The 72089-nt window shown below is 32.1% G+C and overlaps 2 protein-coding genes, 1 long non-coding RNA gene and 3 pseudogenes across 3 annotated transcripts in view; 5 read left to right on the top strand and 1 right to left on the bottom strand.

The window, feature by feature from the left end:
- Positions 1–1400, top strand: part of LOC129314337 (S-adenosyl-L-methionine:benzoic acid/salicylic acid carboxyl methyltransferase 2-like) — a 2186-nt gene extending 786 nt beyond the window's left edge. Inside the window, exons 3-4 of the mRNA XM_054957758.1 lie at positions 502–759; positions 1050–1400. Of these exons, the coding sequence (XP_054813733.1) occupies positions 502–759; positions 1050–1400 (609 nt within the window). The remainder of the gene's footprint in view (positions 1–501; positions 760–1049) is intronic.
- Positions 1401–18454: 17054 nt separating this feature from the next.
- Positions 18455–18561, top strand: LOC129314740 (U2 spliceosomal RNA; annotated as a pseudogene).
- Positions 18562–20722: 2161 nt separating this feature from the next.
- LOC129313004 (S-adenosyl-L-methionine:benzoic acid/salicylic acid carboxyl methyltransferase 2-like) lies at positions 20723–25043 on the top strand. The gene is made up of 4 exons (XM_054955815.1): positions 20723–20881; positions 21246–21650; positions 23233–23487; positions 24490–25043. Exons 1-4 carry the CDS (start codon positions 20807–20809, stop codon positions 24838–24840), a joined length of 1086 nt encoding a protein of 361 aa, XP_054811790.1. The 5' UTR covers positions 20723–20806; the 3' UTR covers positions 24841–25043.
- Positions 25044–27623: 2580 nt separating this feature from the next.
- Positions 27624–31687, top strand: LOC129314195 (S-adenosyl-L-methionine:benzoic acid/salicylic acid carboxyl methyltransferase 2-like; annotated as a pseudogene).
- Positions 31688–49513: 17826 nt separating this feature from the next.
- LOC129313761 (protein LONG AFTER FAR-RED 3-like) lies at positions 49514–60695 on the top strand (annotated as a pseudogene).
- On the bottom strand, positions 51801–53655 carry LOC129313762 (uncharacterized). Its single transcript, XR_008594042.1, has 2 exons — positions 52464–53655; positions 51801–52371 (listed from the first exon to the last, which is right to left on the bottom strand). It is a non-coding gene; the product is annotated as an uncharacterized LOC129313762 (long non-coding RNA).
- Positions 60696–72089: the final 11394 nt, after the last annotated feature.

The raw sequence follows: 72089 nt of genomic DNA, 5'->3' as shown, positions 1-72089 counted from the left end.
AGTCCCACATAGGGAAGCTTCATAAAAGGAGTGAGGTTTATTTATGTGATATGCTCTCTTTTTTAATAGGTTAGCCTTATGGGATGTGTTCTTCCTTTAGATTTGTGTCCTACATTGAGAGAGCATCATTACAAGTGAAGTGTATAAGTGTGAGGAGATCTTTTACCTAATATGCTAATATTTTGAGATGAACTTTCTCTTTAAACCTGTGCTCATGACATTACATAAATACCTTTAACATGTTGGAATAGTCTCCCCCATATCAACATGATATATCTATTATATTTGTATGTGACATATGATTACTAGTTTTAAAGAAAAAAAAACCTTAACTTGTATGCCTCTTAAAAGTTTCATTTCTTCCCTTTACTGTTAATTAATTTTTAGTAAAACTAGGTCTATTGCCTTTACATAGAACCTAAATATCTGTAATTATATACTAGCATGAAAGGTATAAAGTCTTGCTCTTTTAACTACTCTTTTCATATTTCATTCCTATAGGTTCCTGAGGGTGTGGAGAACAACAATAAGGGCAATATTTGCATAACAAGCACGAGTCCTTTGAGTGTTCAAAAAGCGTACTACCACCAATTTCAAAGAGATTTTTCATTATTTCTCAAGTGTCGTGCCCAAGAACTTATTGAAGAGGGCCGTATGGTTCTTGTACTTGGAGGAAGAAGTGGTTGCGACCCATCAAGTAATGAATCTTGCTACATCTTGGAGCTTTTAGCTCAGGCACTCAATGACATGGTCTTAGAGGTACATGCTTATCTTATCCTAATTTTGTATCTTATTGTTTTAAATAAGAAGGCTACATAACAAACCGTGCTAAGGTATTCTAAGTCATATTAGGGGGGGGGGGAATCTCCCAGCGGACCATTATTGAAGATAATATAACAACAAAATTATGACGATGAGTGTGGCAAGCAAAGCAAGCAATTTATCCATCTTTTTTAATACTCAATTTTCTTTGAAATGCATGCCAAAAGAAATAAAATAAAGAAGTAAACATTTTAGGATAAAAGAATTTGTTTTGGTGAGTGGTGTAGGGAATCATAAAGGAAGATCAGATAGATTCATTTAACATTCCTATCTACACTCCATGCCCAACTGAATTGGAGTTAGAGATTGAAAAAGAAGGATCATTCACTTTGAATCGCTTGGAGGTATTTGAAGTAAGTTGGAAGGCTGCATGTGGTGAAGAACTCAATGACAATAACAGTGGATTCAAAGTTGCACAGCTTGTAAGAGCTGCAATGGAACCTCTACTTGTGAGCCACTTCGGAGAAGCTATTATTGATGATCTTTTCCATCGTTACCAATACATATTAGCTGACCGTATGGCTAAAGAAAAAACTGTGTTCCTCAACCTTGTCGTATCTTTAACCAAAACAACTTGAAGAAGGCCAACATATGTGTATTTGTGTTTCTATGATACATTGTTGATGCATCGAATGCATTATCGCATCATTTTGTGTTTGTTTTTTTTTTTTTCCCTGAGATCGTGTATGTTTGAGTTTAATTAACATATATGCATTTGTGTTTCTATGATACATTGTTGATACATCGAATGCATTATCGCATCATTTTGTGTTTGTTTTTTTTTTTTCCCCTGAGATCGTGTATGTTTGAGTTTAATTAATCTGGTGTTTTAAGTAATGTAATAATTTGTGGTGTCTAGAATGTCAAAATACTTTGTTGTGTGTAACAATGTAAGATTTTAAAAAAAGAAGTACAACAAATTAAATTATAAATAAATATGCTTTTCGATCCTCAATATGTTATTTCGATGGTTAAAGAGTAATTTTTCTTTTGAACTATCTTACAAGGAGTACCTATTATATTAAAATATACATTGAAGCACGATCACTCTTTAGGTGTCAAAATCATTACAATATTGCATTTTAACTAATTAAAGGGCACTGGTGTTAACCTTTAATTTCATATCGATACCCCAAGCTCAATAATGTACATCCATTTTCCCTTTTAACTTAGACACATATGTCATCACATCATATTTAAGATGCCACTAAAATTGACAACTAAGTAGCTTGTACCAATGATCAACTAATAGTATATGTGTTGTGTCTATATTGCAAAATGTTATACAGGTATTTGTAAATAAAAATGATGTTAAAAAAAGATGGTGGTGTACTTGTAACTTTAAACAACATATTTACGCTGACGTCGTATTTTTTTTTTGAAAAATAAAAAAAATCCCTTGCAGTTTACCACATGAATGCATGATAAAGCAAATCCATGTTGGTTGTGTAAACCCGATGTGGATTTGCAATTTAAAGTCACCATACAACTGTCAGACGCACCCATTCAAGTTTCTAACTTTTTAGATTCTCACTCTCCAAGCTTTAAACTTTGCCACATCATTTCGTCACTGTTCACTAAAGCCAGACTCGCTGCCTCCGTCCGGAAACTGCGGCATCGTCATGCTCAGTCCGTTGCCGTCCACTTGTCGTCGCTGAGCTCCATCCGTTGTCTGTTGGTGCTCGAGGGTTCCGTTTCGGGTGAATTTTTGCGGTTAGTTTGAGTCTCATTTTAATTTCTGCCAGCTTCCTCCATCTTTCATTGTGGTGTATGTTCTTTCTTCCACATTTTCTTCTTTGCTTATGTTTGCACTCAAATTATGAATTTAAAGGCCTAAACTCAACTCAACTTAATCAGTTTTAAATAATAAAAAAAAATATTTTTAAAACCTTAGTCACTAGTTAAAACTATCCATACTCTATTCATGATGAGTGACTATGATGAAAAAAATACTTTATAAATTTAAGAAAAGTGGCTATCATGGAGTTTGAATACCAAGTCAAAGATCATTATAAATAGAGAAGCCCTCTCTCAATAAGGATCATCAACATCAATAAACTATCAGTCTCAAACTCCGCGTCTACTATTTTATTTTATTTTTTCTTTTATCATGTAATTTTAGTCTTTATTTTTTTGTAATACGGCTGACATAGTCTACCACCTCTTTAATTAATGTATCTCTACTTTCTTACATTTATTTTAATTTCTTTCATTTTACATTTTCACATTTGTGTGAACTGAATTAATTTGCTAAGCCTAAAGCAATATTTTGCTATTTCTTTTATACACTTTATAAACCAAAAATCTTCATTTCAAGAAGATTTAGAAGAATAGAAAACATCTCAACATTAACGCTTCATATGTAACATATCATGCATGATAAATTTAATCCATAAATCTCCAAACTATATCTGGACAATATTCACAGTTTTCCAAGTCTCAAATTAGAAAATAAATAACTTTTATACAAGCAACATTTGAAAATAAAGTCTTCATGAAAACCAAATTTCTGTTATGCCAGAGATAGGATGACTAGGAAACTATCACTAGGCTTCTAATAAAACGCACAAGACATGAGAGATTAGTCAACAATCCTATCACGTGTTCTATAATTATGTTACACAAGCCCTTAAACATGAAAACTCCAAATTGTAATGCAAACATAAACAGAAAATATTATAAAAATCTCGTAACTTGTATCAATGATATGCAATGTAATTTCAGCAACTAACCACGAGTGTTTTGAAGTTATTTGAACAACTAGACATTGTAAAACAGTATGAGGTATAAATGAAATAAGGTTTTCTACAATGAAATCTTCATCAATTTAATATCAATAATATTATTAGGCCAACAGTTGGATGAAAAATACCATAAATTATGGAAGCCATATAAGAACCAGCTATGAGCACCACATCAAGATGTTTAACTGTAATGGTGTAATTTATCCAAGAATTAATATTTTAGTGAAATGGAATTTTTTTCACAAGGCAAAGAAAGTTGGCCAACCACAAACACAATTAAAACAGCAAATCCATTAAATCCAAAGAATATGACAGTTCAATCCATTTTGCAGGGAATCTCAATCCTATTCTGTGATGACGCAATTTCTTGAAGTACAACATGAAAGTTTCACCCCAAAATAATATATACATACATATATATCTCTGAAAATAGAGAAAGTATCACTAAATTAGATCCAACAACAAAAGGGATAATTTTTTCTTTTTTTGCGGCTTTGTGTACGAATTCAAAGCAGTTCGGTGAGACCAATCAAAATCAATGACAATGAGGAAATAACTGATGTTGTTACCAAGGTTAGATGGAATCGTGTTGCAATGAAAGGAAAATCAAAATCTCAACCATTTAATCACCCATACATTAGACAAGGAAAAGAGGGAAAATGGAATGATACGCACCGACGGATAGGTAAGAAGGAATCGAAACTCCCTCAATCACCCCAAAACAGCACGTCTTTGAACAGGAAAGAGGAAGAAGAAGAAAACTCTGCAATCCGAACAGGGGAGAAGGAAGAAGAATCTAACGCACCGACGCAGGCGGACAGGGGAGGAAGATTCCGGCACCGAACCAAGAAGAAGGTCTTGCGAGAGAGAGAGACCTCCAGTTACGGCAATCTAGCTCCCAAAGCACCGCCAGTGACGCAAACAGAAACAGAGAAGATAAATCAGAGAATGAGAAGGACGATGCAAGGCAGGGAAAGGAGAATAAAATCGTGACCTTAGGGAACCACCACAGTGGCGGACGAACAGCACCCCATGGTTGTCGGCGGTGGAAGAACGAAGGGGAGGAAGAAGGTTGAACAGAGACCGAGCTCTCCCTCCGGTTCTGCAAAAATCAAAAGACTGAAGAGGAGGAAGGAAGAAAATGCTGATTTAAAGTGTGTTTAGGTTTCAGATTTTAATTTATTATTATTACTTTTTTTTAGGACATTTTGGTAATTTCGTTAAGCTGAAGATGAAAATAAAATCTTTCCTTGGCAAAATTCGAACACGCAACTTGAGAATCTTTGGTTAAGATTGTATCCATCAAACCACCTATCGGTGTTGGCACATTTGTTTCATAGGTTAATAAAGATAAATTTTAACTCTTATTATTTCACCAAAACTTCTAACTTATTATAACTTAAACTTAAATCTAAGCCCCCCTTCCTTCTTGTAATATCTACTCTAAAATTACTAAAATACAATCAAGATACTTAGTCATGAATTTTTAATTTTATTCAAAACTTTGGGTCATTACAAGTTCTTAAACTTTCTTCATTTATTCTTTAAAGAAAGTTATTTCTTGAGATTTTTTTTTTACAATTAAATTAAAATCTTGAAATTTTTTTTTAAGTGAATTGTAACAACTTGTTGATTATAGCAAGTATTGTCGTTGAAATAAGACTAATCAAGTCTTGAGAGTTATATTGAAATTGCAAACACCCACTAAAACTTGTGATTATAGTTAAAAATCTTAAGAGTGATTTTAAGAACTTGATGTAGGACAAGTAGTTAATTGAATTAGGAAAAATTTTTTGTGTTAAAGCTTTTCTTCTTTAAGTCTTTTGTTATTTACTTCTATCTTTATTAGTTGCATTCATTTGGGTACATAAAACCAAAAAAAAATCTATTGTTATCTAATTCGCCACCTTTTTAGGTGCTAGCCATATTCAAGTTTGGGGGAGTACTTGCACTCTCTTTTTAATATTATTTATAGATTTTTCTTTTTTCTTTTGCCATTTTAATTTGCAAACTAAGTAGATTGAGGCTCATTAGTTGGTTGGTATGACTATCAATTTGTAGCTAGGCAACAATGATAACTATTGGTGGTGGTCAGCCCCTATATTAACATGTGACTTTTAACCTTAATATGCTCCTAACATTCATTTATCCTCCTTAACTTTTTATAGAATTTTTTTTCAAATTATTCCCGGTGGATCTGGACGTATCAGTTTTGATAACTTTTATTGTTATAATAATTAAAAATACATTATCGATTAGTATAAAAATTTGGTATATTCAGTACGGAATCCAAAATGAGTTGTATTATTCAACACTTTTATCAATGCCTTCTATGTTTTGTATATACTGAGATGTACATTGATGATTAAAAATATTTTTCTTGAAAATAACATTCTTATTTATAATTGGTATAAATTCCGCCCCACTAACTAATTCGTCTAGTTTCATTCACATATATGGGTTCCTAAAGGTGTGGAGAATAAAAAGGGCAATATTTGCATGGCTAATACGAGTCCTTTAAATTAACCTGAGAAATGCTTATTACCCTCTGTTTCAAAGAGATTTCTCGTTGCTTCTCAAGTGTCATGCTAAAGAACTTATTGAAGGAGGTTGTATGGTCCTTACACTTGAGGGAAGAAGTAGTAGTGACACATCAAGCAATGAATCTTGCAATAGGATCTTGGAGCTTTTCACGAAGGCACTCAATGACATGGTCCTGCTGGTACATCTATATTTTTATTTCACAATTTTAAATATAGAATTTTCTTTGAAATACAACCCAAAAAATAATAATAAAGTGAGAATGATAGTTAAGTCTGAGAAGAAAAAAATTAATGACAATTAATTCCTCAACAAATTTCTCTTAAAAGCAAGTTGCAAATATTGATTTAAACAATTGCGAATTCATGAGTTTTGATTGTAAATAAAACATTTAAATTTTAAATGTGAATCCAAGTTTACAACTAGAATCCATGTTTCCAACTGTCTAAATTAATATTTATGCTTTATTTTTTTAAATTTTTTTGTCTAACCAATTAAAGTTAGCTTGAGTAGAAGATACTTTTGTTTTTTAAGTAACTGGTTAGGGGTTCAAACTCCAACCTTTGTGCATATAATAATTTAGTTAAGAGAGGTCTATATATTGCTCTTAATATATCAGGAAAGATATTCTCTCTTCTGTGGGACTTACCCAAAAAAATTATTTGAAATCTAATTATCATTAATTCTTTTTTCCAAGACTTTGTTGTCGTTCTCTCAAAAATGAATGTCTATTAAAGAAGAATTTGTTTTGGTTTCTAGTGTAGAGAATTATAAAGGAAGATCAAATGGATCCATTCAACGTTCCTTTCTACACTCCCTTCATATCTGAAATGAAATTGGAAATTGAAAAGGAAGGTTCTTTCACTTTGAATCGCTTGGAGGTATTTGAGGTAAGTTGGAAAGCTGCATGTGGGTGAGGAACTCAATGATAATAACAGTGGATTCAACGTTGCACAGTTTGTGAGACCTGCAATTGAAACTGTCCTTGTGAGCCACTTTGTTAAAACTATGATCAAAGATGTCTTTCAACGTTACCAGGACTCAATGTTGTTGTATTTTGTTATTTCCAGAAACTTATAATTAAAATTTGTATAAGATATGTATAATATTTTATGGATAAATTTTTTATTTATTTGAAAAATAAAAATTTTTTTGTTTAAAAATTACTGTTTTTCATTGTTAATTAATATGAATATTTTGGTTTATGTCAATTGAAATATATGATTTTAATTATGACTGATCTGATTTTGAGTTACTTCTTAGTTTAACCACTGATCTTTAGACTGCCGTTTTGATCCGTTCAATAATGTCTAGTCTAGTGATAAAAATTATATGTGATTTGATTTAGGATTTATTAAGATTTGATCTAGTATATAAGGCTTAATAATATTTGTTTAGCATTTTGAATTTATTTTATCTTTAAATTTGAGAGCCACAGTCTATTGGTTATTTGCAATGGGAAGTGACGAGTGCTAAGTGCCACTTACTCTTAGGAGTGTCAATCACCAACCCTCCTATATAAATATCTCTATAGTAGTTTGGGTCTAACCACTCAAAAAATTGATTCTACGATTGTAATTAACAGTCAACCGCTGTTCTCCCATCTTCCCTTCTCACTCGTTGGCTTCTCATCTCAGTGTGGAACTGTACGTGTAGCTGTTTCACCAAAGTCAGTAAGAAAGAAAGTGATATATAGGAAGTGAGAACAAGAATTGTAAATCGTGTTTGAAATTGTTTATTGAAAAATAAGAAGGATGAAAATGGATTATATATATATGTATGTATGTATAAACCCTGCAGTAGAATGGTAGCTTTAATTTTTAAGTGTCAGGGTAAAAAGTACACATCTTTAGTTTTCACTTTTCAGATGCTGAAGCTCATCAACCAATCAACCAATCAACCAATCAAATTTGACCCAACGAAGCCCACGCCTTACATATGAAAGGAAGGCAGAAGAGCGCAACATCAATGGAAAGAGGAAATAAAAGTCAAACTTAATTCCATAGCATACAACCAATGACAACAATAATCATAACTATCATTATTTAAAAAGTACAAACCTAAGTTTCAATTCTTATCATAGTAAGTTTTAATTTTCTCCAGATGCTTTATCTCTTTATTTAACTGTTTCACTTCATTTTGACCGAGCAGGGGGACTTTGGTTTTGTTGAAGAACGAAGTGTGTTTCAGGGAAAAGGAGAGGGGTTTTTAAAATCAAATACTAAACAGATTCTTTAATTGAACCATTTAGTAATATATATAAAACGATTCTACTAATGTAAACATTTAGTAAACTAACAAAATACTAAATAGTTTCCTCCTTAGAACCGTTTAGGAATATGTTGACGTTAGGACTCTTGAAATTAAAACAGCTACCAAACAATTATTGTAAATAACTATTTAATATTTATTTAATTACAAAATGGCTTTTTTTATAACCGTTTAATAACTTTTTTTCTTAAAATCCTGCCTTTTTTTATAAAATGATTTCACATGTAACTGTTGAATAAATGGTTTCATATATATATATATATATATATATTTTGTAGCAGTGATGTTTAGACATTATGGGCAATAATGTCATTTCATTGCAAAACTTAATTTCATTTCTGTCCCAAAGCTTGCAGTGCAATTTCAAATTTATTTGGTCTAGATTTGAAGATATATACTGACTATTGGCCTATAATGAAATTCTCCCTTTTTAATTTGGAAAGAAGCACAAATTCCTTACAAATCTAATTATTATACACAACCAGACCATCAAAATTAAAATTTTCCAAAACTCTTCCTATAGGTATATACCAATCGTATGGTCTGAGTACAAAAAGGGGAGCATGAATACAAGACGACAAAATGAGCACTTGTAGTCTGTGTACGCGGAAGATAGGTATTGTTTTGGAACTTTGGATGACGTGGAATAGCAAGAATTATTGACTTCTTAGATTCGCTCCCCCTTGTCTGCAATTATTCCCTCTCTTCAGTGTTATTTTAACCGCAGGAGACTGTACAAGAAACCCTATAACTCTAAAGTCAAAATTACTAAAATGATATAGAATGAAATGAATTGAAAAAAAATAAAAGTAAAAATAAAATAATAAAAAATATTGAACCACATTTATAAAGAAAGAGAGTAATTTAGTTTATAAGGTTAAAAATTATAATTCATAAAATTTTTAAAGGATGTAATAATTTTTTACATTTATAATATATATTAATAAATTTTATCATATTTATCATGAAAAAAAAAGATAATTTAATTCATTTTTGTATTGATGTCTTTCAATTCATTTCATTCTATTTATTTTTGATAACCAAAGGTGACCTAAATGTATACATTTATATAGAATTTCCAGAGAAATATAGCGAAGACTTAAGGTTGCCTTTCGCCATTGCAAAGTGGCTATATTCTTATCTGACTAGTATGCAGGCACAATGACTATAGTCAGGGAACCTTTCTAAAGTGTCACGGCGATGTTTCCTCAATTAACCGTTGCTAATTTAATCTATAGGGCTCTATTTATAACCCACTATTAGGGCTATTTATTTATTATTTAATTTAGATTGATCAAATCTCTAAACCTAGATACAATAAGTAAATTCGGACCATACTCATGATATTTTATTATCTTTAATGATATCTCATAACTAAATGATATTTTAAATTGGAATATTAAATTTAAATAATATCTATATGAATTTAATATAGCATAATATGAAAAAGCAAGTTCGTACATACAGTATTCGCAAAAGATCAGGATTCAGGAATGCAACGGGCCATATATGGCATGTTTTAAAATAGGGAAAATTACAATCGAGGACCATTGGAGATAATTAATTGTGCTATAGGATGAAAAGACCTAAATGTAATTAAAAATTGTTGTGAAAATATAAAACTACTCTTCATGTATATTTGTTGTGATGGGGGAATTGATTATTGTAAATTATGAATGAGACTTGCTTTTCCTTGAATGAGACTTGTTTACCAAATTACAACAATGTTTCTCTATTAGGTTAATATTTTGTAATTGTTAATGAAGGAATTGATTGTTGTTAGAATAAAAATGGGACTTGGTTTTTTCATTGTTCACCAAATTATAACACTTGTTCCTCTTCACCACCAAGTTAATTTTTTTGAATTATTAATAAACGAATAGATTGTTGTTAACATGGAGATAAGACTTGCTTTTTAATCACAAAACTTGTTCCTCTCTATCACCAAGTTAATTTTTTAGAGTCATTAATCAGGAAATTAATTGTTGTTAAAATAAAAATGGAACTTGTTTTTTTCCCAAATGGGAAATTGTTAAAAGAGTATATATATACACTTATGAGGGATAGTTTTGTTTTTTCACAACAAATTTTAATTCATTTAGGTCCTTTGGTCTTGCAAAGTAATATTAAAATTATTTGATCTGATAGTGCAATTAATTTTCTCTAGTAGTCCTTAATTGTGATTTTTCCTTTAAAATAGTGGCTGTGATGGCATCATTTGGCACCAAAATTGGGAATGGTTTAAAGGTTAATTATAGCTGTAAGCGCTCAATTGTTCCTCCTGTCATAGCTGAAATTCTTGGAATCATCCAGGGTCTTAACCTATGTTGGGCTCATGGTTTTAAGGAGATTGATATTTTTTATGATTTCATTGAAGCCGTCAACCTTATTGCTAAAGAATGTGAGTTGTCTTATCCTTTCAATTATGTCATTGAAGAAGCTCGTTTACTTTGTATCACAGAGATATTGGTCTCTAAATTTGTATCATTTCTGCCGTGACAGAATTGTCTATGTTGACTTTTTAGCTACGTACTCTCATAGCTTAAAGGAAATTATTGCATCTTTGATCATCCCCTCCTCTTCCACAAGGGGAGGTGAATGATAAAAGAGATAGTTTTTTTTTTTTTGTTTTGTCACACACACACACACACATATTCACACCTACATAATTGATGTGCAGCAAAAGGCCACTACTTTAACTAAACCTATAAGAGAGGAAGCAATAACTTGCTTATACAAAGAAAGACTCTCCCATACCCTATCAATTACTGACTTAGGCTGTTCTTTAGGAGCAAACACTTGATTTGTGATTGGTGAACTGATTGAAATTGTGGAGAAGCTATGTAGGGACCGAAACCATGAATCTTCAGAATACACCATCTTCTTGAATGACCTCCCAGACAATGATTTTAACAACATCTTCAAGTCTCTTGAATGCTTCGAGCAAAAGCTTAATAGCCGAGTGATTGGTAGAATTGATCAATACTACGTCACTGGGGTTCCAGGTTCTTTCTATGGCAGAGTTCTTTCTCCTCACTAACTTCAAAATTACCAAGCATATATGTTTAAAAATATTATTTTCTCTTTATTTATTATAAAAATAAATTTATTAAATTAATAAATATTTTAAAACTTCTCATATAATTTATTTGTATATTACTTTAATTAATATTTAGAATTATATTTTTTTTCGAAAACAAATCAACATTTATATTTGGTAAAAATATGGCCGCCACTAATAAATTCTTATGATCCGACAAGCAAATAATTAATTACCTTTTAAGTAATATACTACGATAATATATATATATATATATATATATAATATTTTTGTTATGAAATTTTAATTTATTATTAAATAATCTTCCAGAGGGACGGACGTATATGTGAATTCAGGTTGGCAATATAATTTCTTGCTGAAATCTTTCTATACTTGCAACTATCATCAGGAAAGACATGTCTAGCTAACTAATAGAGGCAATGCTGGAAGGGTATTTTTTTTTTCACTTAATCGTTGAAGTGTTTGGTTGCCTTCCTATCTTGATATCAGAACTTTTTTCAAGGTTGTACAGACTTGATGCTATAATTTTTTTTCTTTCCATTGCTTGTAACACCTAAAGCGTGACTTGGATGAAACAACATAGATGCTGTGGCCATGTAGATAGCATGACTTGTCGCAGCTTCATATTATGCCATATAGACAGAAGTTATTGTTTTAACCCATGACCAAAATTTTCATACAGCAGTAAATTGCATATTGTTAAGCAGGTGACACGAGGTGTCTCTTGGGGGCTCTCATTGTTTTCTATTGCAAACTCACTTACCTGTCTAAAAATACAAAGCGAATATATTGCACTGCTTAAGTTACATATGAAAACAATAACAGTAGTAAGCTATGTTTTCATTGTTTAAGATAAAAAATAACAGCAGCAAGCTATGTTTTCATTGTTTAAGATACCTCATCTGAAGCATTTTTTGCTGAGCTCGCATTTGTGGCTACTGTAGCATTTCCCGATTCCCATACTTCAAGTTTTGAATTTAAAATAAAAGTTACTCCATATGGAAGACAATGGATGAACACTGCAATTTGTTTTTCACTATCAAAGTACCAACACAAGCTTGAATGGGTGTGAAGTTGCTATGCGGCCAGTGTTATTATTGCACTGACTGATGGCTCGCAGGTGAAGGCTATTGACGTTTTGCAGTGCAAAAATCAAATGAACAAAAGAGCAGTGACTAATAGCTTAAGGTTAAGGCTATTGACTTCTTGTAGGGTTTTCTGATAGCTGGGAGTTAGATAATGAAAAGCAGACAACACATTAGTTCAACTTAGAAAAACTACTGTAATATACCTCATCCAATTTATTTATTCAAGAAAATTAAGTAAACAGTTAGTATGAGTTTGGGGAAGTAATTTACTACTAAAAAGAGACTCGAGACAAAAAAGGCTAAAGTTAGATACAATACTTGTCTGACAATAGATGCTGGGAAGACAGGAGGTTGAGACAAAAAAGTAACACAAAATATATTAGCAAGACTCAAGAGAGGAGTCATCAAAGTATTATATAGGCAGTCATTTAGAAAAAACTGGTAATAGTTCCATCAAAGTACTATGTGAACTTTTTATATTAGGTGACTAAACAAAGGCTAGAATCTAGCAATCTCAGACCAATCTTGTAACTTAGCAGTGGTCCGTAGTGTCACAATGGAGTTGATGTGGGTTTGTGTCAGTGTGTGAGACCTCGACAACCTAAAATTTTTGGGTCTATCACTGGCTAAATATTGAACTTTGAGCAAAAACATATAGAAACAAAATTATATTATTTTTAAATGTGTGCATTAATTGTTAAGTTGCAATCAAGATACCAAAAAATAAAGGTAAAAAAAAAAAACAATGAAGATATCTTAATTTTTCCCAGCTGCTCGTTGGCTTTGTTCTTTTGAAAGCAATTGAATGCTCCAATATCGTGAATCCAAGCCAAAATATCCTCCCTTCCATTTTGCTTCGCCTTCCTTATTTTTGATTGCTTGCTGCCAGATTCAACCAAATATTATGGTATTTATTTAATTTGAAAAATAAGAAAAACATACAGCAGATAAAGAATGTGAGCCCCACTATATTTAAAAAGTAACGAGTATTAGTTTCAAATTAATGATAGGGGCAAGGATGCACCGACTTTACTTTTTTAGGGCTCAAAATGTACCAACTACTACTATAGGATTTCAATCACTCCTGGACTTATAATTCAAGGTCTAAATTACATAATAACCTTAAATTTATTGATATTCATTTTTCATATTTTCAACACTTATATTTTTTATTTGAGAAAATATGAATGATGAGTATTGAAAATATCTAAGACAACTACTAAAAAAATGAAAACTGAGTACTGAAATTGTAGATGCCAGGTATTGAAAATGTAGAATATAAATACGAGAACAAATTAACTCAAAAAAAAAAATCTAATTTCAGCCAAGGACTACGACAACCTAAAATTTCAAGGTCCTTAAATGTAATTAATGTTCTTAGGGGTCTTTAAATATCATTTTCCCTATTTTTTAATTTGACTATTTATATATATATATATATATATATATTTAAACAAACAAATTTTCTACTAAATGCATTACAAAAAAAGATCATGATTGAAGAATTTGTTTTGGTGAGTGGTGTAGGGAATCATAAAGGAGGATCAGATAGATTCATTCAACTTTCCCATCTACTATCCATGCCCTTCTGAATTGGAGTTAGAGATCGAAAAAAAAAGGGTCAGTCACTTTTGAATCGCTTGGAGGCATTTGAAGTAAGTTGGAAGGCTGCATGTGGTGAAGAACTCAATGATAATAATAGTGGATTCAAAATTGCACAGCTCATAAGAGCTGTAGCGGAACCTCTACTTGCGAGCCACTTCGGAGAAGCTATTATGGATGATCTTTTTCTTCATTACCAGTGTATAATAGCCGATCATTTGGTGAAGGAGAAAACTATGTTTGTCTTTCTCAACTTATCTTTGACCAAAACAATTTGAAAGAAGCCAACATATATGGTTACGTTCTATAATATATTGGCAATGTGTATCGAATAAACCATCTATCGGTCTTCATTTCTCATTCTAGGATTGTGTCTGTTTGATTTTAATTGGTCTGGTCATGGCACCGATCGGTTCAAAAGTCAATAGTTGAACTATGATTAAAATATATAGTTGTAATTAATATTAAAGTAATGTACTTTAATTTTATATATGTTATATTATGTGACGTAGTGTTATTTGCTGATGTAAAGCATGAGGAAAAATTAAAATTGTCTAATATGTGAATTGTCTTGTATATTTTTTCATGAGGAAATTTTATTGTGAGAAATTAAATGAAATAAGGTTTGAAACTAATGATTTTGAAGACTTTTAATTTGTAATAATTAAGATTAGATGGAACTTGATTTGCAAAATGATTAAGTAAGTGCATATATAATTCAAACCATGGGAAATTTTAGTACTGTACAGGTTGATATAATTTACCGCTGGAAGGTGACGTTGGTGACAAGGAAGTCAAGAAAATGAGAAATTATAGGTGATCGGAGTTTTACAATTAAATGCCACAACGTATTGCATTTATAATCAACAGGGTGGATTAGTGCCACAAGTAACGACCACACTAGGCATAAGTCCTATGTGAATAGTGAATCTAATGAGAATAAGAGATTGAAAGGTTGATTGCTAAGCAAGTAAATGAATGAAAAATGATTTGAAGAGATAAAGGTTAACCAAGTTTCTTCAACCAATTCAGTAGCCTTTAACCCATATTCCAAGCCCACTTAGCTGGCAACACTAAATCGTAAAAAACATATTATAGCAATAGAAGAATATATCATTGGGCTTTAAATTTAAAAAAAAAAGGTTAATGTAACTTATAGTTTTTTCCTTGTCTCTATTATTGATTTTCTCTATCAAGTTTAATTTTTACTAATTTTGTACTTCAAGTTTATTTTAGTTATTAATTTAGTTCTTATTCATTAAAAAAGAGGCAACACTGCTAAAATTTTCTAATATAGATAACAAAATATTGATAGTAATCAGGTGATTAATGAAGATAAGTGCTATTATTTAGTCAAAAACAAAAACAGAATCTCAAGCTTTAAAAAAATAAATAAATGAACGAAACAGAGTGTAAGGTATTGACGAAAAAATAAAACTAAGAGAGGGAGCAATAACCTGCTTGTACAGTGAAAGACAACCTCGGAGCATGGCAATTGCAGATCTAGGTTGTTCTTCTGGACCACACGCTTTGTAACTTTGTGAACTAATTGAAACTAAACCATATGAATCTCCAGAATACATTGTTTTCTTGAATGATCTCCCCGGCAATGACTTCAACAATATCTTCAAGTCTCATGAATGCTTCAAACAAAGGCCAAGTGGCCAAATGGTAGGTGGATTCTGCCTACTAGTTCTCTGCATTTTGTTCATTCCTCCTATAGCCTTCATTGGTTGTCTCAAGTATGTATACTCCCTCAGTCTCTCTAGTCCTATTTATATGAAAAATTCTAAAATCTTATTTAGTCCTAAACATAAGTTTAAAATGTAGTAGTTAAATTTCCCCCTAATATTATCCTTCCTTAATTACACCAATTTATAATTACTAAACACACTTTATTGTGATGGTTAATTTTTGTGAAGGGTAAAATTAGAAAGTCACATTTTTCTTACAAGTTTAAGAATATTAACTATTATTTCTTAAAATCCATGAATTTGGTTAGCTTTGTCCTATAATTAAGTCCGGGTAGTGCTTAATCTCTTTTTTTAATATGACTAATAGATTTTTATTTTTAAATTTTTTTTTGCCTTTTTAATTTGCAAATCAAGTAGATTGAGGCTCATTCGTTGGTTGGTATGACTGTAGCCACGAAACAATGATAACTTTTGGTGGCGGTCAGCCCCTATATTAGCTTGTGACTTTTAACCTTAATATGCCCCTAAAATTCATTTGTCCTCCTTAACTCTTTAAGAATTTTATTAAAATTATTCCTCGTGGATTCGAAGGTATCAGTTTTGATAAATTTTATTGTTATAATAATTTAAAAAATACCTTATCGATAAGTATATACATTTGGTATATTCAGTATGGAATCCAAAATCAGTTGTATTATTCAACACTTTTGTCAATGCCTTCTATGTTTTGTATTGAGATGAACATTGACGATTAAAAATATATTTCTTGACAATAACATTCATAGTTATAATTGGTATATAAATTCTGCCCCTCTAACTAATTCTTCTAATTTCATACGCACATGTAGGTTCCTAAGGATGTGGAGAATAATAAGGGCAATATTTGCATGGCTAGCACGAGTCCTTTAAACGTGAGAAATGCTTATTGTCATGAATTTCAAGGAGATTTCTCATTGATTCTCAAGTGTTGTGCTAAATAACTTATTGAAGGAGGTCGTATGGTCCTTACGCTTGAGGGAAGAAGTAGCAGCGACCCATCAAGCGATAAATCTTGCAACATCTTGGAGCTTTTAGCGAACGCACTCAATGACATGTTCTTGCAGGCACATCTATATTTTTATTTCTAAGCCTTTTAAATATAGAATTCTCTTTGACATACATCAAAAAATAAACAAATAAAGGAAGAATGATAGTTAAGTTCCAAAAGAGAAAATTAATGACAATTAAGTCCTAGACAAATTTATCTAAAAGGCAAGTTGCAGATATCAATACAAGTAGTTTAAAATTCTGGAGTTTTGATTGTAAATAAAACATTTAAATTCTATATGTGACTCTAAGTTTAGAATTAGAATTTATGTTTTGAGTTGTATGAGTCAATATTTGTACCTTATTTATTTGAAAATTTTGTTGAACCAATTAAAGTTGGTGTGAGTGGTATATGCTTTTGTTTTTTAAGGAAGTGTTGGGGGTTCAAATCCCAACTTTCATGTTTGTAGTAATTTAGTTGGAAGAGGTATATCCATTACTTCTAGTACATTAGGGAAGATATTATCTCTTCTAGGACTTACCAAAAGAACATTATAGAAACTTAATTATTATTAATTCTCTCTGTTGAGACTTTGTTGTCGTTCCCTAAAAACTGAATGTCTATAAGAGAAGAATTTGTTTGTTGATTGGTGTAGGGAACCATAAAGGAAGATCAAATGGATTCATTCAACGTTCCTCTCTACACTCCGTCCCCGGCCATTTGAATTGAAATTGGAAATTGAACAAGAAGGTCCATTCACTTTGGATCACTTGGAGGTATTTGATGTAAGTTGGAAGGATGCACGTGATGTGGAACTCAATGATAATAACAATGGATTCAAAGTTGCACAGTTTGTGAGTGCTGCAATCAAAACCCTCCTTGTGAGCCATTTCGGAGAAGCTATGATCAACGACGTCTTTCGACATTACCGGGATATATTAGCTGATCGTATGTCTAAGGAAAAACTGTGTTATATAATCTTGCTGTATCTTTGACCAAAACAATTAAAGAAGCCAACATATGATATAGGTTTCTTTTTTTTTTTTTTAAAAAAAAGGGGGGCAAGTGTTTTATCGAATCCTATATGACTGTCCTCATTTTTTTTATTATTGCTTTTTTTTTTTCCCTGATTGTGTATGCTTGATTTTAATGAAACGCTCTAGTACTTGAGTAATATTGTGTCCAAATAATTTGTGATGCTGGCAGCTTGTCAGTCACAAGAAGAACCAAGAAATAACAGTAATGGCAACAGCAAGATGGATTTGATTTAGCAAATGAGAACTGTCATAGCAGCAAATTCATAACAGAATTCTCAGTACAGAAAGAAATATTCACGTAATAAGAATACGCACATAAAAGAGAAATGAAATCGGTAGGACAGGAAAAAGATGTCAGAGAGGACATGAAATGTGGGTCTCCGAATTCTATTGCTTCTCCTGAGTCCATCGACCCCTATTGGGTCTACTGACTTATGGCCCAACTCTTCTGGCCCATTTTCTTCAATGATAATCTTTTGGGCTGTGACACAGTGCCAACAGATTTGTTTCTTCACGGATCAAAGTAATTAATATTCTAGATCAAGAAACAGATTTGTTTCTTCACTTATACCTTTCTCGGCCTTTTGGCTAAGATCAAGTGTAGTATCTGTTCTTATCAGTTTTTTTAATATTCTAGATCAAGAAATACAACAAAATAGAACTAAATACATTTTCTTGTTTTTCAAGAGAGCATCCCAAATCTTCTTGCCAGTGAGTACATACACACTGTAGCCGTAAGATTTCATCAACATTTGAAAATTTATACTTGACTAGAAATAAATGAAATAATGAATAAAACAGTGGTTTTATGAGAATGCATTGTAATCATTTGTCTACAACTATATGAATATATAGTTAGATACTTACATTAATGCATAGGGCATAGCAAAAAGTATATAACTGTAATTTGTTCTTCTCTCTATATCTTGTGCCAATATCTCTGGCAATCATTTGATTTGAATGGACGTTCTCCATAATATCACGCCGAACAATCACCAAGCAAAAGGATCAAGGACATTCACCAAATTCAGATCCTGAAAAAAAAAAAATCGATAAATCTCTTATTCTTTATCATATTGATTGATCAACTTCAATATTAGCAACAGAGGCTTTCATTTGGTTATTTGATTCATTTTATGCCTCTATTTTCAATAGATGGCTAAATCAAAGTCAATATTATAAAATCTAACCAAACACCATTGAATCCGTTGAGATATAATACTGATTTACGATCTATTGGTTGATCATAACCAAATTAGTTGTAATCAAAGTAATATATCTTTTTAGCAAAAAAGTAATATATTTCTAATTTTAAATCCTAAAATACGTGAGATGGAGTTATTGCTGAAGGAAAATCACGCAAGAGGAAAATACTGTCACGTGAGCCCTCCTACGTACTTTGTTTTAAAAAGATGAAGTTGTTTATGAAAAGCAGGGGAAAAAAGTTGACCTACCTAAAATGTTAGGTTCACCTTACAAAAAGTTAGGTAAACATAGAAAGTTGACCTAAACACTGTATAGGTCTTGTGGCTGTGGAATGGATTGAATTGCGGTATTGGAACCTACGCCATACTCCTCTGAATTGGAATTAGAGGTTGAAAAAGAAGGGCCATTCATTTTGAATCTTTTGAGTCGAAAGGAACAAGAATACATGGGCCATCTAACATATCCAAAAAATGACACATATAAATAAATTTGACATAACATCTTAATTTAAAATCTTACGGTATTGAATATATGAATCTTTTCCAGTTATATAACTCTTTTATAATGTAACTCTATTTGATGTGAGACTTCATCCCATACCGAGTCAAGTCAATTCACACTTAATACTTTAACAGAATCATTTAAGGTAGAATTTGAATTGATGGATTTAGATTTGGATTTTAGATTTGAAATTCTTGAAATTTTGAATTTTAAATCTCACATTTGAGATCTATATATTTAAAATCCTTTATTTGGGTAGGTTAAAAAATTTCAAATGATGAAGAGAGATAAATAGAGATTCCAAACGAAAATGAAAAATAAGAAATGATGAGTTAATTTTTATTTGTTTTAATCAACAAAAGATGAAAAAAGATATGAGAGTCATAGAGTTATCATTAGTAAAAATATGAAGAAAACAAGATGTTTGAAATGATTAGAATTTCAAATTATCTCAGTGTAAATGGAATTTGCAATTACTTTTATTTTTTCATTTTCTTTTTCCCTTTCTTCTTCTAAATATTGAACCCTAAATCAAATCTAAATTCCTTATTTAAGATTTTTAATGTTGCTATATTTTATTATTTCCAAAAACTTATAAGTAAAATTTGTATAAGATATGCATAAGATTTTAAGGATAAATTTTATTTGAACATTACTGTTTTTCATAGTTAATTAATATGAATATTTTTGTTTATTTACATTGAAATATATGATTTTAATTATGACTGATATAACTTTTGGTTAATCTCTAGTTGAATTACTGACCTTTAAACTAGTACCTTGACTAGTTCAATGACTAGTCTAGTGATAGAAATTATATTTGATTTGATCTAGGGTTTATTAAGAGTTGATTTAGTATATGGGGTTTAATATTATTTGTTTAGGATCATATATTTATTTTATCTTCAAATTCTGGAGTCACATGATAGTGGTTATTTGCAATGGGAAGTAACGAGAGCCACTCACTCTTAGGACTGTCAATCACCAATCCACCTGTATAGATCTCTCCAGAAGTTTTGGTCGTTTATGAATTTTTTGGTCTTAATATACAGGATCGTAGGGCCCACATCTGCAATGGGAAAGTAACGAGTGCCACTCACTCATAGGAGTGCCCATCATCAATCCTCCTACATAAATCTCGATTGTAGTTTGGGTCTTGCCACTACAAAAAAAAATTGATTCTACCAGTGACTGAGAGGAACATAGTTATTGATGGGCGTGGTTTCAGCGTTGCACGTGAATGGAGGCGTGGGAGAAGCAAGTTATGCTAATAATTCCTTATTACAGGTTAATACCTATCTTCATCAAATCCTCTTTAGCATTCCAACTGTTTGCATGTCTCCAAGAATGCAACAAGTATATATGGCATGCTTTAAAATAGTGGTTGTGGTAACATCATTAGGCACCAAAATGGGGAATGGTTAGAGGTTATAGCTCTAAGCTCTCAGTTGATCCTCCTGTCATAGCTGAAATTCTTGGAATCATCCAACGTCTTAATAACCTGTGTTGGGCCCATGGGTTTAAGGAAATTTTTACATCTTTGATCATCCCCTTCTGTTCCACAAAAGGAGGTGAATGATGAAAGAGATGGTTAGTTGTTTGTTGTTTGTGTGTGTGTGTGTGTGTTCACACCTACATAATTGATGTGCAGCAAAAGGTGATTACTTTAACTAAACCTACAAGAGAGGAAGCAATAACTTGCTTGTACAAAGAAAGAGTCCCTCGAACCCTATCAATTGCTGACTTGGGCTGTTCTTCTGGACCAAACACTTTGTTTGTGATTGGTGAACTGATTGAAATTGTGGAGAAGCTACGTAGAGACCTAAACCATGAATCACCAGAATACACCATCTTCTTGAATGACCTCCCAGGCAACGATTTTAACAATATCTTCAAGTCTCTTGAATGCTTCAAGCAAAAGCTGAGTAGCCGAGTGATAGGTGGGATTGATCAATGCTACATCACTGGGGTTCCAGGTTCTTTCTATGGCAGAATTCTTCCTACTAATTCATTGGATTTTGTTCATTCATCTTCTAGTCTTCATTGGATGTCTCAGGTGTGCATACTTAATGATCACTCTCTCTTTGAAAGATTATTCAGTATGTTTTTCTGCCTATTAAGATTATTGAGAATTTATTTATTGTCAATATTTGGAAATTAATTAAAGTGCGGTAATTTGTTAGTTACTCACTGTGTGTGGGATTATCAATCCTATGTACTTGGAATAATTTTATGTCCCTTTTGGTTCAATTAAAGTATGGACTAAAGATGGAACAAAATTTTGCTCGTTTGGACTAAGAAATATAAATCTAAAAATTTGATTTGAATTTTTTAAAGTAAATTAAAAAAATTCAAATCTCATCTGAGCAATGAACACTTTGATGCTCATCACATAACCTCATTCTCCTTCTCCCCCTCAATTGGGGGAATCAGCTTCAATGCTCAAGAATCATAAAAGTTGGTCTGTCCATATTTAAGGTTTTCTTTAAATTTTTATTTCATATCTATTAAAATGAAAAGTTATAAGTTTTTTTAATAAATTTATTATCACTGATCTAGACAATATAGATTCAATATGCATACTCCAATTTAATATTAAAATTTTTTTATAATTTTATTAATCTAGATATACTCAAGATAGTCTATATTTGATAATAATTTTTTTATAATTTATAAAAATTTTAGTTTCTTCAAATACAATATTAAAAATAAAGATAATATCCAAAATAAAAATTTCAAAAAAAATTGGAAGTTAAAATTTTTAAATCTAAAATGTCGAGTTTGCAAATTCAATTTTTAAAAGTTGTAAAAAATCTTAATATTAAATTTGGATAATTTAAATTAAATATGGATTGTCCAAATTAATGATAACATAGATTTATTAGAATTTTTATAATTTTTATTTTAATATATATAATAAAAATAAAAAATAAAAATTTTAAATTTGGACTGTCTATATTAAAATATGGAGAGTCTATATCTCATCACTCTGATGAGCCCCACAATGCTCATCAGGTGATAGCACTGAAACCAAACCCCCTAAACTCTTGTTTCAACTTCTAATTTTGATTTCAAGGGTTTTTCTGTTTGTGATTTCTGAATTTTATTTTTAATTACTACTTACTAAGGTTCTCATGGTAGCCAATTCTTGCGTTGCGATTCCATCACAATTCAATTTTGATGTGCGTGAATAGTGAAAGATTATAATTAACATCGCTTCTATTCTATTTTCCACCTCCAATTCCTTCAAAACGTCTTCCATGATATTCAACCGAGAGTAACCATGTCGAGACGATCACCCCCTATAAATTAACTTATGCCAATTATATTAACTTGTTTGTAATATTTTTTACTTCAATAGAGAAAGCCTTGACATGCCTCCTTAAAATTTTCATTTTCCCCCCTTTACTTCTAATAAATTTTATTAAAATTAGGTGTATCTGGGAGTGGCATATATAGAATCCAAAATTAGTTGCATTATTCACAACTGGCCTCTACATTTTTTTTATGTATTATATTCTTATATACATATATATATATATATATATATATTGATTATTTTAAAATTCTATTTCTTGAAAAAAATTTATGAATCCCCCCCTCTAAACTAATTATTTTTTGTGTTCTCATTGGCATAGGTTCCCGAAGGTGTAGAGAACAATAAGGGCAATATTTACAGTGCAAGCACAAGCCCTTTAGATGTCCGAAAGGCATACTACCACCAATTTCAAAGAGATTTTTCATTATTTCTCAAGTGTCGTGCTCAAGAACTTGTTGAAGGGGGCCATATGGTACTTACATTGATAGGAAGAAGTTGTGACGACCCATCTAGCCACGAATCTAACTACATTTGGGAGCTTTTAGCTACAGCACTTAAAAAAATGGTTTTGGAGGTACGTACTTATATTTTTTAGGAAAAATTATATTTAAAGATTCTCTAGCAACGTTGTTTGCAATTATAGATCTTGAAATTTTGAAATTAAAAAAAAAGACTATGGTCTTTGGTTGAAATTAACATTTTTCAAATGGAATTTTTTTCAATATTCATCTTTCCTATTTTCCATACTTAGCTTCTAATATTTTAGCACTTAGTATTATTAATCCACATTTATAGCACACATCTTTAGTCTTTTTAATACTTAGTTTTTCAATAGTCATCTTAAATCTTATGATTAATATACAATTTGAATCTTGAACTATTGGTTCAGGAGTAATATAAACCATATACCTATAATTAATACATTTTGAACCTTGAATAATTAAAGTTGGTACATCCTCCCTCCTCGTTAATTTGAAACTAATGACCATTACTTTTTAAACATATAGTAGATAGAGACTGTGGGCCCCACTATCTTTAAAAAGTAATTGTTGTTAGTGTCAAATTAATGGTGTGGGCGAGGATGCACTGGCTTTAATTGTTCAAGATTCAAAATATACCAACTACTAGCATAGGGTTTAAATCATTCCTGAATCTATAGTTTAAGATCTAAATTTTATATTAACTCTAAATGTTATTGATATTCATTTTTCATATGTCCAACACTTATTTTTTATTCTTTTTAGTAGAGAAAATATGAATCATGAGTTTTGAAAATATCTAAGACAACTACTAAAAAAAAGTGAAAAACTGAGTACTGAATATGTAGATGCCGGGTATTGAAAATGTAGAATATAAATACAAGAACAAATAAAAGTTTTAATTTCAACCAAGGACTACAACCCAAAATTTCAAGGTCCTTAAACGTAATTAATGTTCTGAGGGGTCTTTAACTGTCATTTTCGCTATTTTTTTAATTTGACTATATATATATATATATTTGAACACAGAAATTTTCTACTAAATGCATTACAAAAAAAGATCATGATAGAAGAATTTGTTTTGGTGAGTGGTGTAGGGAATCATAAAGGAGGATCAGATAGATTCATTCAACTTTCCTGTCTACTATCCATGCCCTTCTGAATTGGAGTTAGAGATCGAAAAAGAAGGGTCATTCACTTTGAATCGCTTGGAGGCATTTGAAGTAAGTTGGAAGGCTGCATGTGGTGAAGAACTCAATGATAATAATAGTGGATTCAAAGTTGCACAGCTTATAAGAGCTGTAGCGGAACCTCTACTTGCGAGCCACTTCGGAGAAGCTATTATGGATGATCTTTTTCTTCGTTACCAGTGTATAATAGCTGATCATTTGGTGAAGGAGAAAACTATGTTTGTCTTTCTCACATTATCTTCGACCAAAACAATTTGAAAGAAGCCAACATATATGGTTACGTTCTATAATATATTGGCAATGTGTAACGAATAAACCATCTATCTGTCTTCATTTCTCATTCTGGGATTGTGTCTGTTCATGGCACCGATCGGTTCAAAAGTCAATAGTTGAACTATGATTAAAATATACAGTTGTAATTAATATTAAAATAATACGTTTTTAATTTTAGATATGTTAAATTATGTGAGGTAGTGTTATTTGCTGATGTAAAGCGTTAGGAAAATTAAAATTGTCCAATATGTGAATTGTCTTTCATATTTTTTAAAAGATGAAGTTGACATGTGTGTGTATCAGGTTTACCTAAAAATTGAGGTAATAGAAAACTGTTAGGTAGATTTCTACCGCATATTTTGGAGGCAGTATATTCACATGGCTTTGGTCATCTAGAAAAAAAAAATTGCTGATGATAATAACATTAGTGAGAACAGTAATTTCCTGACTAGTTTCTTTAGGGCTTGCTCTGTTTGTTGTTTGTTTAGACTATTTTCTTGTAGTTTCGTTTATTTTATCACAAAGATTGGTCTCTAAATTTGTATCATTTCTGTCTTTACGTAATTATCCATGCTGACTTTTTAGTTGGGTATTCTCATAGCTTAAAAGGAAATTTTTGCATATTTGATCATCCTCTCCTCTTTCACAGGAGGAGGTGAATGATAAAGGGATAGTTAGTAGTTTATTGTTTTTGTTTGTTTAACATATTGATCTTTAAATCAAATCTAAATCCTTTATTTAAGATTTTTAATCTTGTTGTATTTTATTATTTCCAGAAACTAATAATTAAAATTCGTATAAGATTTTCTGGATAGATTTTTTATTTATTTTAAAATTAAGAATGTTTTTATTTGAATATTACTGCTTTTCATATTTAATTAATATGAATTTTTTGTTTATTTGAATTGGAATATATGAATTTAATTATTATTGACCTAACTCTGTTAATCCCTGATTGAACCATTGACTTTTAAATTATTTTGTTAATCAGTTCAATAACTGGTTCAGCTTTTAATATCTTGATTGTACATTTCTAAAAGTCTAAGAAACATATCTAAAATATTAGGTTCACCTAAAAAGAAAAAACGTTAGGTAGCTTGAGATACTACGCACTGTTGAGGTTTCGAGAGGCTGTGGAATTGTCACATTGGAGATTCTATGCAAAGGAGAGTGTGACTTCAGATATGGAAAATTCTAGTTCCGTCGAAGCAGGCAACGACCAACTTAATTAGATAATCTAACAGAAGGGACTAATAACATCAAAAAATGAGCAAAAAAAGAGCCGTAAAGGATTATTATTCTTAGGGACAAGGATTATGACGATGGCAGACCACGCGTGCATGTTATATGTATACATAGGTCATCTAACACCCAACTTGTTCACTATTGTTGAATTAACCATAAGACGGTAATTAATACAGGGTTTTAGCAAACCAGTGTGTATGGAAATCGTCACTATGAGAGAGCTAGCATCAAGTCATGAACAGTGTAGTTCATAATTCCTTAAATTCCATATTGCCCAAAATAGTTCATATTATTAGATGGGTTAAAGGATAATTTGGCCTATAAACTATAGGTCCAAGAGCGTCTAGCATCCTAAACTCATTTTTTAATTTGTGCAATATTTTCTTTTAACTTTTGAAAATGATACAATATAGTTCTACAAAACATTTGTTGACTATAAAATACAAAAAAGAACCAGAAAAATTATAGAAAAAAGATGAAGAAAATAACAGAAAAGGACAAAAAATTACAAACAAGGACCCAAGAGTTTCTTTTTTGTCATTTTCTAGTCAAATTAACATTTGCTAATGGTAGCTAGGGGTTATGTTGTTCCATTTCCAAAAACTAAGAAGAAACATTGTCCGTTGGAAAAATGGTTCAATAAAAAATTGCCCTCTATCAATACAAGGTGTCCAATGCTCATTGAAAAAAGTTTAAGAGTAAAAATGAATTTTAACTTTATAATTTTTACTATGACAGTAGGGTTCTTTATCATGGTTTTTCATGTAGAAAGGTTTTTCTTTTCAACCACAATAGGTTTGAATAGTTACTTTTATCCTTTTCTTACTACGGTTGACCATTAATAAATGTGCTTGATTTTATTTAATCATGGTAGACCCTTTTAATTATTAGTCTTGTTCTTTTTTATCATGATTAGTTTAATTGTTAGTTTTAAACTTTTCTATTATGATAGTGCAATTTAAATTTTTTTTATTCTTTTCCACCATAGTAGTTTCATGTATTTTTTTTAAGTTTAAAATATTTATTCTTGTTGCATTGCATATAGTTTTTATGGCAATATACATTGTTCACACATGTTCTTCCGTTTCAATTAGATAGTTGTTTGCAATGCTTATTCATTTTATGGTTGGGTTGCATCCTTTAGGAGGGAGAAAAGGATGTAAAATTCAACATGTTATTAACGGTTATATGCCCTAGAGCAATGCACTCTTTGGGCTAATGTAAGAGATGATGTTAAACTTTAGAGAGGAAATACAAATTCTAGAGGAGGATATATATATTATATAATGAAAAGTCAAAGAAATCAATAACGAATAAGAAGCATGATGAAATATTCAGAAATTTTATTGTGAGAAAGTAAATGAAATAAGGTTTGAAACTAATGATTTTGAAGACTTTTAATTTGTAATAATTAAGATGAGATGGAACTTGATTTGGAAAATGATTGCTAAGTAAGTGCATATATAATTGAAACCATGGGAAATTTTAATGCTATATAGGTTGATATAATTTAACGCTGGAAGATGACGTTGGTAATAAGGAAGTCAAGAAAATGAGAAATTATAAGGGAGTTTTACAATTAAATGCCACAACGCATTGCATTTATAATCAACAGGGTGGATTAGTGCCGCAAGTAATGACCACACTAGACATAATTGTTATGTGAATAGTGAATCTAATGAGAATAAGAGATTGAAAGGTTGATTGACAAGCAAGTAAATGAATGAAAAATGATTTGAAGAGATAAAGGTTAACCAAGTTTCTTCAACCAATTCAGTAGCCTTTAACCCATATTCCAAGCCCACTTAGCTGGCAACGCTAAATGGTAAAAAATATATTATGGCAATAGAAGAATATATCTTTGTGCTTTAAATTAAAAAAAAAAGGGATAATGTAACTTATAGTTTTTTGTTTGTCTCTGTTATTGATTTGCTCTATCAACTTTAATTTTTACTAATTTAGTCCTTCAAGTTTATTTTAGTCATTAATTTAGTTCTTATTCATTAAAAAAGAGGCAACGCTGCTAAAATTTTCTAATATAGATAACAAAATATTGATAGTAATCATGTGATTAATGAAGATAATTGCTATTATTTAGTCAAAAACAAAAACAGAATCTCAAGTTTTTAAAAAAATAAAAGAATGAAATAGAGTGTAAGGGATTGTATTGATAAAAAAATAAAGCTAATTTGAAAGTTAATTTATTCTCATTTAGCTATATATACTTGCTAAGTCATCAATATATTTTAAACATTAGTTTATTTTGAAAGTAAATTTATATTTTAAAAGTTAAAGAATTTACATAATAATTTTAGAAAATATAAGGGACAAAATTGATAAAAAAATTAAACTTAATTGGTTAAACTAATAATTGAGACAAGCATAAGGAATTGAAAATTTATTATCCTTAAAATGATACCTTCTATGTCTTTTCTCCTGGCCTGGTCCTACTCCTTTCAAAGTAGATGGCCTCAATTAGTCAAGAAAAAATGACAAAAAATTTCAAAAAATTAAATTAATAACAAGTATATTCTTGAAATTTTTTTCATGAAAAATAAGTTAAAATATTAATTCAAATAATTACAAATATAAAAATTTCAATCACATATAAAACATTGTAATTTCAAATATAACTCTTAAATTATAACCAAAATTCTTATTTATAACTATTTGAATTTATATTTAAAATTTATTTTTTAAAACTTTTGTTGAAAACTTAATTATTATTATTTTAATATTTTTGGACATAGTTGTCATTCTTCCATAAAAGCTCTCGCGAGGTCCGATCCATTGTTTGATTTCAATCCAATTTCAATGTCTTTAGTAGCAATGAGTGAAAATTAATTAAAAAAATTGGTACACTCGGACTAAAACACAAGTCTAAAAGTTAAATATTTTTCAAGTCTAGCAATGCATAGTATAAAGATATAAATAATAATTTATTTTATGGATAATGAAACTTAGTCTCTAAAATTTATGATTTAGTTCTTTACAATAAGTATATATATCTTGCCACATATCAAATCCTTTTTAGCATCCCAATTGATTGATGATTGATTGCTTGCATGTTCCCATGAAGCTAAGGTATAAGAAAATTCATAAAATATACTAATAAATATACATATTAATTTAACACTGCACGCATATTCATGATTAATTGGTGATACGTGGACAGAAAAAGGTTATTTCTTTAACGAAGAGCTTAAGAGAGGAAGCAATAACATGCCTGTACAGAGAAAGACAACCTCAGAGCCTGGCAATTGCAGATCTAGGTTGTTCTTCAGGACCACACACTTTATGACTTGTGAACTGATTGAAACTAAACCATATGAATCTCCAGAATACATTGTTTTCTTGAATGACCTCCCTGGCAATGACTTCAACAATATCTTCAAGTCTTATGAATGCTTCAAACAAAGGCTAAGTAGCCAAATGGTAGGTGGATTCTGCCTCCTAGTTCTCTGCAGTTTGTTCATTCCTCCTATAGCCTTCATTGGTTGTCTCAAGTATGTATACTCCCTCGGTCTCTCTAGTCCTATTTATATGGAAAATTCTAAAATCTTATTTAGTCCTAAATATAAGTTTAAATTGTGGTAGTTAAATTTCCCCCTAATATTATCCTGCCTTAATTACACCAATTTATAATTACTAAACACAGTTTATTGTGATCGTTAATTTTTGTGAAGGGTAAAATTGAAAAGTCAATTTTTTTACAAGTTTAAGGATATTAACTATTATTTCTTAAAATCTATGAATTTGGTTTATTCTATAATTCAGTCCGGGGGAGTGCTTAATCTCTTTTTTAATATTATTTATAGATTTTCACTTTTAATTTTTTTTTTTGCATTTTAAATTTGCGGGCTCATTAGTTGGTTGGTATGATTATCAATTTGTAGGTAGGAAACAATAATAACTTTTGGTGGTGGTCAGCCCCTATATTAATTTGTGACTTTTAACCTTAATATGCCCCTAGAATTCATTTATCCTCCTTGACTCTTTTATGAATTTTATTAAAATTATTTATCATTAGAATGTATCAGTTTTGATGAATTTTATTGTTATAATAATTTAAAAATACATTATCCACAAGTATATACATTTGGTATATTCAGTATGGAATCCAAAATGAGTTGTATCATTCAACACTTTTATCAATGCCTTCTATGTTTTGTATATACTGAGATGTACATTGATGATTAAAAATATTTTCTTGAAAATAACATTTTTATTTATAATTGGTATCAATTCTGCCCCTCTAACTAATTCTTCTAGTTTCATACACATATGTAGGTTCCTAAGGATGTGGAGAATAATAAGGGCAATATTTGCATGGCTAGCACGAGTCCTTTAAACGTGAGAAATGCTCATTGCCATGAATTTCAAGGAGATTTCTCATCGTTTCTCAAGTGTTGTGCTAAATAACTTATTGAACGAGGTCGTATGGTCCTTACACTTGAGGGAAGAAGTAGCAGTGACCCATCTTTTAACATCTTGGAGCTTTCAGGGAAGGCACTCAATGACATGGTCTTGCAGGCACATCTATATTTTTATTTCTAAGCCTTTTAAATATAGAATTTTCTTTGACACACATCAAAAATAAATAAATAAATAAATAAATAAAGGAAGAATGATAGTTGACTACCAAAAGAGAAAATTAATGACAATGAGATCCTAGACAAATTTATTTAAAAAGCAAGTTGCAAATATCATTACAAATAGTTTAAAATTCTAGAGTTTCGATTGTAAATAAAACATTTAAATTCTAAATGTGACTCTAAGTTTACAATTAGAATTCACATTTTCAATTGTATGAATCGATAGTTACAATTTATTCATTTTAAAATTTTGTTGAACTAACTAAAGTTAGTGTGAGTGGTAGTGCTTTTGTTTTTTAAGTAAGTGGTTGGGGTTTTAAACCCAACTTTCATGCAAGTAGTAATTTAGTTAGGGGAGGTATATCAAGTACTCTTAGTACATCACGGGTGATATATTTTCTGGGACACCCAAAAAACTTTGTTGAAACTTAATTTGTTTTGGTGCCTGGTGTAGGGAATCATAAAGGAAGATCAAATGGATTCATTCAACGTTGCTTTCTACACTCCGTCCCCATTTGAATTGAAATTGGAAATTGAAAAAGAAGGTCCATTTACTTTGAATCGCTTGGAGGTATTTGAAGTACGTTGGAAGGCTGCATGTGGTGAGGAACTCAATGATAATAACAATGAATTCAAAGTTGCACAGTTTGTGAGAGCTGTAATTGAAACTCTCCTTGTGAGCCATTGTGGAGAAGCTACCATCAACGATCTCTTTCGACATTTCCCGGATATAGTAGCTGATCATACGTCTAAAGAAAAAAACTGTGTTCTATAATCTTGCCGTATCTTTGACCAAAACAACTAAAGAAGCCAACATATGATATAGGCTTCTTAAAAACAATTAAAGAAGCCAACATTTTGGAGAAGCTATCATCAACGATATCTTTCGACATTACCCGGATATATTAGCTGATCATATGTCTAAAGAAAAAACTGTGTTCTATAATCTTGCCGTATCTTTGACCAAAACAATTAAAGAAGCCAACATATGATATAGGTTTCTTAAAAACAAAATTATGGGGAAGTGTTTTATCGAAGCCTACATGACTGTCTTCATTTTTTTATTATTTCTTTTTTTTTTTTGAGATTGTGTATGCTTGATTTTAATGAAACACTCTAGTACTTGAGTAATATTGTGTCCAAATAATTTGTGATGCCGACAGGGCCAACAGATTTTTTTTCTTTACGGATCAAAGTAATTAACATTCTAGATCAAGAAGTACAAGAAATTAGAAATAAATACATTTTCTTGCTATTCAAGAAATGGGTGAAAAATCGGATCTAGATTCCATGAGCATTCCAAATCTTCTTGCCAGTGAGTGCATACATACTGTAGCCATAAAGATTTCATCAACATTTGAAAATTTATACTTGACTAGAAAAAAATGAAACAATGAATTGAACAGTGGTTTTATAAGAATGCATTTTAATCATTTGTCTACAACATATGAATATACAGTTAGATTCAAGGTTGTCAAACTCAGGAGTTTATGTAAACTCATAATAGAAATATAAACTCCAATCGTAAACTCATAAGAGTTTATCTTTATTAATGACTATCCATTAAAAATATATAATTCAATAATTATAAAATATGACTATAAATTGATGTAAATATATTTCAAATATAAATCATTAAAATTAAATTAACCTCCATGGATAGATTATCATACAAAACATAAAATTTTCAGAATAGGGTAATATTTTAGTATTTTTATTTTCTTTTTTATTAATATTATTTTTTGCATTTTACATTTTTTTTCTTTGAACCCTATCACGTCTATGAACTAAGTTTTACGTAGTATATACTTAACTCACTTCACTCGATAAAAAATTGATGAGTTTAATAAATTTAATTAAATTTATATTTAATCTGAGTTTATGAATTAGTTGACATGATTTTACAAACTAGAAACGTAAAAATGATAAACTTAGCAGTTGAACCAAGTTTGTATCTAATTTGAGTTTATAAATGAGTTAATATAATTATGTGAAGTAGAAACATAAAAATGTTAAATTCAAAAAGTCAACTTAAGAGTTTGATAACTATAATTAAATTGATGTATAGGACATAGCAAAAAGTATATATCTTGTGCCAATATCTCTGGCAATCATTTGATTTGAATCGACATTCTCCATAATATCACTTGGAACAATCACCAAGCAAAAGGATCTAGGACATTCACCAAATTCAGATCCTGAAAAAAAAATTAAGTATATACTTAAAAAATCGATGAATCTCTTATTATTTATCATATTGATCGATCAACTTCAATAGTAGCAACATAGGCTTTCATTTGGTTATTTGATTCATTTTATGCCTCTATTCTCAATGCACGGCTAAATTGCAGTCAATATTATAAAATCCAACCAAACACCATTGAATCAATTGAGATATAATACTGATTTTTGATTCATTGGTTGATCATAACCAAATTGGTTGTAGTGCCCATTTGGATTTCAGTTGGGTATAATAGATTATAAAAATAATTGATTAAGTGATAGATTTTAATCATAATTAATGATATTATGATGCAATCTGTTTGGATACTATTTTTCTAAAATTATTTTTAACAGAATTGAAAATATTTGGATAATTTAATCAGAATAAATTTTAGCTATATAAATTATTATATAATTTAATTTTTAAATATAAAAAATTAAGTTTTTGAAGATAAAAAATTAATTTTTTGAAGATAAAAAATTAATTTTTTGAAGATAAAAAATTTGAATTTTATTAAGGGAAAAAAAGAGAGAAGAGAAAATAGTTTAATTTTATTTTTATTAAATTATGTGCTTTAGTTGTAATTTTTTTGTGGGCTTTTTTTGTAATTTTTTTCAATATTTTTCAATAAACTTTTGGCAAAAGCTGGTTCCATTAGTTTAGGGGAAAACGCGTGTAATGTGTCAAAATCGATTTCTGTCTTATTTTGACTGTTTGGATAATTTGTTAAAAAAATCAATATTGAAAGGGAAAAATCAATTTTTTTATCCAAACACACTGGCAATCGAAGTAATATATTTTTTTAGTAAAAAAGTAATATATTTCTAATTTTAAATCCTAAAATACGTGAGATGGAGTTATTGCTGAAACAAAATCACGCATGAGGAAAATACTGTCACATGAGTCCTCCTACATTGTTTTTAAAAGATGAAGTTAATAAGTTTATGAAAAGCAGGGGAAAAAAAGTTGACCTACCTAAAATGTTACGTTTACCTTACAAAAAGTTAGGTAAATATAGAAAGTTGACCTGAACACTATAGGAGTCTAGGCTGTGGAATGGATCGAATTGCCGTACTGGAACCTACCCCACACTCCTCTGAATTGGAATTAGAGGTTGAAAAAGAAGGGCCGTTCATTTTGAATCTTTTGAGTCGAAAGGAACAAGAATACATGGGCCATTTAACATATCCAAAAAAATCACACATAAATAAGTTTGACATTACTTAATTCAAAACCTTATATTACTAAATCTATGAAATTTTTTCACTTACATAACTCTTCTCCAACGTAACTCTATTTGATGTGGAATTTCATTCCATACCAAGTTAATTCACACTTAATATCCCAATAGAATCACTTAAGGTAGAATATGCATTGATGGATTTAGATTTGGATTTTAAATTTTAAATTTTAAATTTTAAATTTCACATTTAAAATTTATATATTTAAAATCTTTTGTTTTGGTAGGTTAAAAAGTTTCAAATGAAGAAAAGAGATAAACTAAGATTCCAAACTAAAATAAAAATAAAAAATTATGAGTTTATTTTTATTTTTAATAAACAAAAGATGAAAAAAGATATGATACTCATAGAATTATCAACAGTGAAAATATGAAGAAAATAATATGTTTGAAGTTATTAGAATTTTAAATTATCGTGGCACAAATGAAATTTGCAATTACAAAATAATTATAATTTGAAATGGATTTAGTTTACTAAATCCAAATCCATAAATATAATTTTTGTATACCCAAATGAAGAATCTGGTTCAAATCCAAATTCTAATTAGTCCAAACACACTATAAAGGTGTGTGAACTAAGTTGGAAGGCTGCATGTAGCGATTGAAGAACTCTGATAATAACAGTGGATACAAAGTTGCATGGCATAGTTGTTTCTATAATACATTGGCAATGTGAATAGAATACATTACGTATATCTATCTTCATTTTTCACTTCGACATTGCTTATATTCGATGTGAATTGGCCTGGTCAAAGCAAAGCACTAATCGTGATTCTGTTAAATCTAATATCTCAATTCATATGTATAATAATAATATGATAGAATAAAGTAATTCATACATACCTGAAAAATCCATGAATGCTAAAGAAATCTTGATTACCTCGAGTATAGGCAAGTACACAACCCTCAAGTCCCCAGAGCCTTTAGAGAGTTCAGAGATAATGAAAGTAGAAGAAAATGAGTCGTGTGTTTGTGGTTACCGACTAATCGTCTTATATAGATCAGATCGGTAACCGCCTTATTAAATAATTAAATAATTATATTATCTATTATCTCTGACTCAGTCAGTTAAGAGATAGGAAATAACTGACGGCTACTGGGTTGTGGGTTGGGCCTCTGCCCATTGGGCTCACTTGTGTGGTCCACCTATCACGGTCCACACAAGATCATAAGGACCAATTTATTGGGCTTATTAATTAATGCTAATTCATAAATAATATTCCAACAATCTCCCACTTGAATTGCATTAATTAAGCAAGTTGTATAAACAAGCCACAAACAAATTCAGAAAATGAAACTCCATAAAATCACTGAATCCTATGGGGAAAAAGTGATATGATATCTCATAATCTAAGTAAAATATGAAATTTTATTTCAAACACAGCTCAGTAAGATAACAACATAAATCACTGATTCCTATGGGGAAACAAGTGACATGCATAGCGTACCACAACAGAATCATTGAATCCTATAGGGATACAAATGATATAGACGCATCTAACTGAACTGAACATAACTCACAGAAGAAAACAAAGCCTAAAGAGAAATTGTAATAAAGAAGGTTCTCAAACTCTCACTAAACTAGGGCATCAAAGGAATTCATAATACCCATACAAGTTACATGATTTTGAAAAACTTCTACAGGTAAGCCCTTAGTCAGTGGATCTGCAAGCATCTGAGTGCCAGGAATGTGTACCACGCAGGTTTGAGACTCAGCAATTTTCTCTTTCACAAACATAAGTTTGATATCAAAATGCTTTGTACGACTGGAATTTCTGTGATTGTTAGCATAGTATACTGCATATTTGTTATCACAATAAATGGTTAGAGGACGTGATATTGACTCAACTAGGTGCATGCCAGATATCAACTTCCTCAGCCATATAACGTGACGTGTAGTCTCAAAGCAAGCAATATACTCAGCTTCCATAGATGAAACTGCCGTAAGTGTCTGTTTCACACTCTTCCAAGAGACAGCTCCCCCAGACAACATGAAAATATAGCCAGTCGTGGATTTACGATCATCCAGACAAGAGGCAAAATTTGAATCTGAAAAGCCAACAATCTCAAGATCTTCTGATCCCTTAAAGTCATAATCAGAATACCCAACAACTTCAAGAGAATTTGACCTTCTGTAAGTCAACATATGATCCTTTGTACCTTGAAGATACCTCATAACTTTCTTAGCAGCCTTCCAATGATCCGGACCTGGATCATTTAAGTATCGACCTAGCACTCCAATGGCAAAGGCTATATCTGGTCGAGTACACACTTGAACATACATAAGGCTGCCGACAGCGGAAGTGTATGGTATCTTTCTCATTTCAGCCCTCTTCTTATCATCCTTGGGACACTGTGACTTTGACAACAGCTCACCTTTCTGTACAGGAGCAGGTGAAGGAGAACATGAATCCATTTTGAATCTCTTAAGTACCCGCTCAATATAAGTGGCCTGTGATAAACCAATAATACCACGAGATCTATCACGATGAATTTGTATCCCAAGAACAAAGGAGGCTTCACCCATATCCTTCATGTCAAAATGGCAAGACAATAGGTGCTTTATCTCATTGAGAAAATTTATTGAATTGCTGGCTAATAAGATATCATCAACATAGAGAACAAGAATGGCAAAATTGTTCCCATCAAACTTCTGATAGATGCACTGATCTGAGACATTCTCAACAAAACCGAGAGAGGTGATAACTTCATTAAATTTCAGATACCACTGCCTAGAGGCTTGTTTTAACCCATAGATGGATCTCTTTAATCTGCACACTAGATGTTCTTTACCGGATTCAACAAAACCATCAGGTTGTGTCATGTAGACTTCTTCATACAAATCGCCATTCAAGAACACAGTCTTGACATCCATCTGGTGAAGATTAAGATTAAGCTATGCAACTAAAGCCATTACCACTCTAAAAGCATCTTTGGTGGATACCGGAGAGAAGGTTTCTGTGTAATCAATACCTTCTTTCTGGTTGTAGCCTTTAGCTACAAGTCTGGCTTTATATCTATCAATTTCACCCCTAGCTCCTCGTTTTGTTTTAAAGACTGACTTGCAACCCACTGGTTTAAACCCCTTTGGTAGCTCTACAAGCTCCCATACGTGATTGCGGTACATAGAGGCAATTTCTTCACTCATAGCCTCCAACCATTCAGAAAAATGCGAGCTAGAAATAGCCTCCTGGTAACACATTGGGTCTAAGCTATCAATAGCATCTGAATCAAATTCCTGCAAATATACCATGTAATCATCTAGAATAGCAGACCTGCGAACCCTTTGGGACCGTCTCGATTCAACAACCATGTCCCTATCACCCTCTAAAAGTGGTTCATCTTGAGCTTCATTCTGATCCACATCATTATTTCTATCAACATGAGGAGTTGTCAAGATAGGCATAGGCAAAATGCTACTTTCGTCATGCAAGGTAATATGCCTAGGCACAGAGCTCCCACTGTCTAAGGCATCTTCAAAGAAGTAAGCTCGGTCAGATTCAATTACCCTAGTAGTGTGATTTGGACAATAGAATCTGTACCCATGAGATCCGATGCAATAGCCAATAAAGAAACCATCAACAGTTTTAGCATCAAGCTTTATCTGTTGTGGATTGTAAGGTTTTACCTGTGCTTTACAACCCCAAACTCGCATATGCTTCAGCGCAGGAGTTCTTCCAAAATACAACTCATATGGAGTCTTTGGAACTGACTTGCTAGGAACTTGATTCAAAATATAAACAGCAGTTTTGAGTGCATCACCCCACAAGAATTCCGGTAGTGAGAAGTGACTGATCATACTCCTAACCATATCCATGAGAGTACGATTTCGCCTTTCTGCAACCCCATTTTGCTGCGGGGTGCCAGGCATAGTATACTGAGCTTCAATGCCATGCTCTTGAAGGTACAAAGCAAATGGCCCAGGGTTCCTGCCAGTCTCAGTATATCTCCCATAAAATTCTCCTCCTCTATCAGATCTCACACACTTGATCAACTTGCCATATTTCAATTCGACTGCTGCTTTAAAGGTCTTGAATGCATTAAGGGACTCGCCCTTTTCACACAAGAGTTCAATCCATCCATGACGAGAGTAATCATCCGTGAAGGTGATGAAATATCTGAAACCACCCATAGCCGGAGGCGTGATAGGTCCACAGATATCAGTATGGATTAGGTCTAAAGTATTTTCAGACCTCTTTGCCCCTTTGGTTCTAGCTCTAGTAGGGAATTTTCCCTTTATACAGTCAACACAAGTCTCAAAATTTGAGAAATTAAGGTCTCGTAAGATGCCTTGCTTGATCATGCGTTCCAATCTCTCTCTAGAGATGACCCAAACGATGATGTCATAACATAGAGGAATTATCATTGGGCCTTTGATGTTTATGCCCAATAGCAGCATTGACATGAAGATTAGGAAGTACAAGTGACCAATCATTCAATCAATATAAACCATATATCAAGGAAGCGACACCAACATTAATGGAATCAAAACAAATGTCAATTTTTCCATTTCCTTGGAAGAATGAATAGCCACAAATATCCAATGCAGAAGTTGAAATTAAATTCCTCTTCGCAGAAGGTACATAAACAACATTGTTCAAATAAAAACATGACCAGAATTTAAATACAAAGAAATAGTTCCAATGCATTCAACCGATGCCTTGCTCCCTGCTATGCCAAAGACTGACCTCTGTGCCTCACTTGGAACCTTCTAGTTTCTTAGCCCCTGTGGAGAATTCACAACATGTACAGTGGCACCAGAATCCAGCCACCATGAGTCAAAGGAAGTTTCAATGGTGTTAGATTCAAAACAAACTAGAGCTAGAGGGGCAGTTTGAAAAGTTGTACCTTCACTTTCTTGTTTGTTCTTCAATTTGAAGCAATTAGCTTTAATGTGTCCCGGTTTCTTGCAATAATTGCATAACCCTTTAAAGGGTTTCTTCCTCGACTTCTCACTCTTATCACCATCCTTCTTAAAGGTTGGATTATTAGGCTTTGGGGCATCATGCTTCTTTCCCTTTTTCTTATGTGACCCTCCAGATTTGCTGCCAGAGCCATGGGAGACATAGTTTATTGAGTGAGAGGAATTCTTCTTTATAGCTTCCTCTTCTTGAGTGACTATCGATATCATCTGGTCAACAGACCATTCAGCTTCTTGTGAGTTGTATGAAGTCCTCAAGAATGCGTACTCTGATGGCAGTGATTGAAGAACACGGTAAACTAAGGTGCTTTCACCCAAATCAATCCCATATGACTTAAGCTTGTTATAGTAATGAACAAGCTTCAGAATGTGCTCCCTGACACCAGAAACTCCGTCGTATCGAGTATTGTCAAGAAGTGACAGATAGTAGTTCTTTTGAGTCTTGTCAAGCTTCTTGTATTTGTTACCAATAGCTTTCAAGTACTCCACTGCAGTATCATTTTCAGGAATGCTGTCCCTAATTCCCTTTCCAATTGTGTACTTGATGATCGCTAGACAGATCCGGTTGGACTCACTCCATTGTTTATGGAAGGCTATTTCAGAAGCACTGGACTCGGAAGAGAGATCCGCAGGCTTGGGCTCTCTCAGAGCTAAATCTTTCTTAGAAATGGTCAGATACATATTGAGAGACTCTTTCCATTCATCATAGTTAGTCCCATTAAGAGCCTTCACAAAGGATAGTTGCGTAAAAGCAGAAACTGAAATCGCAAAACAGAAAATAGGAAATATTAATTATGCGTGCACAACATAATTATAAAACAGAATTCCCAACAAGCGATTATCAATTATGCAACTATAACCATGCACCAAGAAGGCTCATATACATAAAGATTTAGCTCACACAAAAGTCCATACAAAATAATGCATTAAACATTTCCATACCTATAGGGTATAATAAATATCTAATACATTAAAGGAGTGCTATTAGCCTATTCTCAAAGCCAACCATCAAAATCACATTAATAATGTCATACCTATGGGGTATGTCCATTATTAATGCTACAAGATCCTAAACATCATCAATAATTTACAAAGTCACAAACTCTATGACTTTAGGACAAAACAAAATAATTTTAAAAGTCCTTAAGGTCTTTTGAGAATTAGGGAACAAATTTAGGACTTAAGTGAAATTTTAAAAATTAATCAGGGGCAAATAGGTAATTCTGGAAGAGATTTGGGTCAAAATTGCAATTCTGGAAGTTAAGGGACTAAACTGAAAATTTCCAGAAATATCATGGGGTTAATTCGTAAAATTTAATAAATTATGGGCCAAAGGAGGTAATTTAAACTGAGGCTGAAACGCAATTATCAAAAAAAATATATATATATATATTTTAATTATACTGGGCCCATGCGATTTGGGCCCAATGGACTTGGTCCAGTCTACCAGAATTTTTTTTTTATTATACTGGGCCCATGCGATTTGGGCCCGATGACTTGGTCCAGCCTACCAAAATTTTTTTTTTATAATAACAGCTCTGGGCCCAAACGAAATTTGGGCCCAGACCTATGAAATCGGATCCCTAGGATCCGGTTTCATGATTCTGTTGCAGCTTCTTTCAGTTGCCGCGAGCCAGAAGCACTGGGGAGGGGAAGGATGAGCGGCAGCACCAGTGAAACCAGCCGACGACCACAACGCCGGAGGTTCACAACGCCAGCAATGGCTCCAGAGGTCTACAACGCCAGCAGTGGTTCCACGTAGCAGCGGAGAACGAAGCTGCAGACGACGCACCGGCAGCTCCGTTTCCGGCGATCATGTCCGACGTCCTTGGAGTCATTCTCCGGCGACAAAAACATACAGTGAATAGGGAGATGACACCGAGAAGGAGAAATTTTTTTTTATAATAAATATAATAAGATTGAAAACAAAGTTCTCATATTCAAATCTGAAGAATATGGATCGTAAGAAATTTATCAACATGAGTATGAATCCTTTCAATATATCAAAATATATATAAGAAGAATTGAGATATATGAATTTAAAATACGTTACCATAGCTTTGATACCAAGTGTTAAATCTAATATCTCAATTCATATGTATAATAATAATATGATAGAATAAAGTAATTCATACGTACCTGAAGAATCCATGAATGCTAAAGAAATCTCGATTACCTCGAGTATAGGCAAGTACACAACCCTCAAGTCCCCAGAGCCTTCAGAGAGTTCAGAAATAATGAAAGTAGAAGAAAATGAGTCGTGTGTTTGTGGTTACCGACTAATCATCTTATATAGATTAGATCGGTAACCGCCTTATTAAATAATTAAATAATTATATTATCTATTATCTCTGACTCAGTCAGTTAAGAGATAGGAAATAACTGACGGCTACTGGGTTGTGGGTTGGGCCTCTGCCCATTGGGCTCACTTGTGTGGTCCACCTATCACGGTCCACACAAGATCATAAGGACCAATTTATTGGGCTTATTAATTAATGTTAATTCATAAATAATATTCCAATAGATTCATGATTCATTGGTTGAATTATTATACACTATTAAAAAAATAGTCTCTATATAATAGTTATTTTTTTAATATATAATGATTTTTAACCGTTATATATTCTGGCACCATATAATTTAGAAGAAACTATATAGTGGTTTTTAACTGCTATATATTTGCATTTATATATTTGTTATTTACAAATAATCATTATATAGTTTGTTTCAATTATTAGTCTCATGAACTTTTCAATCAACTATATAATAGTTTTCCCAAAATAACTGTTATATAATTGCTTAGTATATGATGGTTATTTCACATAAACCATCATAGAGTTAGACTTTTGATCATTTTTTATAGGTTTCCTAAACAACTATATAGTGGAATCGTTATATATATTGGACCATATGGCAGTTACATAACTGCTATATCGTTTAGTCTTTTTTTTTAAAAAAAAAATAAGGTAGTTGCATTTTCGCGTGCATACAATAAAAAAATAGAATTTATTCCAGCAATAGAATTCTAAGAAAAAACCAAATTTTGTGTGCATTGGTCAATATTTTCAAAATCAATTTTCAAGAACTTCAAAATTGTTAAAAAATGCTTATACAGTAAAGTAATTATGCTTATACAGCCAAGCAAAAACCTATTGAAAGTTAAGTTGGCCAAAATTAGCCTAAAACCAAAATTGACCAAAGTAAGTATGTTTTGTCTAAGTATAAAGAACATATAAAGAACCAAAATTGAGTAAGCTAATGAACAATTTCATCATTTTTGTGTTTGGTTTACCAATTGCTTGAACTGTATATTCCTCTACAAATAAATCCTCATGGTACCATTAAGCCAAACATAACAACAAAAATCAAACTTAAGTATGTGATGTGGGTAGTATAATGAAATTATTAAAATTACTGAAGTAGACATATAAGACACACTTGGTTAGGCATAGTGTCGTCATTCAATGCATTATTGACTATGTCTTTCATGTACCTTATGATGCTATAACCACAATCCATAGACTAGGTATTAGTTATTTGATGTGAGGCTTTCTATATTAATTGAAGTCTACTAATACTTTAACAATCTAACAATTGTAGTTGGTTTCAAGATTATTTTAAGGCCTAATAGAGCTTCTTCTATGAGAATCGTGTGCTTCTCTAATCTCTAATATATGAGACTTACGGGAGTTACTTAATATATGTTCTACTTCTAGATTTTAGAGTATTTTCTTGTATAAGTGCTTCGATAAAAATGATTCTATGAGTTTGTTTGTTTGTTTGTTTGGTTTTTTTTTTTTTGCAATGGTGAGAGATGATAGAACTAATAATAGAATCAATTAAAAAGGAAGAGAATAAAGCGCTACATAAAAAATCCAATTAATCTGTTAATTAAATAGGAAGCGAAGGGCCTTAACCCGTTTTTGGTTCATTCTTACGAACCGGGTGGATTGGGTGGAGATGAAGAACAAGATCATCATCAATTTAATCTTCTTGATCATTTTTTGTAATTTATTCAATCCTTGTTTGTAATTTTAACTCATTTTTTTATAATTTTATTGGTCAACAAATAGCCAAAATCAACTTTTTGTTAACAGTAAATGCTACATTGCACTATTTAAAAAAAATAAATTTAAAATCTGAAACGCTCTTAGACTTATAATTTAAAGATTAAATTTCCTTTTAACCTTTTTTTTTTTTTTAGAATCTGATATTTAATTCAATCTTATCAAGCTCGATTATTACGAGGATGAAAAGAGATAGCTCTTCCGTAAAAACTTTTTTTTTTTTTTTTAAATTTTGGATTGAGACTTGAACGTGATTTTGTGCTTAAACGGGTATAGCCTATCCCACTAAAACTAACATTTATTATTAATAAAAATAAAAATATCTATTAGTGTTAAACATAATATTTTTAACATTATGATTAAAAAAGATATTTATGTCTTTCAAATTAAAAGTAGTATATTTAAAAAAAAACTTGAACTTCTTTACAATTAAAAAGGGAAACAAGCAATGGTAAGTTCAATAATTCCAAAAAGAAATAATAATTCCCAATAAATTAATTTCAAGAAATTTAGCATATATTGACCTGAACACTATTGAAGTCTGCATTTGGTGAAGAACTCAATGATACGAACGGTGGATGCAAAATGGCACATTGTAAGAGCTGTAATGGAACTTGTGAGCCACGTCAGAGAAGCTATTATTGAAGAAATTTAATTTTCATTAATTGTTGCCAGTACATATTAGCTGACCGTATGACCAAGCAAAATACTGTGTTCGCCAGTCTTTGTCGGATATTTAATCTAAACAACTTGAAGAACCTAAGGTCTTGTTTGGTAGTACAGAATTCTTAATATAAAAATGAAATTAGGGCAGAAATCCGGACAGAATAGCATTTGGTATACATAAATCAGGATTCTTCTTGAGAATCCTGATTCAATGAAAAAAGACAAAATCAAATTTCATCATTCTATTTATGGAATTGAGCAAACTGTCATCATTCTATCTATCTTGATTCCATCGTTTAGAAGGCAAAATGTCATCCCCCTAAATTTGGAAGCAAATATGCTTTTTCCTTGATAATTTTATTCATTTTACACCTTTCTTTGCTAAACTGACAAAATGGCAATTAATGTTATATTTTATTATTTCCAAAAACTTATAATTAAGATTTATATAAGACACATGTATTAGATTTTATGGATAAATTTTTATTTATCTGACAATTAAGAAATTTTTTGTTTGAACATTACTTTTGTCCATAGTTAATTAATATGAATATTTTTGTTTATTTAAATTAAAATATATGATTTTAATTATAATTGATCTAACTCTGCGTTAATCCCTAGTTGAGCTATAAACCCTTAAATCACTCCTTCAAACAGTTCAATGACTGGTTTAATAATAGAAATTATATTTGATTTAATTTAGAATTTATTAAGATTTAATTTAGCATCTAGGATTTAATATTATTTGTTTAGTATCATATGATTATTTTATCTTCAAATTCTAGCGGCACATTCTAGTGGTTATTTGCAATGGCATGGGAAGTAACGAGAGCTACTCACCCTTTGGACTGTCAATCACCAACCCACCTGTATAAATCTCTCCAGAAGTTTCGGTCATTTTTGAATTTATTGGTCGTAATAGGATCGTAGGGCCCACATTTGCAATGGGAAGTAACGAGTGCCACACGCTCTTTGGAGTACCAATCATCAATCCTCCTAGAGCCACAAGAAAAAATTGATTCTACGAGTGACTGAGAGGATCTTAGTGACAGAAGCATAAATCCAAGAATGGGCGTGGTTTCAATGTTGCACATGAATGAAGGCATAGGAGAAGCAAGTTATGTTAATAATTCCTTATTACAGGTATATACCTATCTTCAAATCCTCTTTAGGCTTACAACTGTTCGCATGTCTCCATGAATATACAAGATGTTGGGAAAACTATAAATTTATACCTTTATATAGAATTCCCAGAGAAATGTAGCGGAACACTTAACGTTTCCTCTCACCTTTGTAAAATAATGCCTCTCATCTTATTTGATTAGTATATGCAGGCCTCATGAGGAAACCTTTCCAAGGCGTCACGACTATGTTTCTTCAATTAACCATACGTTAATTTTGTGTATAAGCCTTCATTTATAACCCACTTAGGGCTATTTATTTATTATTTAATTTAGATTGAGAAAACGCCCAAACTTAGATACAATCAGTAGATTCGGGCAATGCTCATGATATTTTATTATCCTTAATGATATCTCATAACTTAATGATATTTTAAATGGGGATATTAGATTTAAATCAATAGCTATATGAAAATAATATAGTATAATATGAAAAAGCAAGTCTGTACGTACAGTATTCACAAAAGATCAGGATTCAAGAATGCAACAAGTATATATGGCATGCTTTAAAATAGTAGTTGTGGTGGCATTATTTGGCACCAAAATGGGGAATGGTTTAGTGGGTATAGCTGCAATCTCTCAATTGTTTCTCATTGAAGCTGTCAACCTCATTGCTAGACAATGTGAGTTGTCTCATCCTTTCAATGATATCATTGAAGAAGCTTGTTTACTTCATCACAGAGATATTGGTATGTAAATTTGTATCATTTTTGCTGTGACGTAATTATCTATGTTGACTTTTTAGCTAGGTACTCTCATAGCTTAGAAGGAAAATCTTGCATCCTTGATCATCCCCCCTCTTCTACTGGAGAAGGTAAATGATGAAAGAGATAGTTATTTGTTGTTTATATTCACACCTCCATAATTGACGTGCAGCAAAAGGCTATTACTTGAACTAAACCTATAAGAGAGGAAGCAATAACTTGCTTCTACAAAGAAATACTCCCCCGACCCCTATCAATTGCTGACTTGGGCTGTTCTTCTAGAACAAACACTTTGTGATTGGTGAATTGATTGAAATTGTGGAGAAGCTACGTAGAGACCTAAACCATGAATCTCCAGAATACACCATCTTCTTGAGTGACCTTCCAGGGAATGATTTTAACAACATCTTCAAGTCCCTTGGTTGCTTCAGGCAAAAGCTGAGTAGCCGAGTGATAGGTGGGATTGATCAATGTTACATCACTGGGGTTCCATGTTCTTTCTATGGTAGAATTCTTCCTACTAATTCAGTGGTTTTTGTTCATTCCTCTTCTAGTATTCATTGGATATCTCAAGAGTGCATGCTTAATGATCACTCTCTGCAAGATTATTCAGTTTGTTTTTTTTGCCCACTAAGATTATTGAGAATTTATTTATTGTCAATATTTGGAAATTAATTAAAGTGTGGTAATTCATTAGTTACTCAGTGCGTGTGGCATTGTCAATCCCTGTGTGGTTGAGAAAATTTTATGCCCCTTTTGGTACGATTAAAGTATGGCTTGATGATGGAACAACATTTTGCTCGTTTGGACTAAAAAATATAAAGTAAATTTAGAAAATTCAAATCTCATATGAGCAATAAGCACTGCAATGCTAATCATGTAACCTTATTCTCCTTCTTCCTATTACTACCTGTCTCGAACACTTGACACCTCTTCAATTGAGGGAATCGGTTTCAATGCTCATCAAGGGTGCTTATTAGGGCTGATAAAATCTGAACCATTTAAATTTAAATGTTTTCTTTTCATTTCTATTTCATATTTATTAAATGTCTTTATCAGGGGTGATAAGGACGTTTGGGGTATTTTTATCTTATATACGCATATATCAATGAAAGATTATAATTAACCTCACTTCTGTTCTAATTTCAACTTCCAATTCCTTCAGAACATCTTCCAAGATACTCAATGGAGAATTACCATGTTAAGATGATCACCCCCTGTAAATTAACTCATGTAAATTTTATTAACTTGTTTGTAGTAATTTTACTTAAATAGAGAAACATTGACCTGCCCCCTTAAAAGTTTCATTTGCCTCCCTTTACTTTTAATAAATTTTATCAAATTAGGTACGTCGAAATGGCTTAGAAGCTAAAAAATTAGTTTCCTTCTTTACTTTTTTAGCTGGCCTTTATAGGTTTTTTTATCTTTATATATTTTAAAATTGTATTTCTTGAGAATGAACTTTTCCCCCACTAAACTAATTATTTTTTGTGTTCTCATTTGTATACGTTCCCGAGGGTGTAGAGGACAACAATAAGGGCAATATTTACAGCACAGCCCTTTAAATGTCCAAAAGGCATACTACGACCATTTTCAAAGAGATTTCTCATTGTTTCTCAAGTGTCGTTCTCAAGAACTTGTTGGAAGGGGTCGTATGGTTCTTACATTCTTAGGAAGAAGTTATAATGACCCATCAAACCATGAATCTAGCTACAACTTGGAGCTTTTACATACTTTTAAATAATCCAAGCCTTATTTATACGATTTTGTTCTGTTCATGTTGGTTTGATTTGATGTAATTAATTTGGATTGGTTTTGAATACATCTATGCATCTCTATCTAGTCTTAATGGGGACCACATGCATGCACTTGTATGATGAAGTAGCGAAAAGTCACCAGAATTTGTTTCAACTCTCAATTCACTCAGCAAACAGGGAAGGCTCATGAAAGCTCAAATGATGATAAAAGTTGAAACTGTATTCTTTTCACTTTCTTTTTCTGGAAACACCCAAAACACTCAAAAAGAAGATGATATTAAGAAGAAAGACTTTGAATGATTAAAAAAATTGTAGTATAAACTCAAATAAAATATACTCTAAACTACTAACTTTTTTGTTCTCTCTTTCCTCCTTCACACTACTCTTCTTTTTTACCTTCTTTCTCTTCCCTCTCTCCTATTTTCATCACAAGCCCTCACAACTTCTTCTCTCTTCTTTCTCATTTTACTACACAAATAACTTACTCAAATGTTCTATTTATAAATGTTGCTTAAAAGCTTCCTTTGCATTGTTTTAATCTCCAAGTTGTTATTTATTTTATTATTTTGTTTGGTGAGCGATTTAAATTAGTGATAATATTTAACATTACAGACACACACTAAAAATAAGGTTTAATCCGTTGTTTCTGTTTCGTTCTTTACAATTTAATTGCAATGGCATCTGCAATTTTTACATGCCTATTATATTTATATAAAAAGAGAGAACCAGTTTACCATGGAATATGTAAGCTTTCATTTTTTTTTTTCAACAACTATTTCTAATTCTCAAAATTTGAGATTAATCTATGCCATAGGGCCAATTTGGTCATTTCATAACAAAACTTATTGTCAAACAAGTAACTTGACAGTACTATGAAATTGGATATTATTGATGATGTTAGATTATTGTATCATAAAGAATGGGATTTAACTATCCATTATCTCTCTAGAAACCTTAATTTTTTTAATGCTGATAGGTGAGCTGGAATATCTCATAACTTAGATAACATTTTTTTTTTATTTTTGATCAACTGTCACCTTTTACACAAGAGGCGGTGTTTAATGAGAGAGACCCTCTTATAAATCATGATATGCTATAAACTTTGATTTTATGTTTGCACTTTTCAGTAAAAAAAAAAATACTACTATGAAATTGGCTATATTGGCATTTCAATATTTTGATGGGTCTTATTTGTCATTTGCCCAATTAAAAAATATCATGCTATATAATTAATATTTGAAAAATGAAAAGTGAAAATTACTATTGATAAGCTTCCCTACTCTCTCTTTTTCTCTTCCTGCCACACGCTTATTTAATTATTAGGGAGAATGACATCTAAGGGCTATAAAAATGAGATATTGATAATAGAGTCCCATAAAATTAGGTACTTGCAGTGCAATCCCTAAGAACTTTTTCAACATTACTTTTTAGAAGAATTTCATATAAAGACTAAAGATGTAACATATTTTTAAATTAAGGCCAAATTTTTTTATAATTTTTATGAGATGTCGAGCTTGTATTGAAATAAAATTATAAAACAAAATGACTAAAATATCCATGTTCTAATATGTCGCAATGAAGTAAAATAACATAAGGGAGTTAACAAGTAAATTAAAGTAAAATTATTAACAAATAATGTAATTGACTTTATGACTAACAGCTTAACAAGTAATAAATTTAACTCACTATATGGACTTCATGCTAGTTATAACATACTAGACATAACAAGTAACAAAAAAGAATTTAACAAGTAAAATAAAGCTTTTAATAAATAATATAATTAATTTTATAAGTTCTGATAATGATTTAACAAGTTAGGAATTTAAATCGTCGCTTAAACTTCTATTATTAATCAGTTATATTACTTATTAAATGATTTAATTTACTTATTAATTTTCTTACATTATTATGCTACAATATAATGAGAAGGATGTTTTAGTGATTTTACTTTATAATTTTGTTCAATTCAGCCAAAATATGTAACATTTATGGTCATGAAATTTTCCCTATTTAAAAAGAGGAAGAAACAAAAATAAGAAGAGAAAAGAAAACGAAACCGGGAAGGGAAACGGTGAAAGCTGAACCAAGACACGGCTTTGTGCTTCCTGCTTAACTACCGTCTTGCCTGGCATGAACATTCGCGTGCTTCTGTCGGCTTCAATTGTCCTCGTCCTGGCCATTTCGTCTCTTCCTCTTGTTGACCCCAAATGTATTGCAATCCCAACTTCCACCTCGCTTCAATTCGTCAGTCACACTCACACCCACTAATCGCACTTGTATGCGCTGACATTTAATATAATTCATGAGAAGTCAGTCATTTAATGTTCTGAATGTTGCAGATTTTCTCAGTTGGAGGTCCCCATTGTCTCCAGTAGCAGATTTGATTGTAAGAAATGGGGTCATATATACGAGCGATGACTCTCTCCTGTTTGCGGATTCCATGGCTGTGGGTAATGGAAGGGTTCTTCGTGTTGGGAATTATTCACTTATTCAGGTTCCTCGTATTTCACGTTCTTATTTGTGGAAATAGTAAGTTTGTTTAAACAGTGTTGTAATTTTTACTTGTGCACTTCAGTTGTTGCTGTCCCTAGATGTGTTGAAAAAACTGTATGTAGGAGCTGGCAGATTATAGAACGAAAGAGCTGGATCTTGGGGGAAAGATTGTGATTCCTGGTTTTATTGGTTCCCACGCGCATTTCATCAATGGTGGACTACAGGTTCTATAGAAGCCCATTAGAATGCTTTCACTCCCGCTTTCTTTACGGGCTGTTTTCTGTCAAGTTTTCTCATGAACTTTCTTATCGTGGTCTTTCACTGCCAATAGAATTTGTTTAAGACGCTGTCTTTGAATCTTCAAAATAGCTAATCTTTTAGTGTTCAATGCCGTTAGAACTTCATTTGCTAATTTGAATCATGAATATTCTTACGGGGTATTTGTTAGAATTTGCTTTTATGGTTCTATAGTTGTTCAAATCCAATATGTCAAAAATATTCCATTTTGCAACGGTCTAAGAGGTCAGTGCGTGCGTGCGTGATATATTGGCTACCTATCGATCAGATGTTGGTCTGAATTGCGTTCCAAAATCAAGTTTGTTTTGGATCAATCTTGGATGTTGTGGACTAGGAGTTTTGGCATCTAACCGATGTCTGTCTTCTGCTTGAATTCTATTGCTATTTCATTAGCTGAAGTATCCCTTATGTTTGTGAACCTAGTCTTTGTTCCCTGTTTTAAAATACTACCAGTTGGATACAGATGGCACAGGTGGAACTGAGAGGTGTGAACAAAAAGGACGATTTTATTGAAAGGATCAAAGATGCAGTAAAAGTTAAGTCTTAAGGTATTGTGTGCTTGTTTCCTAATTTTAGGAAGTTAGTATAGATGAAACTATTTCCATGAAGATGACCATAATTGTCCATTTATTGTTGAAGTTTGAGCTCCAATGCAAAATGGTTTGCAATTTTGAAAATTGTTTTAGAAGAATCTAAAGCAAAAATGTCATCTAAATTTAAAATTACTGCAAGTAAACAACATTTAAAATGGTTGCAGTTTCACTGTTATGTGACATCTATTAAATCTCATTTCATTAATTATTGGTCTGTTACATGTTGAGCCTAATTTTGGCCATTTAATTTTGGTTAGAATTATATTAAATTTGACTCTAGAAAGCTTTAGTTGCTTCTGTTAAAGTTGGAACCACTTAATAAGCCTTTAAAGGGTTATCTTTCTTCTTTCTTGTGTAATAATACAATAATTAGAGGCTTAAATCAAGATTTGAAGTCTACATGCGTATGTTCATCAAGCAAGAATATATTATATGGAATGGTTTCATAAATGAATTTGCTTCCCAATTAATGTACAATCTATTGAGATTGTTCATTTTGTGTGCAAATAAAGGCTCCAAACAGGGTTCCTGGATTTTGGGTGGTGGATGGAACTATGATCTGTGGGGAGGAGATATTCCCATTGCCTCTTGGATTGATGATTTTACACAAAACAATCCTGTGAGTCATATCTTCTGTTATGCTTCGTCTCATTTGAACACTGCATTGTAGTCCTATTCAAAATATACAACAGGTTTGGCTATCAAGAACGGACGGTCACATGGGATTGGCTAACTCAATGGCACAAAGTTGACTGGGATTATGAAGTTTTCAAAAGATTCACAAGGAGGAACCATAATGAGAACTGCTAATGGAGGTAATGATTTATTATTTTGTATGTAAAGCTTTTCTTTTCCATTCTAGTAGATTCTGTGTTAGATGTTTGTAATTTTAGTGTACATGGATATAGAAGAAGGTAGCTAGAGAAAAGAACAGAGAAGGTGATACATGGGAATTAGGAATATAAGAGTAATTTGAGTATTTAGTATATCTCTATAAATAGGCATTTAGGTTGTAATGGGTTATTATGAATGAAATTAATCTCTCTCTCTGTTCTTCTTCTGCCTCTCCTCTTGCCTCCTTTTTCTCTTCTACCTCTATCAAAGGTATCAGAGCCTCCTCTTTGGCCATGGAGGAGCCGTTGGAGATTCGATCCTCCGGTCGTAGAGGTGAACTAGAGCACTGCCTTGATTTTAAGCAATCTATGTCTCACATTTCACAACAGATGAATGAAATATCGGCTAAGCTCACTCTACTTGTCAACCAGCACTTGTATCCTCCTTCGACAATGACGACATCTGTGTCTACTACCACCATTCCTCCTCCACCTTCAGTCACCAGAAAAACGATCCTCATAGCAGTCACAGAGTTAGGACAGCTGAAGCACGTTTCATCTGTGACTGAATATGCACAGCAATTCCGAGAAATCTTACCGTATGCACACCTTCCAAAGTCCACCGCCATCAAGGTCTTCATCAACGGACTTCAGCCTGAACTCCAGAGATTTGTCCAAGGCTTCAATCTAAATAGTTTAGCTAGCACCATATATATGGTGGATTTTCATGAGAAGTATAGCCAGAAGGGGAAGCAAGACACAGAGAATGATGGTTCAACAAATGTAACTAACCTGGATAATGACTTTGTCGAAGATGAAAAAGACGAACACAAAACTGTAGAGAAGGAGTTCACGATTCAAGAAGCTACCGATGAAAAATTTAAACAATCAGAGCCAGCAAAGTCTACATGCATAGAAGATGCGACAATAATGGAAAACTCGGTGTTTGAGGAATGTGATTTTGTCAAGAAAGATGTGCATTCAACAACACTCATTAGCTCCCTAAATCAAGAATCAGGACAGTGTCTGGTATTAACGAGCCCATCTACACCCATCAACTCAAAGCAGTTGGAGCAGCCGATGCCTCCGACCTACTTAACAAGAGATTTTTGCACTATGCTTCCATCATCAATTTTTGGGCCTTCTCTTCTTAGTATTTCAGTCGGTTTTTTCACCACTTGCTATTATGCGCCTTACACAAGGTAAGCAATCATCATCTAATTTCCGAAATAGAGCACAAAGATTCCTCAACGATTCCAATGGCAGCGGTGGAGTCTCCCTTCCGCATCGGAAACTCGACACCTACAGTTGAGTTCTCAGACAATTCAACATCAGTGGCAAGATACTTCAGATTTCCTTCAGAAAATCTCATCAAACTCATGTCGTTGGTCCTCTGTTGTGTCTTCGTCATCGGTGGAGTTCTAACCATTATACTGCAAAAGAATTCTTGATCGGACGTCGAAGGCGATACAGAGCAGAATCGGGCAGAAATGTTGTTTTTGGTGTCGAGTCAAGCTCACCAATACTCACGCCTTCGAGATCTTCTCTTCTTAGGTTCAATGGTGCCACAATGTTCACCGTCCTGAGTGCATCTCCAAAATCTTCCACATGCTGTCGCTGCTTGATTGGGTTCACTACCTCTCCAAAACTTCTTGGGTCGGGTAGGGCTGTTGAAGACATTGGGTCGAGTGGTGTTCGCAAAGAGATTACGGAATTCGGGTTTTTCGGATTTTCTCTTGGGTCCGAGATCTCTCTGCTGAGTGAAATGAATAGGACGAGTATATAGGGTCATCAAAGTGGTGTGGATGTTTGGGGAAATGGGTTTTGGATCTCTAATTTAGATACGCATACAAGCTTCGCGCGTTCGGATGTTGTGGATCGTGGATTTTCTTTCAAGTTTTTGGAATCTTCTTTGGTGCGGAGGACATGCATTTACTCTGCGTTTCCACGATCAGGTTGCTCCATGCTGCTACTGCCAGGTGTATTCCAGATTTCCTCCGATTGTACCCCACGTGACAGCAAGGGTAATGAAAAAGCATTTAATTTACTTTGGGTGACTAAAGGCAACGAAATTGGGCCTTCCCAAAATGATCCAATAGTGCAAATATCTTTGACTAGTAATTGGAAGCTTGACGTGGGCCTCTGGACAAGTATGCTTCAATGCCAATATATGGGATCCGTTGTTTCAAGTATGATTCAAATGCAATTATGGGCATTTTTACAACATTGTAGCTGCTCAAGTGCCTTCCATGAGTTATATCCCAACAATTCTAAAGTGGGCTTAACCTATAATCAAGAGGAGCTTTGTGAAGTTGGGCTGAAAATGGGCTTATGGTGGGTGAAGTATGGACCTGTTATACAATTATGGATCCTCTACTCGTTGGTTTTTGGAATAAACAATTTTATATGGAGGGTGACAATGAACTTCTATATTGAAGGAAAACTGCAGAAAATCTGGACTTTTGATGTTCATTAATTTTGTTTTTCAATTTTTTTCCCCCTCCAAGCTATAGTAACTTCGGGTCTAGTTTGCAAAAAAAAAAAAAAAAAAGAAGTCCTATTTTAAATATATGTTTAATTTTCTGTTTTTGTACTGATCCTTGAGGTCAAGGATCTCTTTTAGGAGGAAGTATATTGATACATGAAAATTAAGAATATAAGGGTAATTTGGGTATTTAGTATATTCTCTATAAATAGGGCTTTAGGTTGTAATGGGTTATTATGAATGAAATTAATCTCTCTCTTTCTCTCTGCTCTTCTTCTGCCTCTCCTGTTTCTCCCTCTTTCTCTTCTACCTCTATCAGAAGGGTTGAGAGAAGAAGAGAGACGAGAGGCTAGAGAGGGAAGAGATAAAAGAGAGATGAGGACTTATGAATAATTCCAAAATCTATTGATTTGTCTACAACAACAATACAATTGAATATAAAAGTATTTATAGGATCCCAAATACCCCCAACGGCTATTAATTAACGGTTATAACTAACTAATTAATGTTAGAATTAAAAAAACATAGCATTTTGCCCTTGTAAAAGAGCAGTAAAGTGTGATGATCTATTAATCAGGAAAGTGCAGAGCTTGCTGGAAAATAAAAAGTTACCCTGTGATGTCCCGTCATTTTGTTTCTTTGTCCTACTGAGAAACTATGCATACTGTGACCACATGAATCTCAAAAATTGGTAACTTGAATAATGAACTCAAGTTATTGCATTTTAATGATGTTTTGGGAGTCATGTGACTATCAGAGTTGGGAAATTAAAGCATATGAGTCTTGTTACCATTTTAATCCAAATGTTTCACTGGTTTTCTCCTTGGCAAGTTATTACTCTCCTGTTTGACAGTCTTCTTAATGTATAACGTATTTGTTAATGTTCATGCTGCATATTTTAGTGTCTTTATCTTGTCAATTCATGAATTTATCCCAATTTTAGTGCTGTAAATTTTATTTCAAGAATATTTGTCATTTAATACCATGTTATTACAGATTATTGCATTGAATTGTTGTTACCTTGCAGAAACAACTGGATTGCTGATTGATTCTGCAAGGAAACTTATTGTCTCCCACATTCCAGAAGATTCAGCTGATGACAGGAGAGAAGCATTGCTTAGAGCAAGCAATCTTGCATTGGCAAGGGGAATGACAACGGTTGTTGACATGGGAAGATATCTTCCAGGGGGGTAACCAGATCTTTCTTGGGAGGATTTTTCAGGTTTTATTGTAGTTTTTCAATAGTGTAACTATTTCCCATAAAGGAAAGACTGTTGAAAACTTTATAAAAATGGAATTAACATGCAGCTATGCTGTACTGAATACTGAGCTATGCTTCAGAAAACATGATGATTAATCCATTCAAATGCAGCAAAACACAATGGATTGAAGTTTATGAGACATCTAGATTCTTGCATAATTTTACTTGCACAATACCTTGAGCTGGTAAAGAAATATCTTTTTACCAGTGGAGAAAAGAAGAAACATGAGGTGATACTATATCTAAAGATCTTTAGCGTGGGATGACCTTAATGAATTTTTTTTCTTTTTTCTTAATTTTTTTGGGTAAATTTTGCAGATGTCTATCAATGGGCAGATTCATTGTTGAAAATGAAAGTTCGAGTTTATCTATTTTTTCCATTGGAGACATGGTCACGTTTAGCTGTATGATTCTATTCTCACTTGTACTTAAAGCTTGTTCAATCCTATGTTTAGGATTAGAATTCATGGTTGTATGCTCTTTTGTAAGTCCTCAAAGAGGTTCTGCTAGTTCTCATCATCCTCCACCACATGCAGTATAGATTGCAGAGGTTTGTAATTCTAAAGAATGGCAGCTGAAGTTCCTCAGAATAATATAGATATTACACGATGCTGTTTTGGCACAGCCATGATGTATATGTACTATGTGCCTTATTGTCTCCTTCGTTTTATCCACCTTCTACCAGAGTTTATTCCTCCTTTTGTATTAATTTAAGAATCAATTGAATCTTTGCATTTTTTTTCCCATGCTCGATACATTTATTAGTTTTCTGTTAAATTCGTCTGCTTGTACTAACTTACATTTAAATGAACTTCATTACTCATTGTTATCTGAAGTCTCAATTTTCCTGCACAGGATCTTATTAACAAAACAGGCCATGCCCTGAGCCAATGGTTATACTTGGGTGGTGTCAAAGCGTTTGCTGATGGGTCTTTGGGTTGCAGTAGTGCGTTATTGTATGAGGTGAGAACTGAGTTTTCAAAATTTTCCATATACCGTTTCCATTAACCAAGAATATGCATTTTAAGATGTACCTTTACTGTTGAAAATCTAGCACCTGGCTTTACCCTGCTCAGTAAGTCCTGTATTTGTGATTGCTTAGCATGATATTTCAAACTTCGTAGCCGTACATTGATGGGCCTGATAACTATGGCCTGCAAGTGACGGATGCTGAAGTTCTTCTCAATTTGACCTTGAAATCAGATCTGTCTGGTCTTCAGGTGCTTTATTCTTTTTGTTATGACAAACCTTATTATCAGTTCATATGAAAGCTTAGTTACTGGCTGGAAGCTTTGCTTTTATTTTGTTTTAGGTTGCAATTTATGCTATAGGGGACAAAGCAAATGACCTGATCTTGGATTTGTATAGTTTAGTAGCTTCTACGAATGGAATGAGAGACCGAAGATTCAGGGTATTGCTTTCACTAGATCATGAAAATAAAAAAATAATTTGTAGTTTACTCATTGCAAGTCGAGGATTTGGTAGCTTTAACTATATATTCATTCTATATGTTTTAATATGCTTACCATGAAGCAACTGAACCTCTATTTTCAGATTGAACATGCCAAACATTTGGCATCTGGAACTCCCAGTCGATTTGGCAAACAAGGAGTCATTGCATCTGTACACTTTTTTTTTTTTAACAATCATCTTGTGGGCTTTTTGTTTGTTTATTTACTTGCTTGTTTTAGTAAAATAGGACAAATAAGTTGTAAGATTACTGGAATGGCCACAGACACTAATTAAAATGAGGTCTGAGTAGCTATTTTCGCTTCTTTCTGGCATCCTATCTTTAATATGCTATCCAATTTTACTGTTTCTTTGGAAATCAATTTGACCGTCCTACAAATATTTAGAGCATAAAAGTAAAAGTAAATTAAGGTGACAAATAGAAGCATATCTCGGGCGGAGAGTCAGCATTGTTTAGGTGACATAAAAGGAAATCAGACCTAGTTTAAGTTAAATGTTTTAGCCAATGTCTACTTTAGTATTGTTTAGGTGATATAAAAGGAAAATAGACCTCGCCGAAGTTAAATGTTTTAGCCAATGTCTACTTTCCAAATCTACATTTAGATTTAGTCCTTAAAGCTGCATAATGGCAGCTCTTGAGCAAAAACTGTTACGAACTACAATTCTATATTTCAGGTTCAATAAAAATACTATGCGACAATTAAGCCGCAATGAGCATTGTAAGATTGATATTCCAATAACCCAGTTTGATGCTCACTTATCCAAGCTGGGAATGATTGATATATATATTTCCCAGCTTGGCGGGGGAATATGGAAGTGTTGAAGTTTTACTTTATTTTTTGTAGATGTAAATAGATTGGAATTACCATCTAACTCTTCCTGATCAATTTTCTACTGAAACAGATGCTTCTTGACTCTTGAGATTGCTAATCAAGTATGTTCATTCCTTTCTTTGAAAAAAATGATATTTTAAAATGCAGAATTCAGAACTCACAACACCCTTTTTCATTTCATTACTCTGTACCCCAAAATCGTGGTTGCCTTGTTTCTTTTCATCCATTTGGCTTATTAACATCTTGACCTTAAAGAGGCGTAATATAAACCTTTAATATGGATTGTATCCTCTCCTTAAGCAGTATGTTGACAAGGTTTTTTTCCCCACTTCATGTTAACTAATCAACAGCCAGATCACATATTAGATGATGCTGAATCTGCTGGCAGAAAGCTTGGCAACGATAGGGCTGAAAGGGAGTCGTATTTATTCAAGTCACTCTTAGATGGCAATGCATTGCTGGCATTTGGTTCTGACTGGCCAGTAAGTACGGGGCGTCCATTAACCTCCCATAGCTATGCACATGTTCCCTTTCCTTGTAGCACAGTATTTATTTTAGGACTTTACAAACTAATGTCTATATATTTTGCAGGTGGCAGACATAAATCCCTTGAATGGTATTAAGACAGCGTTGACAAGAAGGCCTCCCACTTGGGAAAAATCATGGATTCCATCAGAGTGCATTTCAGTAGAGGATGCAATAAAGGGGTAAGCAGCAGTTGAAGCACTGTAGTTCTGAAAATTTTATATGGCTTGTTGATATGTTACCTCTATTTCATCTGGTTTACATGAGCAGTAGATTTTTCTTTTTTTTTTCCCCCGTTTTATTATTAATATAGATTGCCATAGTTATGACTAATCAATTCAAGCGAGTTTCAACATGCTTGTGCTTGTTTGATTAATTTCAAATTGGTAGAGTGGTGTTCTATGGTATCAATTATGTTATGACTTGGAATCGATCTCCCGATTGCTTAAAAGAGTTTAGGACAACCAAATGATATAATGCTTCATAGAGAGTGGAATTTAGATGGGCATGAAACGAAGCTTTTTTAATGATGATTTCTTATACACGAGGCTTTCGGATTACGCACTCAACTGTATATAACTGCATCTTCAAAGACAATGTTCTATCTAGCACTATTTCCTCTATGAATAAGTACGTTAGATGTGCTTTTCATTAAAACTAACTTCTGATATGTATACACGCCTGTTTATGATTGGTCCGGTCTACTTTTACATTTGGTTGTCCAATTCTATTGGATGATTTTTCTTTCTAGCAATAGAAATACTCTAATGGGCCGTTGATTAGAATTAACTATCTCTTAAACAGCTAGCTTTATTGACAGTGTTTCTTCTTCCCTTTTGTGACTGAAACCAAATTACTTAATTTTCAGGACGTGATTGGAGACTCTAACTAACAATCACCTTGATAGGTACACCATTTCTGCTGCTCGTGCTAGCTTCCTTGAAAATCATGTGGGTTCCTTGTCTGCAGGAAAATTCTCAGATTTTGTCATATTATCTGCTGATTCATGGAAAGGATTTGCTGAAGAAGCATCTGCATCAGTTGAGGCAACATATTTTTCTGGTATTCAGGCATATCCTTGAAAACTACAATGCTCGGTCTCTTTTGATAAGTTCAACTCTTAGTTCTATAAAAATACGCGTAACGAGTTAGCGTCTTCCAGATCAATTATGAATGTTAAATACTTTTCGATAGGTGGATAAAGGTCTTTCATTTATTTTATTATTTTTGTGCCCCTTTTATCTAAAGTATTTTTACAATTGAGGGAGTGAGGGGTTGGTTAACTTCGTCACCTTCGTTTGAGAATCTTCAGGGACATCCTCTTCATATTTTGGTCTTGAATCCGCATGCACTTCTTGAGGCTCCTCCGGAATTTCTCCATGATCTACAAAATTCTCCTCATTATCGTCATCTAGATTTTTCTTTGGATCCTCTTCCTCAAAGGATTCCTCTTTAGGATTGGAGTCCTCTTCTAGAGGTTCCTCTTCAGCATCAAAGTCCTTTTCAAAAGGTTCTTCTTCAATATCAGAGTCCTCGCTGAAAGGTTCATATTATAGTTTAGAATCATCCTCATTAAGAGGTTCATATTTTGGTTTAGGATCATCTAGATACTCTATATTTACAAAAAAATTTTCAATTTTTAGTGCTCTTGGAAGCGACTTGCTTCATTTTTACTTGAAACAAATAATAATATTAATTTTAGAAAAAATTAGGGTTTAGTGAAAACCAAACAAAACGCTATGCATCCAAGATATGGTACAACATTCTCCCTTCTTATATTTTTTCTAAAATTGATATTATTTTTTCTTTTAGGTAAAAATCAAGCAAGAGGCTTCTAGTAGTATTGAATGAAATTTTTTTCATAAATGTAGAATATCTAGATGATCCTAAAGCAAGAGTCAAGATGAATCGTCTAAGGAAGAAGACTCTGATTCTAAAGAAGAACCTTTTGAGAAAAGGACTCTAATCTTGAAAAGGAACCTTTAGAGGAAGGGGACTATGATCTTGAAGAGGAACCTTTTGAGGAAGAGGATTCTAATCTTGAAGAGGAATCTTTTGAGAAAAAGGACCCAGATGAATTTTTTGAGGAGAATCCTAATAAAGATCACAAAGAAATTCCAAATTAGCCACAAGAAGTATACACAAATTCATGACAAATATATGAAGATGATGTTTCTACAAATCCTCAAAATAAAATTGATGAAGTTAACCAATCACTCATGCCTTTTGTTGTTAAAAATTTAATTAAAAGGGACAAAGAAAAAGATAAAACGAATGAAATCAAGTTATCAAAAAGTATTCAACATTGAAGATGAGTTTTTTTTAATATTTTCCACATATTTTGTTGGCTTTTTCCTCTTGGAGGCAACTAGCTTTTGTAACAATTTAGATCTACATGGAGAGGAGAAAAAAATTAGTATCAAATTAGAGGAAAATTCGTCCTTTTTAAATAAAATAGTGTGAATACATGGAAGAATGGACTAATGATATATGTGTGTGTGTGTGTGGCAAGAAAGATGGCTGAATGAGAAAGATGAACGTGAATGCAAAGATGGGATGGAATATAAGGATATAACTTGTTAGATGAATTAGGCTCTGCCAAATGATAAGGAAGCTCACACGAAGAATTTCTATTATACTTGAGATCTCAAATGAGGAATTTTCAATGCTACAATTACTCGAAAAATTGCGTGGTATTCAATCTAAAACACCGGAAAGGCAAGCAAAACTGACTAAAGAAATTGAAAAGTTCTCCTGTTCAACTTCTTTTGAATTTAATAGGTACATATAAGGGGTATTTATAGTCAAAGACTTTGACTCCAATTATGATTCTAATCATATAGGACTCTTAGAGAAGCCTAGTTTAACCCTAAAATGAAAATTCTAATTAATAACTTAAACGCAAAAGCCAATAATAGACTATTGCTTGATAGTGCCGTGAATACTACTGCCTCCAATAAAAAGATATCAGTGTATAACCAAAAATAATAATAATAATAATAATAAATGTTGCATACTTTAAAAAAATTACAAAATCATATAAATCGTAGAGGTACATACTTTTTTTGAGGAAAAACGACATTTAAAGGTTCTCTAACAGCATTGATTACACTTATACATCTTCAAATTTTGAAATTTAAAAAAGAGACTGTGGTCCTTGGTTGAAATTAAAATTTTTCAAAGTGAATTTTTTCAATATTCATCTTTCATATGTTATATACTTAAATTCTATTTTTTTAACAGGGTATATGAAAAAATTATCCCCTAAACTTTATATCTAGTTGCACCATAGACCCTGAACACTTTTGTGTTCTTCATTGTAACTTTTTGATCCATTTATGTAATTTTTTAAATCCTTTTCTATTATTTTTTGATCAACTAATAGTTGGAGTTTATTCCTATTGACTGCAGTAGTCAGATTGCACTGTTTTTAAAAATTGAGAGAACAATTAGCATAATAAACAAATTCTAAGTCTATGGTACTATTAGACTTAAAGTTTAGGGGATAATTTGCTCATATGCCCTTTTTAACACCTGTATTCCACATTTTTAGAACTTCTCTTCAGTAGTTTAATACTCAATTTTTCAATAGTAATCCTAAATGTTATTAATATTCATTTTTTCATATTTTTAACGCTTATCTTTTATTTTTTTCAGTAATGGAAATATGAAAGATGAGTATTGAGAATATCTAAGATAACTACTAAAAAGAAAAATGAAAAGCTAAGTGCTCATATGTAAAACATGGATACTGAAAATACAGAATATAAGCATGAAAACAAATTAACTCAAAAAATTTTTTAATTTCAAGCAAGGACTATAACCCAAAATTTCAAGATCCTTAAATGTAATTAATGTGCTTATGGGTATTTAAATGTCATTTTCTATTTTTAAATTTGACTATAGATTTGATAGATATATATATTTTTAATTTTTGTTTAGATATGTGTGTGTGTGTATAAACAAAATTTTCTTCTTAATACCTGCCAACAATCATGATAGATGAATTTGTTTTGGTGAGTGGTGTAGGGAATCATATAAGAAGATCAGATAGATTCATTCAACCTTCCTTTCTACACTCCATGCCCATCTGAATTGGAGGTAGAGATTGAAAGAGAAGGCTCATTCACTTTGAATCACTTGGAGACATTCGAAATCAGTTGGAAGGCTGCATGTAGTGTAGAACTCAATGATAACAATAACAGTGGATTCAAAGTTACGCGGTACGTAAGAACTGCAATGGAACCTCTACTTGTGAACCACTTCGAAGAAGCAATTATGGATGATCTTTTTCTTCGTTACGAGTATATAATAGCTGATCGTATGGTGAAGGAAAAAACCGTGTTTGTCTTTCTGACCATATTTTTGACCAAAACAACTTGAAGAAGCCAGCATATATGTTTCTACAATATATTGGCTATGTGTATCGAATAAACTATCTATCAATCTTCATTTTTCATCATTTTGTCGTATTGTCTATTTGATTTTAATTGGTCTTGTCATGGTACTGATCGATTCAAAAGTCAATAGTTTGAACTATGATTAAAATAAATAGCTGTAATTAATATTAAACTAATTTATTTTTAATTTCATATATGTCAAATTATGTGAGATGATGTTATTTCCTGATCTAAATCATGAGGAAAAATTTGTGTAATATGTGAATTGTCTTGCATATTTTTTAAAAGAAGAAGTTGACATGTGTGTTAGGCTTACCTAAATATCAGGGTAATGGAAAAATGTTAGGCAGCTGCTGCCTCATATTTTGGAGGCACTATATTCACATGGTTTTGGTCATCTAGGAAAAAAAAAGCTATTTGATGATAATATCATTAGTGAGAACAAAAATGTCTTGACTAGTTTCTTTAGGCTTGTGTTAAACTTCATGTGGATAGTTCTGTCTTGATGAAATAGTGCTTGTGGTGGCGTCATTTGGCACCAAAATGGGGAATGATTTTGGGGTTATAGCTGTAAGCTCTCAATTGTTCCTCCTATCATAGTTGAAATTCTTGGAATCATCCAAGGTCTTAACCTGTGTTGGGTTCATGCTTCCAAAGACATTGATATTTTTTGTGATTGCATTGTGGCCGAGAACCTCATTTCTAGAGAATGTGATTTGTCTTGTCCTTTTAACGACATCATTGAAAAGCTTGTTTGCTTTATCATAGAGATTGGTCTCTAAATTTGCATCATTTCTATCATGATGTAATTATTGTTTGCTGTCAAGCATTATCGCAAGTGTACGGGTCATTATAAGTACTAAAATATTCTAGAGTTATCTTTCCCATGAGGCTTTAGGTAAAAGAGAGTTAAAAATTCATTATTAGACTTTTAATTAGGTTGAGCAAAATCAAGTATAATGTTTGTGTGAAAAGATGAAAATTCTATTAACATGGTAATTTAGAACAAATTAAGCTAATATTATGAATTCGACAGACAAGAATCTAGGATTATCTTTTCCATTTGTACTTCATAAGATTTAACTTATTTTCTCTCAAAATGACTTGTAATGAAAATATGTATTAGTCTAAGATTTTATTCTATTTGAAAAAGCTTTCTCAAGTCAAAATCAAATATATTTGTCAACACTAAAATTTCTCAGTCTCTTGAAAATGATTAGTTAAAATAATTTTTAAGCTCCAACCGTAATGTGATTGTGAAGGATTTATAAAATATCTCTATTTTACTAACAAACCATTCATTTATCTTAGTAAACGTCAAGTCCAACACTATTTTATCCAATTTCAACACCTAAATTGGTTTTCTCAAACACAACCCAAGTGAATACAATAATCTAAATGATGATCAAGTATTTAGAGGTATTAAGCAAAAGATAAAATAAACACAAATATATCCACTACTAGAAAAAGCCAGATTGGAGAGGACTTACGTATTCTCCTCTAAATAGTTCTATTAGTAAGGAATTTTGTGAGGAAATTTAATTTCCTCTCCACGAAATCATTTAGCAAGGAACTTTAGCAAGGAGTAACATGTTCCTATCTAATTTGCCTAGTTAGTGAGGAAAATTAGTGAGGAATATTATAGCCCTCTCTAAATGTTTAAATAGTGAGGAAATTAATGAGAAAATATGATTCTCTCTAATTAGCAAGGAATTGGTGAGGAATAGTTATTCCTCTCTAAAAAGTTAATAAAAAATAATAATTAAAAGCATTCTAACTTTGTATTTACATTTTTAAAAATGTACCTATTTTATCAAACTATTATTTTATACTATATTAATATATATAAAAAATATTTTCTAAAAATTTATAATGCCTTCTATATATTTGTTTTTAAATTATAAGATTTGTTATATAAAAAATATGTTTAAAAAAATTATTCCACCCATAATTTCATATACCTCCAATATATTTTTTTAGACCCAATGACATTCCCTCCATTTTTTCACACAAACTTAACCCTCTCATTTCATCGTGCGCTGCCAGGCTCCCACAGTCGACTTAATCATCGGCCACTCACTCAAACTACAAGCAAAGAGACACCGGCACTCAGGCAAGGATGTGCAGGGGAAAATGCCCAAGTGAATCACTCCATTGTACCTTATTTTGTCTTTGATCTAACCTCATTATTAATTTCATCTCCCAAATCTTCGAGATGCAGCAGTGTTGGTGGTGTGTTTGAGCTGCAGTTGCCATTGTCGTTCCAGTTGCCATGATCGTTCCAATTGCTAAAGGGAGAACTTCTCTTTCACTAGGTTTTCATATGATTCAAACTATTGTGTTGCTTGTTCCGTTCTTCCTAAGTGTCGATGAATTGTACTGTTCTTCCAACTGTTGCAATGAGATTTAATGCTTTGGTGTTAGTTTGGCTGTCGGCAATTCATTCCTATTCGCAAATCTTGAGTGCTTGGTTTTGATGTTTTGAGTCTCTTTATGCCTCTTGCTTTTCTTTATGCTGATGAAAATTTAAATTAAATAAAACTCCTCTTTTCTTTAATCTTAGTGTTGCCCCAAAGGTGTTCATAAAATTGTCTCGCCGAAATGAGCTCTTCTTTGTGTGTGGCAAATGGCAAACATAATCTCTAGATGTGTATCTTCCAATTGCACTGTGGAGTGGCTGGAAGTTTCCAAAATTCAGGTCCATTGTTGGTTCTCTTTTTTGGCATTTGAGGTTTGCCTTTATCATTTAAATCTATACGTAATCCAAAAGAGGAATTCCTTTCCTATAGTAATTTAGATTTAGACACGGAGCTTGCAATTGGCTGTGGTTCCACCTTTGATGCTAGTTAGCGGAGTTGTAATAATGTGTGTCAACTTGAGATGAATAGTATATCTTTGTTATAGTCTTTTTACATGAGTGATTTTGTGAAATGTCGTTTTGGAAAAGCATAAATTTGACAACATAACCTAGCAGTCTTAAAGGGTTATGTGATTAAAATTCTATTGGCAAATTTATAAAATGTTGTGCTCTTTTAGTCACTTTTGTTTATGGGTCAAAGGCCAATGGTTCTGTGAACTCTAGAGGGTTATGTTCATTGGTCGATAAAGTAACACACTGGATTTTGTACAAGACAAATCTGAAGTTTCCTATTCATTGGTCTTGGATATTTTCTGTTAAAATGATTCGATAAGCTTTATTGGTGTGATAGATTTCTTTTGGTGATAAAATATGTTCATGTGCACTGGGTATGCTGAGCATCTGCAAACTTGTTTATCTATTTTTTTGTGATTGTGGTTTATAAATTTTGAGATTTTCATATTCTCTTGACACTTCAGTTCAAGATGTTCTGCTGCATTATCTCGTTCTAATGACCAATTCACCAAAACTTAACATTAATCAAATCCTGTATTGTAGTATTGTTAAAATTGTCACGTGTTGGGTTTAGGCTGCCTGCAGATGGATGATTTGATGGTTGTATTGACATAATGCTACTCTGCGTAATTATGAAAGTTTTAAAATATTTATGAGGTATAACTTTGACATACATGTGAAAATTGTGTGGTTTGTGTTTACTAGCAGCATGTTGACTGCATACATAATTCTCTGAAGGGATGTAAAAATATTGAAATAAGAAATGAAATGTATGTGTTATACATCCATGGAATCTAAATTCTTAGTAGAGTTCCAATTTTAAACTTGACTAATCATTTCAACAAAATGAAAGCCATCTTCAAAATGATCATATGTTCTGACTAGTCCATATTAGTAAAAAGGGAGAGGGAGGAAGCTAGAATTATAATTGTTTATTATTATTGAGAAATAATTGTAGTAGAAACAGGCTTCAACACTGCCATTTCCTTTTCACCACGTTCTTCCTTCTCAAACTCACCTTCTTCAGTAATAGGAAGAGAAACCATTGAAGCCCAAGTGGTTTCCTTGTGCAAATCATAAAGTTACTATTATTTTCTAATGGGACTCTACTAGTTCGTGTGCTTTCTTCCATCATTTCATGATACAGTTCAATGACGCATTGTGCCCCACATTTTAGCAATTTTCATTACATATAAATATAATATAATCCCTCTATCATGTAGAATTTATTTTGAGAGTTATAGCACTTAGGCCTCACATTACTGACTTTTTTCTCTCACAGTATCACCATGTCTAGTATCATTCACTACAAAAAAGTCATGCTTTAGAGGTGTTTCATTTAAGGCGTTTGTAAGAAACGCTTCAAAAGGCCGTACAGTGGAGGCATTTTTTGACTGAAGGGGGCATTTTGTATGGAAACACCTTTATATAGGGGCGTTTTAATAAAAAAAGCCCCCTATGGGGGCGTTTGTAATTGCAAATGTACGGAAAACACCCTGATAGCACGTTTTCCGTACAAATGCCCCCGGGGGTGTTTGCAAACAGGGGGCATTTGTCCAACCCTTATATAAAGGCCGGCAAATGAAAATTTTCATTTGCCCGCCTTCTCCTCCCATCTAAGGTTGTCTATGTACCTAACATATTTTTTAATTTTGTTTCATAAAATTTTTATTCATTATTTAATTTATGATTATATGTATAAAAAATTTGCAGGTTGTTGGAATATTCTTCTCTTGATATTTTTGAAAAAACTTGTGAGTCCAAGTAAGTAAAATTTTTATGATTAAATTTATATTTTTTTAGCGGTTTTGTAATTTATCTTATTTTAATTATGTACTTGCTCATAATAAATATTTTGTTAATGGATGTGTATTTTTATTTTGATGATATTCAATTCCGTTAATTTTAATTGATGTTAGTTGAATGTTAATATTGAATTAAAATTTAGATAAAAATTGAAGTTATAAATCTTAAATTTTTAATGTGTAGCATTTATTGTTGTTAGGATATAAATCTTATAAAATTTAAATTTTTTCAGTGATGGATAGATCATGGATTAATATGCCTTAGACTTCTGAAACATATCTAAATGGATTAGAAACACTTTTAGATTTTGCATTATCACCTGGAGATGGAGTTGAACTCATTCTTTGTCTATGTCCAAAGTGTAATTTTAAAAAATGGCATAAGAGAAATGATGTTCGAGAGCACTTGGTGTTAAAACAATTCCCTCGAGGATACACATTTTGGGCAATGCATAGGGAGACACGTGATAGAGTAGATGAATGTGTAGATATCTCAGCAACTGCAGAAGCAAGAATTGAAATGTTATCTCTAGTGCAACAAGAAAATCCCATCGTTAATATAATTCATGATGCATTTGGAGTGCCACAAGAAACAATTTCTCAAGAAGTAGATGGTGCTGATTCATTATTTTTGAATCAAATGAATGAAGAGACTAGAAAATTTTATGAATTTTTAAGAGAGGGGGAGCAACCTTTGTTTGATGGGTCTGAAAAATACACAAAGCTTTCCTTTTTAGTAAAATTATATCACATCAAGTGCTTGTGCAGAATTAGTAATAAAGCAATGCCCATAATTTTTGAATTATTAGTAGATGCATTTGAAAATGCTAAAATTCTAAAATCATTCTATGAAGCAAAGAAAATGATAAATAAATTAGGATTGAACTATAAAAAAATTAATACGTGTCTAAATGATTGTATGCTATACTAGGGTCCTGATGAAGACATTGAAGTGTGTAAAAAGTGCAACACTTCCAAATGGAAGCTGAAGAAGGGGAAGAAAGGAAAGAAAAAAGCTGTAAAAATTTTGAGATATGTTCCATTGAAGCCACGTCTACAGAGGTTGTATATGTCATTTAAGACATCCAAACACATGCAATGGCATTATGATGAAAAAAATGATGATGATATGTTAAGACATTCGAGGGATTTTGAGGTTTAGAAGCATTTCAACTGATTGTATCTAGAATTTGCAACAGACCCAAGAAATGTTAGGCTAGCTTTGGCTATAGATGGTTTTAATCCATTTAGGACATTAAGTATAGGTTATAGTATCTGGCCAGTGCTTCTCATGCCGTATAATCTTCCACCATAGATGTGTATGAAACAAAGTTCTTTCATCTTATCAATGATTATTCTTGGGAAGAGAGCACCTGGTAATGACATTGATGTTTACTTGCAACCATTAATTCAAGAATTGTTAGATATGTGGAACATTGGTGTCAATACTTATGATTCGTACTTGAAGGAAATTTTTAATTTGCGTGCAATTTTGATGCGGACTATTAGTGATTTTCCAGGCTTAGGGACATTATTGGTTGGAATGTACATATAGGATTAGCTTGCCCATCTTGTAACTTTCATTCAATTTCTCATAGGCTTCCTCACAGTCAAAAATGGCATTTTATTTGTGCAAAAGACGCTTCATTTGAGATAAAAATGCTATGATTTTGCTTATATATACTGTAATGACCCTAAATTTAAAAAAAAATCTCCTAATTTATACTTTGTTTAAATTAGTTTTATGGTGAATAGAGAGTCTTGAATTAGCAGAATATATGCTTATAGCTTATCTGAAGGTCTAGAGTTTGAATTCTTTTGAGCCATAAGTTAATTTTATTTAATTTAAAATTATAAAAAAATTTCCAAAGTGCTGTGTCTTTTATGTTATTAAAGAAAAATGTTGTGTCCTCTCTTATAATTTTTACAATTTCCTAATGTTCAAAATTTTATTCTTTTTTGTCGGTTAAACACACGCACCAGGAGAAAAGAATTCTGGATCCTTCATTTCTCTTCGATTTTTTTCTTGTGGTCTCTCGCTGCTGTGCTTCCAGTCACTGACTTCCCCTTCTCTTCCTCCCTATTTAGTTGAATCATGTGGAGACTGAGAGAGAAGCTTTGAATTCAAGTCCCCTGTTATTCTCTATCTTTTTCGTTCTCCTTCCCCTGTTGTTGAGTCAGTCACCAATCAGTTTTGCTGTAGGTTTGCCACTGTTGAGGTTTGATTTTTGAGTTCGTGGTTCCCTACACTTCCATCGGTCTTTTCTTGGTTTTGTTTCTCGTATCCGTCTCTGTGCTTTTTGTGTGGTGGGCTGTCAGACATTCTTCTTCTTCCCTCTCCATTTTTTTCTCTCAAGCAACTCATCTTGCTGTCGATATTGCTAACTTGAGGTAAGGATTTTTGAGTTCTCTTTCATGCTGATTCTATGAGAATGTGTGTAGGATGCTGTAATAGTGATTTCTCTTCCTAGCCTTGCTATCACTTGTGGCTCTATTTAGCGTAGGATCTGAGTAAATTGAAATTTAAAGGTGAAGTGAATATTTCCAACAAGTAATTTTGATGTGGTCGTTTTTGGGTTGTTGTCAATGGAGATTAATATGAAATTAGTTCTTCACTTGTGATTTCTCTTGGCACATGCATAATTTTGTCTTCCCATTTAAAACGTCATTATGTGAACATGGCAATGAACTTCCTATTTCTCATCCTCTATTATCTTTCCTCTTAGATGTATGGTTTATTATGTAATTTCCTTAAACTATGACAATCTTTTATGGAATTTGAAATTCATGAACTAATCTCTTGCGTATGGGGATTTTGCTCTTGTATGTTGTATACATAGCTGAAAGTGCTGACTTGATAACCCTTAAATGGCACCTTTCTTTTGATCTACTTTACCCTTTGCTCATGACCCATTATCCTGATAGTTTGTTGGGAAGTTTGAATTGTTCAAATTATTGTTATAAAAGAACTTTTGGAAAGGGAATTAAGGCAAAAGGTGCTCGGTAGCTTGTGACATTTTATTAAGCATTGAGGAAGGCATAAAATAGATGGGAAGGTTTTTCTTTTACTCTTACTGGATTATTGTTGAGTTAATAATAATAATAATAAAAATTTTTGGCTATGCATGTATGTATGTAGAGTTGTGATGTTATTTGAAATTAATTTAAATGTTATTAATTGTTTGAGAAAATTAATTGACATGTGAAATTGAAGGAGGTAAAGAATTTATGAGGATGAAAAGAACCTTGTTGATTGTTGATGGTTAGCATATTAAACACATATGTTTTTATAGTAAGAAAGAATAAATAAGTGATCTTAGAATTTTGATTGACTTATTAGGAAAATTAATGGCACCCTTGAAATTAAGTTCAAAGTTAAAGTGAAGCAAGCATTAGAATTATTGAAAAACTCTTGGATAAGTGGATAGCGTCCTAATTGATTTTTTTTTTTCAATCAAAATTTCCTTTACTAAAATATTATGTTTTTCTGGAAATTATTTTAATAGCATTAATGCGATTATTGGATATTTATTGATTAACATTTTTTATTTTGAGAAATTAGCTTTACCAAATTTGAAATGTTATTTGATCAATTAAGTCAAGTTTGAACTTTGATTATGAGATTTTTATTTTATCAAATATTGGATTGATATAGAGAATGATTCATGCGAGTTCGACGTTAAATTTTTTTTATTCAATAAATACAAGCATGAGCATCGGATATGAAATTTGATTTTGGCAAGTTTTAATGCTTAAAAGTATTTATGCGAGTTTAATTTTGATAATGAGAATTATATCTTGAAAGTGATGATTTTCTCGCATATTTGAAAATGATTTTAAAAGGAGACTTTATATAGAACACTAATTGTTAACGGCAGTTCCGTTAGCCTTTGGCGTGCCATGGTACACCTTGCTAGCAGAGTGTTTATAGGAGGTGCTAGCCTCGTGCGATGGCCAACGCACATGGAATGGAGGGATGGTTATTCGTGAGCATCATACTCACATTTGTTTCGTAGCTCAAACTGTGTTTGGTTACTTACCCTCGTGGACTGTGTGTCCACGTTTGTTTTTGTGGCATAAGCCACGTTTGGTTATTTACCCTCGTGGACTGTGTGTTTACGTTTGTTACTTGTTCTGATAAGTCCCTATAATTATGAGTTTTTAATTACTTGATGGATTTTTTTTTCATTGGTTTTGATTAATGACATATTTTTTATAAATATTTTATGTAATTATTTGTTTTATTAAAATTACATGATAATGATGTTTGATATGATACTTTAATGAATTAAGAATTTATTTAAAATTACATAAAGTGCTTTCATGACAAAATTTATTAAACATTTGTTTGCAAAAATTGTTATTTCTAACACACATAATTATGTTAAACTTTCTTTTTATATACATTTAATTATTTATTGTTGGGATACTATTCACTAGAAATTTATTTTGGTCTCAGATTTATCATTTGAAGCTGATCCTATTGTTGACCTCTGAAGGGCATACAACTGCTCTTGGTGAAATTTTGTTAGCACTATTTCCCTTTTGATGTAAATATTTGAATTCATGTATTTTATTTGGAAGTAAGGTTAGATGCTCCACATAGCCTATAACTAGAATTCTATTTTGATATATGTTATCTGCTAGTTGGAAGGAGTTAATCTCCTTATTGATACTATATTTTGTGTAAGACAGTGTGTTGTAGAATTTTTAGAAAATCCTATTTACTGAGGAGGTTTTGCTCAAATTTCTATAAAAATATTGAAA

The sequence above is a fragment of the Prosopis cineraria genome, unplaced genomic scaffold (assembly GCF_029017545.1).
Source record: "Prosopis cineraria cultivar Desert tree isolate PC_DT_omini unplaced genomic scaffold, ASM2901754v1 PC6, whole genome shotgun sequence".
In the NCBI taxonomy this organism is placed as follows: domain Eukaryota; kingdom Viridiplantae; phylum Streptophyta; class Magnoliopsida; order Fabales; family Fabaceae; genus Prosopis; species Prosopis cineraria.
This window is presented reverse-complemented; position numbering and strand designations above follow the sequence as displayed.

What these genes read in the sequence shown, in the direction of transcription:
- LOC129313004 (XM_054955815.1), top strand. Translation starts at nt 20,807, where the DNA reads ATGGGCGTGGTTTCAGCGTTGCACGTGAATGGAGGCGTGGGAGAAGCA. An exon ending in CTAATAATTCCTTATTACAG is followed by an intron (nt 20,882 to 21,245) that starts GTTAATACCTAT and finishes ATTGATGTGCAG; the next exon opens with CAAAAGGTGATTACTTTAAC. An exon ending in GTCTTCATTGGATGTCTCAG is followed by an intron (nt 21,651 to 23,232) that starts GTGTGCATACTT and finishes TCATTGGCATAG; the next exon opens with GTTCCCGAAGGTGTAGAGAA.